The 72,089-nt window shown below is 40.5% G+C and overlaps 1 protein-coding gene across 1 annotated transcript; it reads right to left on the bottom strand.

The window, feature by feature from the left end:
• Positions 1 to 38,682: 38,682 nt before the first annotated feature.
• On the bottom strand, positions 38,683 to 49,276 carry LOC145416049 (uncharacterized). The gene is made up of 5 exons (XM_080285149.1): positions 49,124 to 49,276; positions 43,061 to 43,169; positions 40,167 to 40,278; positions 39,039 to 39,164; positions 38,683 to 38,782 (listed from the first exon to the last, which is right to left on the bottom strand). Exons 1-5 carry the CDS (start codon positions 49,274 to 49,276, stop codon positions 38,683 to 38,685), a joined length of 600 nt encoding a protein of 199 aa, XP_080141275.1.
• Positions 49,277 to 72,089: the final 22,813 nt, after the last annotated feature.

The following is a 72,089-nucleotide window of genomic DNA, read 5'->3' as shown; positions in this document are numbered from 1 at the left end:
GACGGTCTAAGTCAGGCCGAAGCTTTTCACCATTAAAATAACATACAACATACCTGAAGACAGTCCCAGTCAGGCCAAAACTGTTTATCATCCTAGTAAAAAACTTTTCCAAATGCGAGTCCAGTTCTTTCAATACCTTACTGTTTTCCCTATCCGGTGTCTCGGTGGCCTAGTGATAAAACTATCAGCTCAAAAAAGACTGTGCCAGTGCACCATAATTTGAGTGGATTAGGTGGCTGGAAAACTTACTTTCGTGTAAGTGCTGCCAGGGACGTAGGGTGATCTAGTTTTTGGTACCGTCACTTCGGGCTCCTTATACATCAGACCCCTTAGGGTATCAAAGAGGTAATACATATTGACGTTTTTTTTTTTTTTTTTTTTGTGTGTCCGACTCTGGGCAAAGGCTTCAGGGCCTGTATCTCGGGGGCAGTAGCCTATCCAAAGGCCCAGTAGTCCTCCTACACCTCCACATGTCACCACTTCGGCGCTAACACCCACCGTCCATATTGAATACATGCTAGGGCTGTCTCATACAGGACTGGTGTATTGGTATTAGCGGGGGTACTTTTATGACATGTAGGCGGGTCATCTGGTAGATCAGGAAAGTCTGCTGCTATGAAATTCAAATCCTTAAACTGTTCCCTGCCCCAGCCAGGATTCGAACCTGGGTCCATCAGGACTGCAAGCCGCCTCTCTACCGATTCAGCCACCGCCTCCCCCATTTGCCATTACTTTTCTGACAAACGTCCTCCCATCAACCTCAGTTGTGCATATCTTTTTCACCATTCATTCTTGTCTTACCACTTATCATCTAAACACACGTTTTTTGTTCATTCGAATCAAGGAACTTTATTTCGCATCCTTCTATGTTGTGCATAAGGGTTATGCTCAGATTTGGATACTTAAAAATATACGTTGCTCCTAGTTTAAATATGCATTCTGGATTACTCTAAGTGACTTTAAGTGCAGTAACTTGCCTTTAATTTCCCGTGAGGAAGCTGATGGAAAGATTTTTCCTTCTACAACAAACATGAATGTTCTTCCAGCAGCATCACTGGGTGCCTGGAAATCCATGGGAACGCGGGACCCAGTGGGTGTGGTTGGTGATGCTGTGGGTCAGATGTGCCAGCAGGCAGCGTCCCTGCTCCTCCTCCATGACGGCTCCCTCAGCGCCCTGGTCCTCCTCCACTCCCTTCTCACCCACCACGCTGCCTCCAACCCACGGCAGGTGGCTAATATCCTGACCTGGCACCAAGATCCCGGGCACTACTATCGCTACCACCACAACTCTGCGTCTGGACTGACGCTGGTGCTGATCCACAATGCATCCTCGCTTGAAGCCCTCGACACCCTTGAGCCTGGTTGGGTTTATGGCCCAATACTGTTGGTGGCACTTAACCCACACCAGGACTTCAGGTGAGTGAAGTACCATGCAGTTATTTGGTAAAGTACATAACAGCATCACTTAAGTCCTGGATACGCATTAGCTCCGTTGTTTTTGTGGCACACTGTAGCTATTAGCACACAACCCACACCAGAACTCCAGGTGAGACGTATATCATTATGATTACATGAACAACTGTATAAAATACTTTGAGTGCATCCTTGTTTCTCTCGACATCCTTGAGCATAGTTGATATTATGGACAATTATTGTTACTGGCGCTCAACCTACACCACAACTTAAGCTGAATGGTCTGTCATCTTGATTACTATAGCACAATATGTAATACTATTACTTTCACTCCTGGACACCCATCAGCGCAGTCGGGTTTGTTGCTCACAGCTTTAAGCATGTACTATCTCATTATTGCAAAACAGAGTGTCCCATGAGTAAGCAAAACACTGGCAATGCTACGCTATTGCAACCCTCCATCTGACCAAGCACGTATCCTCAACCTCCTTGCACACTTAACCAAGTGCATAACGCCCCCCTACCCCCATATGACACAGAGCTAGCAGGTCGCATTGAAATCTCTGCGAAATTTCTTTTTTCATTATTTTCAAAACAACTGCTCAAGACACAGCATTCTACCAATGAAAAGGCACCAGTTCACTATACGACACACAACCATGTGAAATTTCACGACTCTATAGCGAATACTGGATTAAGATTGCTTGCTCAGGTCGCACTGAAATCTCTGATAATTTCTTAATAATAATAATAATAATAATAATAAAAAAATTGAGACACGGCGTTCTATCAAAGGGTACCAGTTCACTATAAGACACAAAACTATTTGAAATTTCATGACTTTATAGTTAATACTCTCTGAGATTTGCTCAGGAAACGAAAATCTCTATGCCCAACTGCCCAACCTTATGGACGGACACCAGTGATAACAATAGCCTCCTCTGACTTTGTCAGGTGGAGCGTAAAAGGTAATAGATTCTCTAAAATGTCTGCAGTTGCTAGTTGCTTACTGTGTATCTCGTTTCGTCTGGATCTATTTATGAGGGCACCTGCCAGACACACTGGGCACGTTCTGTGAATAAGTTTTTTTTTTTTTTTGTCATTTTTTTACATTATTTCATACGTGATTCCTGACCAATGGGACTTCCTGTATAAGTAATTTTACAATCTGTTTATATTTCTTCATGATCTGGACACCCACAACGCTAATTGGGTTTATTCTTGAATATTGTTATTGGCACTCAACCAACACCACAGCTGCAGGTGAGTGATGCTGTTGTTGTTGCCCCAAGTTCATCTGAACATCAGCTTGTTGGACTCCAAGCTGAACCTGACCTACAGTCCACCATCCTCCTTGGGGACAGCAAGGAAGCTGAAGGACGTTTATATCGATATCACCGCATGAAATAATCTTCTCCAGAACTGAATTTTACTGAAATTACACAGTGTTTCAAGTATTGGTGCTACAGGACTGTGTACTTTATTTTTTTTTTTCTGCAGAAGTACCACAGTTACATTTCAGAAGAAATCCAGTCCCTAATCACTGTTTTATAAATGATTTCGGCATTGTAAGGTATTCTTCATAGTCATGACTAGCTGGGGCTCTAGGTCAGGTGATGCAATTTTCAGAAGGGCACTACTAAAACAAAGAACTTCTGTTTACTAAATTCCAAAATGGGTAACGTACGAGAGGGCCTGTGTAATGTCAACAAGACATGCCTAGTAATCATTTTGTTAACTCACTACAAGCTGAGACGTAAATTGACGATCTTCCAGGTTCACGTTCTGCTATTCAAGATGTAAATATATGGATAAAAATTTTCCTTAGTGTGTAATAATGAAAATAATAATAATAATAATAATAATAATAATAATAATAATAATAATAATAACAATAATAATAATAACAATAATAATAATATACTATACTATATTTAGTCTTTTGTATATTGTATAAAAGAAACTTGGTTTGGATCGGGGTTTTGTCTATTAAAACTATGATAAAATATATTTACATACTTTCACACATGAGACTAATGTAAATACTAGATAATTATGTATAATTGCCAATTGCTAAGTGTATAATTAATCATTTCTGTACTTATAGGTACAAATGATTTCTTATACCTTGAGGTTCGCTGTATAGGTACAATAGTCTTTACATAGTTTTCGTAGAGCGGGTGAGTCTCGTCCATCAAATTTTTCTTGCTTTTTTTATGACATCTAGTTTGTACAACTAATTTCAGTGGTGTCACATCTGCTTTTAGCCTTTTTGCCTGTTTTACTATTTTGTTGAGCCTATTTTTATCTTTACATGTGAGACTACTGAACCATATGGTTACTGAAAAAATTATACTGGATTCAACAGTTGATTTGTAGAGTAATGAGATTAGTGTATTATCTACCTTAATATTGTTTAGGATGCGAAGGTGATGCACCAGCTGGTTACACTTGTTGTAGACTACCTCTGTGTTGCTGCCTCCTGATAGTTTGTTGTCAATCATGATTCCTAGATGTTTATACTCATCCACTCTATCTACAGTTTCAGATTTTATTACAAGTTGTGCTGGGGGGATCTGATTTTCCTAAAGGCAATGAGCATCTCCTGTTTTTGAAACATTAAGATTTAAGAAATTCCTTTCACACCATAAAACAAACTGATTCACCTGGCTGAGATAGTCACTATCATCACTATTTCCTATTTTCCCAACTATAGCAGTGTCGTCTGCATATTTGATAATAGTAACATTTCTGAAGTTACTCTGACAGTCATTAGTGTATATGGTATATAAGACTGGAGAAAGTACACATCCTTGGGGAGCTCCTGTATTTGTGACTAAAACATCAGATTTTATATTCGATATGCTGACAAACTGTGTTCGGTTTAAACGGTAATCAAGATTCCAGGAAATAACGTTACTATTTACATTCATGTGTAAGAGCTTGTTAATTAGCACGTGAGGTTGAATAGTGTAAAAAGCACTACTAAAGTCAACGTATTGTATGCGAGCACTGGAGTCTGGCTTTTCAAGGTGGCTAGTTATTTGGTGGTTCATGGTTAGGACAGCATCTTGTACACTTCTACCAGGTGAATAGGCAAAGTGGTGTAGGTCCTTATACTCACTGATATACATGCACAAAATATTCTTGACAATGCTCTCAAAACGCCAGAGCACGAAGACACGCTTTGCGAACTACTCAGTTAGATACCTAACTAACCTTTCTTCTTTCTCCTTCTTCCTACACTCCCGAACCCTCACTGCTCTACAGCCCCTCGTACCGTTTAGCAACTTCAGTTATTTACACACCACTCTGGGAGATCTTTCACTTCCCAGGGTATTAATATTAAAGTCCTTCCACAAACATAATTATAGCTTTTATATCAAGACCTAAGTGATCATCGTATGGAACACCACTCACCAACAACACAATCTACTCTGACGTTTCTTTCTTTTCCATTCATATCCCCAGACAAGAACACTCTCACTTCTTTCAGACTTTCCCCTGCATGATTCCGCTTTCGCCCAAAGTTCATCTTCACCAGTGCATCAGTTCTTTGATGGGGCATACACACAATCATCTGAGATTTTGAATATGCTTTCATTCTTGCCCATAATTTCCAAGAACCCACAAATCAATACTCCTTTATATTCTCGTTCCATCTCATTTATAAAGCAATGCATGCATCCTCCTTTGTCTCTAATTCTTATTTACTCCAGCACATATCTCCAATCCATATTTCCACTCTTTCACACAATCACCCCCCATCCATCTAGTCTTGATTAACCAGCATATGTGAACATTTGCATCATCAAGCTATATTTAGTGTGCTTTATTTGCAGAATGGGACTCTTGCCCTCCCCAGCATCAATTATTCGAAATGTAGGAACATCTGTGGTTTGGTTATATGGTTACCACCCAAAGTATTAAATGATTTTCCCGTTAACAGAAAATCACTTGGTTTGTAATTCCGTGTAAAGTCACCTACACGTAGCCCTAAATTTAGTTAGGTGGATAATGGAAAACACCAAAAGAACACTGGAGCATTTTCAGTATTTCATGTGTTTTTTCCATTGGCTTCAAGTTTGGGAGAGAGAGAGAGAGAGAGAGAAGGATCGACTGGATCAACATGACGAATGGGGGTGGTCCTCTACATTGTTGAGCCCTTAGCGAAATATCGATCAACCAAGGCCAATCTGTCATGAATTTTTCAGTCTATAGGCCTACTGGGTTTGAAGTTTTGGGTCTAGAACTGATTACGATTAGGCGATCTTCACAGCAAAAAGAGAAGTCCCATAATCTCCCTGTGTTGGTCACAAAGTTCTTAGATTGTTATATTATATTAAATTAACGTAATATTTATATTTTGCCCTATCACGCAGTTTTTGTTTGCGCCATATCAGTCACTGCCAATAGGAGTTGTGCTCAAGAGGTTAAAACCAAAGTGCCGTACAAGTGGAAACTAGCAATATTAACTCCAGAATTATGGTAGGAAATCACAGTTACAAATTCAATCAAGTTGTGTGTGTGTGTGTGTGTGTGTGTGTGTGTGTGTGAATGTTCGTTAACTAGCATAACGTTTCTAGCTTGCAAGATTCTGTAAACTGGAAATCGTTAATGCCTTCGTTATCTCCTAGAATTGTTTTAAATGCCCTCCCCTCTCACACACATACATTTATACACACGGTATACAGTAAACTTTCAATTGTCCATCGTTATTCAGCCAAGCTCTGTGCTGGTTAAAGTAAAATGCCAGATACTGCATATCTGGCGCAATATTTGGCTTTGAACCGGGTACTGTGATTCTGTCTCGACCCTCTATCCTAAAAACTTTACCATGAGTAAAAGATGAAAACTAAGCATACACAAACAACACAGTAATGATACAGTACAGTAATACAGTACTATAAAGACCGTACTATTGTATGTACTCACCAAGTGTTGACATTAATGGGGAGAAACAGCACTGGGGGATTCGCACTCGTAAACAGTACAGCACACAATACAGCACAGGGGTAGTTTAACAATCACAACAGACTGCTAGGACATGAGCATTGACAAGCCATTAGCCTTGGAATACAATACAGTACAGTAGCTTGAACACAGGATGAAACAGAGTTAGTCAAAGCACCAGGATTATGCGACCGCATTATCAGAAGAGCTGGAGCGCACAGTCTCATCTTGACTCTATGACACCCAGGGGAGAGAATGGGAGTGGGAGAGCAGGGGTATTCTTGTTGGGCCAGACAAGCCACGCCCATGACGGACTGTTTGGCTGGTGCATAGTAAGCTTTTACATTGGCTCCTAAGTTTTTTGGGATTTCCCCTGACGCCAGTTGGCATCTGCTTACGAGCCGATTAAGACCCCCAACGCCGGCTACGCATTGGACTGCTAGATACGTCCCATTTCAGCGCCGTATGTTGCATAAAAATCGCCGGATATTGCTTTAATAGAGCCAAGAGTTTTGCCGAATATTGTGTTGGGCTAGATATTGTGACAATGGATAACTGAGAGTTTACTTATGCATATATATATATATATATATATATATATATATATATATATATATATATATATATATATATATAAAATCTGTCTATCTATTTACCTATCTAATCTCTCTCTCTCTCTCTCTCTCTCTCTCTCTAATCCATCTATCTATCTATCTATCTATCTATCTATCTCTCTCTCTCTCTCTATATACACACACACACACACACACACACACACACACACACACACACATACATACATATATATATATATATATATATATATATATATATATATATATATATATATATATATATGTGTGTGTGTGTGTGTGTGTGTGTGTGTGTGTGTGTGTGTGTGTGCTTAAAATAATCAGCAAAATGTTCCAGAAAAGTTTCTCCCAGAAGGCTATAGGGAAACTAAAGTACGTGTAACTGGTTTCACTGACAAGCTTCTCGGTTGACAAACGTAAAGAACACAAAAAGGAAGTAGTAGATGATGAAGAAAAAAAGTCTTATATGTTATGTGTCACCATGTTCATTATTTTTGGTGATTTTTTCCGATTTAGTGGATATAAGCAGAACGATGAGAGCTTTTGTTGCAATGTACAGAATTATGTTGATATTAAAAAAAATGGTAATGGCTCAGATTCATCCCTACAAAAGCAAACTTTAAATTTCTTCTCAGCTTTAGGAAACCCACTATAATACTGGTGTGTTCAAAGTTATTATTATATTCAGTAAAAAACAAATGATAAGGTATACTATGAATACAGTAATATCCATCTTGAGAATGTAATCCAAGAAAGAAGATTTAGAAATTATAATAAAAACTATCTGGACTCGACTCACGACTGGATAAGTGCTATTAAGAGGGACTGTATATAATTTAAATTCATAGGTACTCTTTAACTTGGCGAAAATGAATATAAACCAAGAATGCAATCGTCATGTTGAACAGCTTCTTATTATCACCACACTTAAATGTACTGTATCTGTGCTAGTATTGCCATTAAACTTTGAAGATTAAAGAAATGTCAATCAGAGAGCGCATATCTCTGTCCTAACTTTTGAAAGAACTATATTTGTGCTTGTACTGTTAGTGACTTTCGCAGGAGTATTTTAACCCCTCAGGCAGAGCATATCTCTGCCCTGACATTTGATCATTTTACGCCACATATTTAATCGCTACTTTCTCAGCTGGTCCACTGACCGTGATGACGTTCCATCTAATAGTTTTCCCTAATGTTGACCAGACAGGCAGACATACAAAACTCACCAAAACATAACGTCTAGGGTGAAGGAAACGAGCAGGTGGAAAAGATTCTGAGTTTTGTTTTCCCCTTTCCTTCCTTGAAAAACATATCGTTACGAGAAAACTATTGATTAAAAATATGTATGTGTCAAATTCTTACCCTGCTTTTAATACAGAACCATTGATAACTAATACTTATTTATTATTAGATTTATTTATTTTTACAGTCTTAAGGGACCAGGTAAAACAGAGCTGCTCACCTATATGCTCACGGGCGTGAAAAGCGGCTTGCTAAAATATTAAGACCAAATGCAGAAATGAATCATGTGTACCAAAGCCAACCCTGGATTACTGGGGCATTAATTCTGTATAGTTGTGGAAGGTTTATTGTTTCAGAAGAATCTCAATGGCAAAACGGTCAGGACTACAGTTATGTGTTTAACTCATGTTTTTTTTTCTGTATTATTTTTTCATACTTTTTGTTTCGTTACATCATTATGTCCTTCACACATGTTTCTTTACTGAACTGTACATAACCTTTCTTAACCTGGTGTGTGAGAGGGATGTCCTTACTCGGTAGCACCGAAATAACTGGACTGTTTCACTATCCGGATATTTAATCCCATAAACTCTTCCTATTCCTGAAAAGTAGATGACAGACTGCAGGAGAAAAGACACTTCAGCTTGCACACCTCAGGGTTTACGTCCGGGTGAGCCTAGGGCAACAACAACTACAACTACAACAAAAACAAGATCATCATCATTATTAAGGCAGACGTACAGTTTCTTTCTGTGCGTTCAGTGAAAACATGGAAATTACATGCCCAGTGTTGCTATAATGCATCCAGATTTAAAAGAATTACAAAATAATGTTCATTCATTCATTCATTGCCAGACGCCATGTATCCCAGACGGGGTGGCCAAGGGCTTAGAGTTAATTGTTTTACAGGGAGGGGCACTAATCCTCCACCAACCCCACTTGACACGTAGGGATGCCAACAGCATCTGGTGTTCCCAGGCGGTCACCCATCCAAGTACTAACCAGACCCAACGTTGCTTAATAATGTTACTAAGTACAAAACGAAACTAGTATCACAGTGTGAAGCCGCACGATCGCAATGGTGGCATATGTGAAGAGGTGACATCCCACGATACACTCAGTGAATTGCAGCAGTATTATTATTATTATTACTGATATTATTGTTATTATTATTATTATTATTATTATTATTATTATTAGTAGTAGTAGTAGTAGTAGTAGTAGTAGTAGTAGTAGTAACAGTAGTAGTAGTAGTAGCATTACTAGTAGTAGTAGCAGCAGCAGTAGTAGTAGTAGTAGCATTAGTAGTAGTAGTAGTAGTAGTAGTAGTAGTAGTAGTAGTAGTAGTAGTAACAGTAGTCGAAATAGTAGGAGGAGGAGAGGGAGGAAGAGTAGGAGGAGGAGTTAGCGGATGGAGTCCATTCTACGACATGTACTAAGATATCAATGCGACATCTGCTTCTATCCCCCTTTTTGTATCGTTATAAGTTTTGGAGGGGACTGACTCCTTAGATAATGGGGGAATATATACAGTAGAAGACATTATCAAGGAATCATACGAACTGACCTGAGAAGTGTCGTTGAAACCCATATGCTCACATTCTCCTATTTCTGGTAGTTTTTGGGGAGAGGGTCTGATCACTAAGAGAGTTACGTTTCCCCCAAATCGAATTGTGACTGAGTCCATTGTATAACATGTAAGATATCAAAGCCGTATCTCTCCTCTGTTCACTATTTTTGACAATTATAAATTTAGTGAGGGGGCTGACTCCCTTGAAAATCATAGATGAAAGACTGTAAATAGTGGAAGACTTTTCTAGGAATCAGGCGAATTCACCTGGAAAGTTCATTCAAACCCATCAAATAACCTGGGAGTTAAGGCAACACACACACACACACACACACACACACACACACACACAGGCTGAATCTCGTTCGTCGAGGGAAAAAAAAATTCTGCTTCGTTGGATTTATAACTCGTCTTAACCCTAATTTCCACCGCACAGTTCCGCATTATGGTCGGTCAACTCGGCCAGATACTCAGGCCTGGTGCAGCCGGTGGCATTGCAGGAGGCGGGGCAGTACGGTCTGTCCCTCAACACCCTCTTCCCTTTCAACCCGCCATCACAACAGTTTCATGTGCAGGTGATGTGAAGTTGTGTTTTTAGCTATCTGTACTTAGACCCCTTACTCTAGGAGGGTGTGGCCATTGACAAAACACCACCACTTTGCCACGTTATCCGCAAACAAGCAACCCTCCTTGCTGCTCAGAAAAATCCACTCCGATACCGCTCCACCCCATTCCTCCACCTCAACCTGTCTTTTTCATCCCAACTCTCCATCCTAACCCCAATATACTCTCCTAGCCAGTCTCTCTTTGTCCATACATCACAAATGGTAACCCAAACTCTAGGAAATGTACTCCAACTCATGCTTCTTTATTTTTACTTTCATATTCTATTTTTTTCTGGCTCGCCTCAATGGCAGCTTTTGCCAGTTTGTACTGAATGCTCAATGCAGAAAGTAAATAAAAAATCATATTAAATGAGGAGGTTACTAGAGATTGCTCTGAATCCTTTTGTAGCGAGCGGTTCTTCCTAGACTGAATCAAATGATAAACAGTACTTTGCATAACAGAAAAATTTCCATCGTTAGAAAGGATTAACTACATGAGCTTCTGTTTTACAATACTTTTAACCATATCGTTATGGGGAAGTCTGGAGAGGCTTTTCGAATCGGAGGGGTTAAATATAGTCCTGATTAAACTAGTAAGGGGGTCTTATAAAAAAAAATAACTCATGCTAGAAATTATATACGGTATATATAAAAAGTTTGTCAGAGAACTGAAGGAGTCATTGTGTGGGTTAAATGAATTATTATGCATGAAAATAAGGTGAATTACCATGTGGGCGAAATACTGTGTATTTAATAGTTTTTATTTTTTTTTGTATTCAAGTACTGTACAGGTGATGTGAATTGCGAATACTTGAAGTCTTTGGAGAGTTTTGCCAATACTTCTCACTTCTTTTCAGATCTGAATAAAATCGTATGGAACTGGCAAATAGTAATAAAAATGATTCATCGTAGCGAGGAGATAAAAGTTCTCTGTCACTACAACAACACTTACTGGTACCTGTAATTCTTTCCACTCTCAGCGTCAGCTTAGAGTAACTACTGTACTGACTCACAAGTTCCCTTAAAATATTACTTCTTTCTTCATCCATCTACTCCACTTCTTTCTCCTACTCTCATCTTGGATTTTTTTCTTTAATCCATCTCCAGCCCACATTTCTGTCTCCTATCCTCATTTCCCCCTTTCTCTCCTCTCCTCAAAGCCCTCTCTCTCCAATGCCTTCTTAAATGTAATCCTTGCACTTTAACCCCCTTTCCCTCGCTCCGAAGCACCATTATAGTTCAACTCTGCTGCTTCAACCACCCTTTTTCTCCTCAACCCCTCAGATGCTGCCCACTAACGTCCCTTTGAACCGGAAACAACTACAGACTGACAGGTTTTCCAATTTTGCTGGAGGAACTCTGCATTTGGCCAGCTGGGTAGACGGTTTCCCTGTCCTGTATTGGTCTCCGCTCTCTAGTAAGTTAATTCGTAAATAAACTCATCAGTGAAAACTTCATCTGGATTTTTGTCGTCACCATCATCAGTTTCATCTTTATCTGTGTCTTTATCTTTGCTGTCGCCCTCGTCATCGTCATGTTAATTTTTATAGCTCTTTTGTCTTTACTATCCATTTATATCTCTATTAGTCGAGTCACATTATTAGAGGAACTGTCCACCATGGTCCAACTGGCCTACTTCAGTCATACTCTCCACATATGGTCTATGATTATACACTACTGGCTTCCTCTTGAAAGCAAATTCTTCACCACCACCATCACCACCATATTAGCCTTCATTAGCAACGATTCGTTATTATCATTTTCATCATCCTTATCAGTATTACACCCTCCCTGGCGAAGCAAGAGCACGTAGTATGCTTTACTCAGCATGTGTGTGTGTGTGTGTGTGTGTGTGTGTGTGTGTGTGTGTGTGTTAACAAAATAGCGTAGTTTATATCCGATTTTAACCAAATTTGGTAGAGAGGCCGCAGGTTAGCCAAGGCACTAATAACAGGTCATAAGTGAAGGACACATGGCTATGTCAATGTTTTATGTAACTAGGTAACTTAAACACTTTTTATCCAATTAAGATTAAAGTTTAGGGGAAGATTATAAGTAATGCAAGAACGAAAAACTTCGATCTTGAGAACAATCTGTCAAAAGTCAAGGTTGCAGGGCAAGGTCAAATTCTACCCATGTGTCTGTGTGTGACCAAAACGAAACAGTTATTATATAAACTACGTGTTGGGGGGATTGCGGACCGCTGCAGGAGATGAGCAGTTGTGTTTTTAGCTCAGTAGTCAAAGTTCAAGGTCACATAGCAAGTAAACTAAAACAATTTTTTTTAGCCAATTAAAAGCAAACTTTGTGGAAGATTTCATAGCACGACGGGAATAAAGGATTCGGATTTGAGAACAATCGGTCAACAATCAAAGTATGAGAAATGTCAGGGGTCACTTGGCAAGGTCATTTCAGTTTCAGTCTGCTTTGGACCAAACTAGGCAGCAGGGTTAAGACCAGGCATGGATGAAGTACTTAGATTTTTAGAGCAGCAGATTGAAGGCTATGATCACAGGGCAAAGCAAAATGTTCATCCCATAGACCAGAGGTACAAACTGGTGGCCTGTGGCCACACGTGGCCCTCGAAGAGGAAAAGAGTGACCCGTGATGACTTAAGAAAAAAAAAAAAAATAAGAGAACAAATGGAAAATCCCATAAAACTTGTCATATGATCAGGTGAACAATTTGATAAGAATACCATTTGAATAATTTGTTGGAGAACAAATGTCATAAAACTTTCGTTTTAATATTATAAGTAACCTGAAGCAGAAGCCAATGCCACTGCAACGGTTAGAAGGAGTACCAAACTTCTCCGAACGTTTGAACAGGCTGTGGCTTTGCCGTATTATACCGACATTATTTACATTCAATAAGTTTCCAATTAAATATTTCAGTTTTAAAATTTGCATGCACTTTAAAGTAACAGTGTACAGTACAATGTGCAAATGCGGTTCACTAATCTGTTGGAAATCTGGAAACAGAATTCGGACGAAGTGGAAAACATAAACATGCTGGTCTAAGCTTCCAGGGACACACGTACACAATTTTGGGTGAGTTGATTCCTGCTTTACCGGCATTATCCTATTGTTTATACATTTATTTGAGGTCAATGGTTATTGTAGCAGAATTAAACCTTGAGGTGTAAACCACGTTCGTTTTTTAAACAATAAATACCACACTACACTATCTACTTCTTTTATATACCGACACTGATTTCGGTAAGGTTAGGTAGACGTGGCCCTCAGACAGTCAACAGAACTGAAGTGTGGCCCTTGGGAAGGATTGAATTTGACACCACTGCCATAGACCAATGTGAGCGTGAGTGCTTCACTTCCAGAGTGCTCTTCTTATTGGCCAGCTCCATGCTGCCCTTATTGTTAATTGCATTTTCTTTCTTGTATTCTTGTATTCTTTCTTGTTTGATTGTGGCAGGCACTTCTACCCTTCAGATATAACCGATTCTGACCAATCCTGGACACAATGACCAACCTATGACCTGGTTGTGTCAGCAAGGTTTTGGTTGCGAGGCAACTACTCGTTGCCTAGCAACGGCCAAATACCCACTTTTTTCTTACTTTTCACGTTTTGAGCTGTAGAAGCATTACTAATGGGCATAGAAAGCCCTTACTAATGGGCATAGAAAGCCCTGACTTCTGTAGGCGTAGTCTTCAGGCCATTTCCTATAGGAAGTGTGCCATCCATTTTTCCCCCTCTCTCCTCTAGTTTTCGAGTGGCAACCCTGCCAAGATTGGCCTCAGCGTCCCTAACAACCAGTGCCGGTTTTCAAAAATGCCCTTCTAGTTCCCCAACAGCTCAATGGAATTGAATGAAAGTTTACATGTTCATAGACATTGAATAGTACTACAACTTACTAATATAAACTTGTATGCTATATGGGGCAGGTCAGGGGTCAAAGGTCATCAAATGTGAAAATGGCGAAATTAATTGAAATCACAACTATGCTCGTGCGAAGTGCTATGGCTCCGAAGATTATTAAGCCAGGGTCATGAATCTTGGGTAGAATGTTGCACTGGAGTACCTCTATAGAAAAATAACTTTTAATGTCGAAAATCAATTCCAGTCACTGGCAGCGCCACCTAGAAATTATACTTCTGGTGGGTCATTCTGTGCATTTCAAGTTCCCTAGCTCCACAGTGGGTGGATGGAATCGAATGAAACTGCATGCTTATAGACATTAATGAGTACTACAAGTGTGCTTCATGCATGCATGACCTATATCCTCCAGGCCACGGGTCAAAGGTCATCAAGTGCAGAGAAATATGAAAAACGCTAAAATTACGACCTTGTTCTCGCAAAATGCTTAGGCTCCAAAGATTAATAAGCCATGGCCACGATTCTTGAGTGGAATGTACTGGAGTACCTCCATATGGAAATGACTTTTAGTGTCGAAACTCACTTCCGGTCGCTGACAAAGTTTGTGCCTATTAGAGCTTGCCATCGTCGCCTACCGGCTTGTTTTATTTATCATAATCATAATCACAACAGCCAATATAACCATCATTTATTACTGTCGCTGTAGTCATTATCAGTCTTATCATTAATGTCATCACTGTCATCAGCATTCTCGTCATTGTTGTCATCATCGGCCGTTCCCCAATTCTACCAGACTCCGCTGCAAGTAATTTCATCATCATCATCATCATGATCTTTATAACTTCAGGATGCACACAGATTGGATGCCTTCAATCTGATTATCTACCTAAAAGCAGTGATGCCGGGGATCGCAAGCCATTGTGCACAGCATAAGTCACTACGAGTGGAAGTCACTAACGATATTATAGAGGAGCGCTGTGCAGTTAGTCAAACAGTAAAACAATTAATTTATTAATTAATCAATTATGTATCTGTGGAAAGGGTGTATAGAGAGGGGCACTGCAATCACCCAGTCAAAGAATAAATTAATCCATCCAACCAACCATCAATCAGTCAATCAAGATTAAGCAATTAAACAACTAATCAAATAATTAACCAAGTGATGAAATAATTGATCGATATATTGGTCAGCGGAAGTCAGTCGCTCGATCGATTGGTATGTCGATCAATCGAGCAATTAATGGATCGATGAGTTGTTCAGTAATTCAGCCTATTAATCAATCAATTAATCAATCAATAAATCAATCAATTAATCGGTAAATCGATCAATTATTCTGTTGGTAAAATCGACCAGTTAGGCGATTGGTGAAATAATCAGTTAGTCGATCGGTAAATCAGTTAATTAGTCAATCGATCACTCAGTTACATAGGCTCTCGATAAATCGATCAGTTAGTCAATTGGTAAATCAATCAGTTCAATGACCTATCAACTGATATAATAATTGCTTAGTCAATCGACGTGTCAATCGATCAGTCAAGAGATAGATCAGTCGATCAGTCAGTTGATCAGTCAATCGTAGCTAAATTGGTCAATCAGTTACTCGATTGATTGATTAATCAAATAATCTATTAATCGAAAAACAGAATAATCGATTGATAAGTCTATCAGTCAGGTTGTCAATCGATCAGTTGATTGATCCATCGATCTATCAATCAGTCAACTAATTAATCAATCAACCGATCAAGTAATCAATCATTCAATCAAGCAAGCAGGTTGTAAAAAAAGTTTAAGTGATTTGAAATTCCAGTCATCCAGTTTGTATGGCAAATAGCACTGAAATTATGTGTGTGTGTGTGTGTGTGTGTGTGTGTGTGTGTGTGTGTGTGTGTTACTTTTTTGGCTTTGCAAAAAGCCAGTACAGTGATCTATCTATTTATCTATTGCCAGACGCCTCAATCCCGTTCGGGGTGGCCACAAACAAATCGCCTCCACGTCGCCCTGTTCCCCGCCATTTCCCTGCCCCGCTCCAAACTCACACCCCCCTCTCTCATATACCTCTCCACCCCATCCCTCCATCTCATCCTCGGCCTCCCCCTTCCTCTACCCCCCTCCACCTCACTCACATACACTCTCTTCGTCAGTATTTCACCCTCCATCCTCTCCACATGGCCAGTACAGTGATGAAAAGGTTAAATGGATTTTAATCCCATGAACATCTTTTGTTCTACATATACTTTTAGCCATTATGTGCAAAGGTTTACAGCTCAGAATTTAGTCTACTGAGAAGATATTTATTGGCCATCTCTAGCACGGCGAAGCGATATAGTGTTTGTCGGAGTGTGTGTGTGTGTGTGTGTGTGTGTGTGTGTGTGTGTGTGTGTGTGTGTGTGTGTTCGTATCAGTTCCTATAACACCTTGAAAAGTTGTGGACGAGTTTTCATTAAACCTTCAGGAAATAACAACAATGTGGGTATGTAGAAGCCCATTATTTTTGGTGAGAATTTGATAAAAGACGACCGCCATAAATTTTTTAATATGCATTGGCTTTTTGGTTTGTTTTTTTATGAAACGTGGTGACTGAGTTCCGTAGAGTTTTGCTAATTTCTATCGGTCGCCTGTAGCAAGGCGAGGATATAGTTTTTGTCGGTGTATGTCTGTTGTGTATGTATATCTGTTGCCAAAATATCTTGTCTTCAAATTTAGCTTGTAGATAGCTTGTGTCTTAGCCAACAACATATTTTGGCGGGCGATTATAATTCGGCCCTGAATGCTTTTTTATACATTTTTCTGCTTATTGGAAGCTTATTTAATGCAGTGTAAAATCTAATTTCTACATGAGCCATTCTGGAGAGGTTTTTGAGTTATTTTTCTTTGGGAGGGGGTGGAGGGAGGGCGGATAGGATTGTCAGAAATCAGTATGGTAGCCAAATGATTATATAGATATAAATCCCATGAAAAGTTTTATACACCATATGTGTCTGGATATATATGCAAAATCTCAAAGCTTTGCGTTTGTGGTTATGGAGCAGCTTATTTTTAATTATTTTATGAAATCCCACATGACGGAGAAACGGCAGTACGGATTTTAGTCATATAAAAAAAAAAAAAAGTTAACTATGAGGGTCTAGTTATATGAGTAAAATCTTAATGCACTGTAATCAGTGGTTCTTGAGATTTGTGGGGGGTTGGGGATGATTTTTTGTAATTCAAAAATCCCTATCTTCGGTTTAACATACTTATGGATTTTAATCCAATGGACCTAATATATTTTCACCATATCTTTCCAGTCATCTGTGCAAAACTTCAAAACCCAACATTTAGCGACTTTGGGGAGAATTTTTTATTTATTTATTTTTGAAAATCTATATAATCCAATGTGGTGTTCAAACAGGGATATGGAATTTAATCATATTAACTAATTTAGTTCACTAACATAGCCTGGCCAGGTGTACAGAATCTCAAAGTTCTGCAATCAGTGGTTCCAACATTTTTTTCGTAGTTCTTTTTAATTCAATATGGCGGCTAAATTTTCGAAAGTCCTGATGTCCAAACATGAGAGTCATAGAGTTTAATAAATTGGGTCTGGGTTGAATAAGCGGTTTAAGATACAAAAGTTTTTACTGACAGTGATAAAAAGAAGAAGGACAAGAGGAAATTCGTGATAATTCTTAGCAGAAGCTATAACTGGAAGTAGAGCTTCAACCTTATTGGAGGGACAGAAGTCAAGAGTGAGAGCAGTGGAAATGAGTTATTTGAGAGGGGCATGTGGAGTAACCTGGAGAGACAGACTGACTAATGAAGAAGTGAAGGAGTGTTGTGGTGTGGATGTGGATGTGATAGGAAGCGTTAGAAGAAACACATTAAGGTGGTTTGGCCATGTGGAGATGATGGAGAGTGAGAGACTGACGAGGAGAGCTTATGTGAGTGAGGTGGAGGGGGGGAGAGGGAGGGGGAAGCCAAGAACGAGATGGAAGGATGGAGTGAAGAGGTATATGAGAGAAGGGGGTGTGAGCTGGGAGCAGGGCAGTGAAATGGCGGGGGACAAAGCGACTTGGAGGCGATTTGTTTGTGGTCACCCCTTACGGGATTAAGGCGTCTGGCAATAGATAGATGTAACTGGAATTCAAGTCTTCTGAAGTGCTGTACTATTATGTCGCAACATTTACAAACATTTTAGTTCAATAACATTTCTGTCGCAAAGATTTAATATTCATATCTTCGTGCACTTAACTCCTCTCGGCGCCTCTCACCTCCACCAACTGTCCCTTTAGCGGCCTTGGGCATGTGTGTGTGTGTGTGTGTGTGTGTGTGTGTGTGTGTGTGTGTCTGTGTCTGTGTCTGTGTCTGTGTCTGTGTCTGTGTGTGTGTGTCTGTGTGTGTGTGCGTTTCGTTCGGTTTGAACTCTTGCAAATGACACGTTTTCCCACCACCACCATCGAGGGAGGGGAAATTGTAAGTAGAAAAAGGATAATGTCCGACAAGATGGAATATTAAAATTCAACTAATCACATTTAACAGTCAGTTCCAGTGCTGTAATGGAGTTGTGGCTTCTGCAGGAGGCGGCAGGAGGAGTTAGACTAAGCAGACAACAATTTGAATACTAAATCTTAACTCCTACATTATTCATTTGCGACGGACGTGTTATAAACGTAAGTGTTTGCAATGTTGCAATGTAAGTATACAGCCCTTCAAAATACTTAATTTTTAGTATTTTGGCTTTTGCTAAACATTAACTGAACTTCAGATACAAATGGGGTTACCGCCCAGGAGGGATGAACTCCTCTAGAAAAAAAAAAATGGTCTTCTTTGTGAAAAATTAAAAGTCATGTAATAAGTCAGAAATGTTGAAATTTTGTGTAGGTACCTAATAGCTGTTGAACAAATGCTGTGTCATATTATGGCAGTCACGCTAACCCACGGCGGCCCTTCCTCGCTTACAAAGATCCCACAAAAATTTACTTGAACGAAGTTCTTCAGTCGCGTTTGAAGAAAATTTACATTTCATCATGATTGAGACCTTTAGAAAATACTATATATGCTTAATACTGCCAACTTATGGACACAAGAAGTGTATTGTAAAACAAAGTTCAGGTCGTCTACGTGTTATCTGACGGAAATGTTGGATGGGTTTGATAAGTGTTTGTCCGCATTCCACATAAGTAAACACGAACTATATTTCGTCAGCTACAAACGAGACACTCAAGTGTTGACATAGTTCCAATAAATCAGTCTGTGGCTCCTCATCCGACTCCACTGCAACAGACGTAGAACTGATGATGCTGAACGTAATGGAGGAGCCCCTCAACTTCATTAATGATTTGGTACATCTCCTTGTCTTATTGTAAACTATATGCATGTGTCTCTCAGCCTTCCTCCATCAGTTTTCTGTATATATCAATTAATCTGTCTCCTCGTCAGACACCACTGCCACAGGGGTAGGACTGATTATGCTGAACGAACTAGCAGAGCGCCTTAACTTCACCTATACAGTTCAAGACATAACTCCGGACGGCCAGTGGGCAGAACTAATCAACGGGTCCTGGACGGGTTTGGCAGGACAGTTGGTGAGACGCGAGAAGGACCTGGTTATAAACACCTTTGCCCTGCTGTACGACAGGGTATCAGTAATGGACTTCTCGGTGCCCATAACCTTTGATTCTTACAGCGCCGTACTTAGAGTAAGTACATTCATGATCAGTAATAATCATCCACCTTTCTTTACCCGTCTGCTGCGACCTTTTTGTTGGCACTCACAAAGGGATGAAAAAGATGGATGAAGAAAGCTTAGGCATGATGTCTGTCGGCTGCAGGAGGGTCATTATTGAATATAACTATTTCTAGCACCAATTTTCGTTTACAGGACGATCTTCAGTAGTCGATGTTACAACCAGGTCCCCAACAGTACAGGTAGATGAGCAGGAACTTTGGAGAAAATTAAGGGAGGGATATACAGTACAGTAAGACTGGAAGGTAAAGGGTAAGGGGAGGAGAGATGATTAAGTGTGGTGGGAAGGGAGGGAAAGGGAGGAGTTGAGAGTAACGGCTGCTGGGAGGAATAGGGGAGAGACTGAGAAGAGAAAAAGACTGGAGGGAAGGGTAACGACCAGTGGGCATAGAAAGGACAGTGAGAGGGGTATGGATGGAAGGAAGGGAAATATGTGTTAGGGTAATGATTGAAGGGATAGAGGGGGAGGTTGTGGACAAGGAATGTCGGTGGCACGAGGGGTGGGGGAGTAGAGATGAAAAAGAAATTAGAGTCAGGCAGGATATATGTAATGAAAAGTGGTCGTAATTATCTATTGAGTTTTCCCTTAGTCCCAGAGAGAACATAAGCTTGTAATTTGCTGGTAGTGTTGCTTCATTTTTTGTGTGTGTGTCAGGGCGGCATTTTTTTTTTTTTTTTTTTTTGACAGTCTAAAGAACTGCTTTCCCCCATAAGTCGACTGTCTTTTTAAAATCTGCAATGGTCAACAGGATTAGTAAGAGATATTTAATTAAGGTAAATTTTACGTAGGTATGATAATACGAAGGGTATGGGGTCAATATCTGAAAATGTCCAAAGGTGCCAAGCATCCTGCTGCTTTGCTATCATGAGATTTTTCAACCATCTCTTATCTACTCATAACACGCTTCATTTGTTCTCAGCTGCATTTATCTGTGACATTGGCAAGTGATATGTACCTTCGAAAAGACAACTGCTGTAGTGACTTTAAAGCTGCCATTATCACAGATCCTTTAAGCAGAATATAATAACATTTTTATAAGAACTTCGCAAAATTGTTACACAGACTATTGCTTTATACGGTAGGTTTGTTACATGGGTATTCAGACATTTAAACATCAGTGGGTACATTACTCGTACTTATTATTATTATTATTATTTTTTTTCATGCGAGAGAGAATACGGTTATATAGGCAGTCGCGTACAAAGCCAAAACTGTGTTATTTAGGAACTATTAAAGTAACAGCAGATCTACATACATTGCTAGAAGACTTATGGAAATTTAATATCTGTTGCTTGAGTAATTTTTCTCAAATGTCTCTGCCATAAAGCGGAAAAGAGCCCCGAAGCATCACACTGACCATGAAAACTGTATTATTTCGCTCAATATTATAGCTATAGAGGATATAATTACTGAAAGTTTATGAAAGAATAGTAGGTGTTTCTTACAAAATTTCCTCACAAAATTCGCCACCATATTGCTGAGAGAAAAGGATGTGCCAAAGAAAGCATCAAAGCCTTGGTATCTTGGAGACTATTCAAGCTACAGCAGACCTACGCACATCTTTGGAAAGTGTCACAGGTCTGTTTCAGTGGCTCTTCTAAAAGTTTCCCCAGTACTGCTAAAAAGGCCAAAAAGCGTCAGTTTGAATATTTAAACTTGGTTATATGAGGAACAATTAGAAGCTATAACAGAACTGAACGCCATTGGAATGCTTACATAAAATTATTAGTGGTTACTTAAGTGACATTTGTTAAACCTTGCCCCCATATTACTGCACGTAAAGTGGGCTATATCAAAAACGATTTAAACTACAGCTGGCCTAGACACACACTGGAAACCTTATAGAAAACTAATATGTATTACTCACGTGGGTGTAATGAAAATTCGCTACCATATTGCTGAAATTGGCTATAAAAGTGTCAAACTGAGTATGAAAACTGGGTTACCTAAATATAATAGAAATAATAATAAAATAAAATCATGTTTCAGTGGACCTACACAAATCACTGTAAAGCTAATTTAACATTATTAGCAGGTTTGCTAACTGGATTATATTTCACACTTTCAAGGTCGACGCCTGTAACTTCATTTACTGCAGGTTGTGTCACGAGTATTTACTTTGTGTTCCACCAGGTGCCTCCATCACCACCTCGCTGGCATGCCGTGTTTTACCCCTTCACCACCATCACCTGGAGCGCTCTCGGTGCCACTCTCATTATCATTACCTTTTTCTTCCACCTCTTGATATCCACCGACAGCTCGGTCGTCTACAACCACAGTGAGTAGTGACTGCAACGTACTTCATATGTGGTCAACATATTTATAATAAGAGAATCTGTAAACATCATCGAATATTTTCAAATGCCGGTAAATCATGTGAAACGTGGAAATTTACTAATAGGTGTTACATAATGTTACAGCATACATTCACCCATTACAAAGTATGTTATTATTTAGGTTCATCAGCTATCCTGAATATCACAAAAATACTTACAAAATTACAATCCGGTTCTATATTACTTGTACTTCACTCATTTCTCATGCACATCCTGTGTCATTGACCCCTGATCATTGATAACTCAGTGAGCTGAGTTACTTCTACGAGCATTTGTTGGTAAATGAGAGCACCTGGCAAGGCGTAGGAATAAGGAGGGAGAATGATGCCATAGCATCCACCTAAAGTGGATTGCCTCGGCCAGGAAGGTGGGGCTAAAGAACAGTTGCCACATAGATGGACATGAAATCAGCGAAAGTGTGGTGCTGTTTACCATGGTGATGAGAGTGAATAAGAAATGCAAACCGTATAACTACAGCTACTTTTGATGACATGCATTACCAAAGAGAAGGCAATCTGATGGTGGAGGATAGGAAAACATTTTGCTTGTGGTCACTCCTCCAAAATTGACATCTGTTTGTAGACAGATAGATCGCAAGATAGATAGAATGGGAATCATGGTGTCATCGCTGGTGCACATGACTCATACACTGTTGATGGTGATGCCAGAGAGTGAGGAAGATTGCTACATCAAATACTACCGCTATTAATGACTAACTGTATATTACTGTAGGGGTGGACGTGTTGTCAACACTGGTGTGGATGACTCGTGTGCTACTGGTCCAGGCTGTCCCGCGTATACCGTCATCACCTGGTATCCGGCCGTTCCTAGGGTGCTGGTGGCTGGTGTCGCTAGTGCTGGCTGCCTCCTACGTCACCAGCATCATTGCGTACATCACTGTCCCAGACCCTCCTACTAAAATTAAGACCTTGGACCAGCTCACCAGATCTAAACATCCGTAACTCTTTTCTCAAACGTTTGATAAGCTGATCCCCATTTCCATCGTGTATCAGTGGAAAATACGGTTACAGTTATTTTCGTAATGAAATTATCACTATTTCACTAACAGGAGCATGAATGTTACACTTGCATTATTAAAACTACTGACAATACAACATATTCATTTTCTGCATAACTGTCTTTCTTTTTAGAGTGTACATGGGTGACTATGGATCATTTGTTCCTGGGTACCTCTCTACATCCGATGACACTGTTTATCAGAGGCTCTCGAAGAAGCTCATCCTTATCCAAAACTACGGAGAAATCCGAAACTATGTATGTAAATACTGAATAACTGAAGTTGCTAGCTATTTCCCAAAGCGTTTTAGTATTCACTACAGGAAGTCTTCTTTTAAAGTCAGGGATGTGTTCCAAAATATGACAAGTTTTTCCGCTACAGTATATTAAGTAAGACTGGAGAAACTGGCAAATCAACTTAACATACAGCAATAATGCATTAATAGACAATTTTTCTGTAATTACGGTACACAAATTAGTATTCATTCATAATGAATACTAATTAGTATTCATTCATAATGAATGCTAATTATATACCTGCAGTTCCTGCCTCCTGAATGGACAATATCGATAGCGTTTTAACATACCATCGCCGCAAATGTAGGTCCATTCTTAATTCTACTCCTTTTCAGGTAGTCTTTGTAATAATAAAAGTAATTTTTGTGGCAGGCATTGTGTTTCCTGTCCTTTAACGAATACTTCAGAAATGGTAACAACTAAGGGGCATACTCGTAAATGTTTCCTTATTTAAATCAGATAATAATTAGTATTGTTACCAAGATCTTTTTCCTTCAATATTCACTAATAATACAGTGTAACTTGTTTATATATTATATATGACAGAAGAAAGGAAAAATTTTGAGCCCCACAACAGAGAGTATCTTCATGGGGCTTTAAAGTTGTAGATGACAACTTAAGAAATCTAAAAGTACCTGCAAGAGTACACCTACCATAAACTTATACTCGCTGTAAGGGTGCACTTGTTACCGGGCTAATGTATGGCTCGGCCTTCACTACAGGAGAAGGATATGTTAAAGCGAACGAACGTGCGCTTGATCATGGCCCTGTACACATAGGGAAAGTTCTTAGTTATGCACTTGTCGTCTAGTTCCAACCTCTAATTATGAGACATGCTAATGAAACAATAGTCAGCTACTCGCCTATCTGATAACTATGTGGGAGCGGAGAGGTTATGGCTGGTGCTTATCCTATCCTTGTCACCATCTCACACAAATTTGCTAGACAGCGTATCTGGCTGCGGATTCGCTGGCACTTGTCCTGCATTCAGTGGGTTGAAATGCTGGTCAAACGTTTACTGAAGAACTGTCCTCGACTGAACTGTACATACTACTCGATTAGGTGCCTACGCACCTACTTAAGCATCCACCTTGCACCCGTGACATTCGAGCTGGCAGCACACTTCTGTATCGCGATAAATAAGTACTGGATGATCAGTATATTGCACCCTGTGCCTTGAATATAATGCTTTGCATGGATGGCTCAATCTGCTGTCATGAGGAGCACAAACATGTTATCTACCTTACGACATCATTAATCAACCATGTAATCAAGGGATTTACAAAAAAACAAATACTATAACCACAAAACATGAAAAGAGTTATGGAAAATAAAATATAATACAGGGTAAGCATCGTTAACGCTGACTGAACTGTCCCACAACTTATGAATAGGAGACAAAGTTATTAACCTGTATATACTCCTTATTTACGCAGATATATCTAAGGTCTGTTACAGTTAATTGTACACATTTAATTCAGGTGATAGACAACAGTGGCGCATTCATTGAGGGGACAGGATACATGGAATACGAGATCGCCCAGTGGCCAGTGAAAAACATGTACTACGTGGAGGAGGTTCTCTACCCCTACATTACAGTCTGGGCTTTTCAGAAAGGAACACCATGGGTGGCTGTCTTTAACAGGTGTGAATTGACTAACATACTCGTAGAAGCAAAACACATGATATGGACTTTCAAGCGCAAAAGTGTGCAGACATTACTGTATCTTGGTATCGTTATATGAGGTCGAACTACACCTGACTTTGCCGAGTGAGATGTTATTTTCACTGTCAGTTACAGTTGTATGCGCAGTTTACATTGTATGGTGTAACACAATTCTTTGATTTTCCCATTAAAGTAATTTGACTCAGATTACTAATATCTGGCAGGAATTAAACCGTCAAGATACAACCAAACGCCTTTAATGAAACACTTAACAATTACTTAGATCAGCATCAATTATTGTTTGCTTAAAAAACCTGAAATAGATGTCATCATGCTTTGGTCGCAGGTACCTGAGGCGCATGAAGGAGAGTGGCCTGGTGGGCAGGTGGAGGAAAGAGGAAATAGCTTGGTACCGCAAGTCACAGGGCATCGCGTCTGCCAGGGGGCCCGCCACTGGCAGTAACCTTAGACCACTTAGTCTAGAGGACGTGCAGAGCGCCTTTTACATCCTGGGCCTCGGCATGCTGCTATCCTCTCTGGCAATTGCCTCAGAGCTTACATTCAACAAATGTATCAAGTTCTTCATGTGCCAATGAATTTTATCTTTGTTGTGAACCACTTAACCTTCCTGTTTTGTGTGTAAATTTGGAAAATAAAAGAAATAATAACTATCAGTTTACCTATATTACATTATAATCACACAGTGAGTACCTTTGGGTATGGTTGTAGTCCTATTAACTGGTATTACGTAGGCTTGCTATGGGGTGTTATTTGCTGTGTCAGTTACACATCACTGTGTGAAAAACATCACTGCTTCTTCACCAAACAAATGCTGAGGTCCTAGCACAGGCATAAGGATCAGCAGCCTAATCTCCTACAGCAAAATGTTAGACGACTTGCGCTTATCAAAGTAAATTATGTAGAAAGAGTTTACCACTTCTAGCTCAGCATCTAGGCTGGCAGGAAGCATTGTTACAATGCATTTTTGTAGGATTATAAAAACTGAGTTATTATAGTAATTACCATAAGTTCTTTTGGCATTGGGAGTTACGTGCACAGGAGAGCTTATGTTTTAATGTTCAGAGGGAAGAAGAAGAGGAAGAGGGAGGCTTAGATTATTACCTTTCTATTGCGTGAGGGTCATTAAGGACAATCAATCACTGCCAAGTCTCAGCCTCCCGTAGAAGAGAACCCACAACAGTCATATGTACCGTCCATCCAAGTCTACAAATGTTCTGCTGAGTGAAGAGGGCAAAGAGGAAACAAACTGGAGCCGACAGTAACTGGGCTAAAAATAGAACTGGGATTCTTCCAGTTACGGACAACCGATGTGCCTACTTTAGTGACATTATATATTGGATTATTTAGCTGGAATTGCACATTTTAGTAAGTTGGTTGAGACATCCACATTCTATTCTCTCGACAGAGAGCTTCATATCACTCTACGCTAAGTGACAAGCAAAATGGTTTCATGTAAGAAACGATTCCATGTATTACGTTGACTTGCAACCATATAAGGCTTCGTGTTATAATGGGTTAAGGCAATCCTACTGGAAGGGCCCTGTAACAGTTAACATACTATGACTCAATGTTAAACTCTGCCACTCAGGGAGAAGTGAGGCTGGTCACCCTGCCTTTAAACAATGTGTGTGAGTAGACTAGTTCAGGGTCACTAGGCTCCTGACGGAATAAAGAGATTAGGCCAGCATATTCTCCCAAACACTTTTTTCAAACTATCACATGCACTACTCTACATGTGCTTTGCATACTACGCAGTGTACCTCACCATGTCACAGTGGTTGATGCCAGCAAGGGCATGCGGCTAGAAAACTATGCCCCTGCTACCTACTGGGGGACATGAGGGGAGTCGTGTTGTGGGCTGCGCTAGTAGCCTATAATTATTGGGACTGAGGTGGGATAGGGCTCGGATCTGTGTCAGAGGGTACAGGGCATTGCCGTTCCTAGGCTGTCACTCCCGCCCGATAGAGAGGGACCTGAACCTGGGAGTAGTGTCCCAGGAGGTGGCCCTATCAATGGGTGTATAATGGTGGGGAACTTCGTGCCAAGATGTGCTTGTAGGGCGTCCCTAGACCTCTGCCACAGCCACTGGCCAAGGTTGGTGGGCTATGGATTCCAGGTCCCATGCCTGGACTTAGGACTGTGCAGGTGGGAGGAACCTGTGGTCTGTCTCCTCCTTTATTTTACCCATTTATGACAAAAATGAGGTACAGGAAAAGTAGCAAGCCTGTAGAAATCAAATTACCTAAGGGCTTCAGAGTGGCATCTTGGGGTGTGAGAAGTCTGGAGGGTAGAGCAGGGGAAGTAGTACAGACGGTGAGCAGGAGGCGGGTGGATGTCAGTTGCGTATGAGAAGTCAGGTACAGAGGAGGATCAGCTAGAACGATTGCTGGGAGGGAATGCAGGTATAAATATTTTGGCAGGGAAGTGTAGATGGATATGGTAAGTCAGGTATAGAGAAGGGTCAGCTAGAATGATGGCTGGGAGGGAGTGTAGTTATAGATAACTTGGCAGGGAAGTGTAGATGGATATGGTGATATGGGTCTTCTGGTTGAGGAGAAATGGGAGAAAATGTGTATTATGAATGTTATGAGAGGGAGTGAAAGGATCATACCAGTAGCAGTGAAAATATACTTTGGTAAACTTATGATTTCAGTTATATCGGCGTATACCCGACAGGTTGGCTTGGATGATATAGGAAAAAAAGATAGACTCTGGGATGACTTGATACATGTGGTTGGTGGTATGGGGAATGACGAGATTGTAGTGTTGGGAGGAGAATTAAAAGGTAATGTGGGTGAAGCAGCATAGGATGTGAAGGGGTATATGGGGGATGCACACATGGTACTCCTACGAAGAATGTGGAAGGGGAAAGGATACTCGAATTTGGGGAGGCAATGAACACGCTTATGTGCAATATACATTTCAGGAAAAGGGAGAGTAGGTTCAATACATATAAAAAAACATAATGAAATATGTAACGGGAGTGGGCATAGCAGGGCCCAAAAGCAAAGAAACAAGAGAGGATGACCACTGCTATCAGTGTGCATATGTCATGTGATACAAGAAGCCCAGGGGCCCAGCACTTTCCCACCTTAATTTCGTGTTGTTAGTTAGAATTTTCTCCTAATAGTTTCTTAATATGAGGAATTCAACAATCCAAGTCTCCTCCCAAATGCAGTAACACTAAGATGGCTTTCTTTGCCACTTTTATTTTTGAAGACTATACATACATTAACCCTAATGTCAACAGACTTAAGAATGAGGAATTAAACTAATCTTGCATTGTAAGGATTGTGGGTTGGGAAAATTATTTTTATCAATAGATGTGTAGCAGGATTTCATTTTCCCTTTCCTTTCAAACCTGCCCTTTACCCATGACATTGCCCTATTAGAAAGGGGGAGTAGTGCTGGACCTCAGGGTATGTTGTATCACCTGACATATGCCCAATGGTATCAGTACTCATCCCATCTTGTTTCTTTGCTTTTTGGTCCTGCCATACCCTACTCCCACTGCATTTTTCAGAATGTTTTTTACACTTGCATGTGCTCTTTTTTTCACTCTATCTATCTATCTATCTATAGCCCGACGCCCTAATCCCGCAAAGGGTGGCCGCAGACAAAACTCCTCCAAGTCGCTCTGTCACCCACCATTTGACTACCCTCCCCCCAACTCACCCCCCCCCTCCCTCATATACCTCTCAACTCCATCCCTCCACCTCATCCTTGGTCTACTTCTCCCTCTCCCTCCTCCCACCTCACCCACATACACCCTCTTAGTCAGTCTTTCATTCTCCATTCTCTCCACATGTCCAAACCACCTCAGTGTATTTCTCCTAACCTTCTCAACCACATCCACATCCATCCCACAGCGTTCCTTCACTTCTTCATTCGTCAACCTGTCCCTCCACGTCACTTCACATGCTCCTCTCAAGTAACTCATTTCCACTGCTCTCACTCTTGACTTGTTCCCCTCTTGTAAGGTCCATGCCTCGCTTCCATACGTCAGGGTAGGGATCACAGTACTATCATGCAGTGACTTCTTAACTTCCATACTCACCTCCCTATTTCTCATCACTGCTCTCAGTGTACCAACAACCTTCCTTCCCTGCTGTACCCTTTCACGCACTTCATCCCCCAAAGTTCCATCCTTACTCATCACACTACCCAAGTACTTGAATGCACTCACATTCTCCATATCCTCACCATCCAACCTCACTGCACACTCTGTGACTTCATTCCTCTCAAACACCATAACTTTACTTTTGTTTACATTAACTTTCAGATTCCTCCTCCTACACACTGTCCCAAATTCATTCACCAAACCTTGCAACTCCCATTCATCTTCACTCAACAGCACTGTATCATCAGCAAACAGCAACACCGGAAGCTTCCAAATCTCACCCTCATTCATTAGAGCCACCCCCACATCCACTGCCCTACCCTGCACCTCCTTTACAACCCCATCCATGTATATATTAAACAGCCATGGAGACATCACACAACCCTGTTTCAGTCCCACCTTGAGATCAAAGAACTCACTCAGCTCACCATCCATTCGCACCGTAGCTCCTAGCTCCCTGTACATACTCTTCACAGCACTCAACAATTTCCCCTCCACTCCATATATTCTTAATACCTTCCACATACCTTGCCTATCTATTCTGTCATAAGCTTTCTCCAAGTCCATGAAGGCAGCATACACTTTCCTTCCCTTCTCTAGATACTTCTCCACTAAACATCTTAGAACAAATATCTGATCTACACACCCTTTTCCCTTCCTAAATCCCCCTTGTTCTTCTCTAACTAGCTCCTCTGTCATATGCCTAACCCTATCAATGAGTATTCTACCATATATTTTACCAGTCACACTAAGTAGGCAAATACCCCTATGGTTACCACATACTTCTCTCTCTCTTTTCCTTTGTATAAAGGAACAATTATACCTGATTTCCAGTCCTCTGGAACCCTTCCCTCTTCCCAAGCCAATCTACACAACTTCCATATCCACTCCACAACAATCTCACCCCCATACCTAAGCATTTCACCACACACTCCATCAATTCCTGGGGCCTTTCCCAACTTAATATTCTTCATCGCTTCCACGACCTCCGCCCTACTGATCTCTTCCTCCCTCCTCTCATCTCTTCTTCTCCCAGCCATTCCCCAACCACTTATACTCGCACTGTTCTCACTCTCCACATTCAACAAATCCTCAAAGTGCTCCTTCCATCCCTTCAGTTTCTCTCTCTTCTCCACCAACAATCTATTATTCCTATCTTTCACTCCCCTACTATTTCCCCTTTCACACTGCCTTACTTTCTTTACCTCCTTCCAAAACAATTTCTTACTCTCCCTCCATTTCACACTCAGATTCCTCCCAAATTCATCCACTTTCTTCTTACTCTCCTTCACCAGTCTCTTAACCTCCCTTCTCCTGCTCACATATACCTCTCTCTTCTCTCTCTCATCTTCTCCCCTACCTCTACTCGCTAACCATTCACTATATGCCTTCTTCTTTTGTTCCACAGCTCGTTTCACCTCATCATTCCACCATGCTGTCCCTTGCACACCCTTGCACCTCCTCCTCACTCCGCAAACCGCCTCACACGCTGCGCCTATCTCTTCCGTGAATATCTTACATACGTTTTCCACCCCTTCCATCTGCTCTAGCTCATACCTTTCCAGTCTTTCTTCCACTATGCTCTTATACTCTGTCATTTTCTCACTATCTTGCAATTTCTCCACTCTTCTCACAGGAGTTGCTTCCTCCTGTCTTCCCCTTCGTCTCTTCAGCCACTTTCTTTGCAGATCTACCTTGGCCATCACTAAGTGATGGTCCGAGACTCCATTCCCCCACCCTCTCCACACTCTTGCATCCAACACTTGTCTTCTCATTCGCTCATCCACACACACGTAGTCTATCATTGCCTTTCGTTCAACAAGTTCACCATCCATCCTCCTCATTACTCTCCATGTATACCGGTGGATCATCTTATGCCGAAAGTAGGTGTTGGCTATTGCCAATCCCTTACAGGCACAGATGTCCACCAAAGCACTTCCATTCCCATCTACATCAGCTGGCACACCCCACTGACCAACCACTCCATCCACTCGTACATTCCCAACTTTGCCATTCATGTCTCCAATCAACAGCACTCTCTCGCTCCTCTCAAACTTTTCCATACACGGTTCTACACTCGCCCAAAACTCATCTTTCACTCTTGCCGCTCGATTCTCTGTCAGGGCATACACACATACAATCGCCCACGCTTGTATACCTACTTTCATCCTCACCCATACAATCCTTGCACCCACTGTTCCATACTCTCTTATATTCTCCTTCCACTTCTTGCTTATCATCAGACATACTCCCTCTCTTGCCCTCTCATTCTCACTGACTCCCGCACATATACCTGAACCATATTCCCATTCTCTCACCCTTTCACCTACCCATTTAGTTTCAGTCAATCCACATATATCCACTTTTGCATCCTCAAGCACCTGAACAATCTCTCTCTCTTTCACTTCATCATTCGCTCCTCTCACATTCCACGTTAAGTTACAAACAATTAAGCTGATAATTAGAAGGATATATAAGTTGATAATTATAAGGATGGGGACGCCAATCATTCACCTATTTAGTGCAGTGGTACTCTGTTTTTAGGGTAGCTCTACACTGAGTGGCAATCCAAATGAATTCCTCTAAACAAGGAAAGCATTTACAACGCTGGGTGGTAACCCTATAACCAACCAACACGTGTTCCCTACATGACAAAAAGTGAGTTGGCGGGGCGTTTATGCCCCTGCCCGGAAAACGACTACATAAAAATACGAACAAGAAGCTTCGGACCAGGACTGACCATGAAGTGACGACTAAGGACCAAAGAAAGGACATGATACGGATAGCTATTGTACATGGAACGTAAGGGGTGCAAATGATGAAGTGAAAGAGAGATTGTCCATGTGCTTGAGGGTGTGAAAGTGGATGTATGTGGATTAACTGAAACTAAATGGTGAGGTGAGAGTGTGAGAGAATGGGAGTATGGATGGAGTATATGCGTGAGAGTAGGTGAGAATGAAAGGGCAAAAGAAGGAGTGTGAATTGTTGTGAGTAACAGATGGAAGGAGAATATAAGAGAGTATGGATCAGTTGGCTCAAGGATTGTGTGGGTAAGAGTGAAAGTTGGATTACAAATGTGGGCGACTGTGTGCGTGTATGCACCAACACAAGATCGTGCAAGCAGAGTGAGAGAAGAGTTCTGGGCAAATGTGGAAGTGTGCATGGAAAAGATTGAAAGTTTTGAGAGAGAATTTTTGACTGGAGATATGAAAGGAAAAGTAGGGAATGTGAAGGTGGATGGAGTAGTTGGTGGGTGAGGTGTACCTGCAGGGATGGATAAGAATGGCAGTGCTTTAGCGGAGAATTGTGCTGGGAGGAGGTTGGTGATAGCCAATACCCTCTTCAGGTACAGAATGTTCAATGGGTATATGTGGCGAGTGATGAGAAGGGTGGATAGTGAACTGAACGAACGGAAGGCAATGATTATGTGTGTGTGGATGAAAGGATGAGGTGTGTAATGGATGTTGGCGTATATGGATGTTGGGGGAGTGGACTTTCTGACAACAACTTGGTGGTGATCAAAATCATTGTCCAAATGAAATGGAGAAATACAGTAGAAGAAAGGAAGGACAGGAGCAAGTAGTTCATACACTGAGGGTGGAAAATTTACAAGAGGAGGGAAAAAAGGCACAATATAAGAGGGAAGTGGAGGAGCGAATGGGTAAATATGGATTGGAGCACTTGGGGGACATGGAAAGTATGTGCAAGATATTCACAAGAAATCTGTGCATCATGTGAGGTGGTGTGTGGGGTGAAAGAAAAGACGAAAGGGAGTGCAGGGAACAGCATGGTGGACTGAAAAGGTGAGAGAGGCTGTGGCACAAAAGATGAAAACATATAGTGATTGGATGAGAAACAGGGGCGTGGAAGATGTTGAGAGACGGAAGAGAGAGTTATATGTAGAGAGGAAGAGAGAGATGAAAAGATTAACAAGAGAGAGTACGAAGAGAGTGGATGAGGAATTTGGAAGGAACTTGAGTGTATTGTGGAGGGAATGTAAGATAATGTTCTGGAAAGAAGTAAAGAGAGTTAGACAGGGTGGCGGTGAAGTTAGTAGGGGAGTGAAAGATAAAATGGTAGATTACTAGTGGAGAAGGGAGAATAAGTGAGCAGATGGAGAGAACACTTTAATGAACTGTTGAACATAGAGAATGAAAGTAATGAGAGTATAAGTGGCTGGGGAATGGCTGGGAGAAGGAGGATGTGAGAAGAGAGGAAGAAATCAGTAGGATGGAAGTTGTGTAGGCAATGAAGAAAGTCAAAATGGGGAAAGCCCCAGGAATTGATGGAGTGTGTGGTGAAATGCTGAAGCATGGGAGAGAGATAGTAATAGAATGGATGTGGAAGATGTGCAGATTGGCCTGGGAGGAAGGTAGAGTCCCGGAGGATTGGAAGTCAGGTATAATTATTTCCCTATACAAAGGAAAAGTTCAAAAAGAAGTGTGTGGTAATCATTGGGGCATTTGTCTTTTTAGTGTAATAAGAAAAGTATATGGTAGGATACTAATTGACAGAGTTAGGGAAAGAACAGAGAAAATAGTTGGAGAAGAACAGGAAGGTTTTAGGAGTGTAAGAGGTTTTGTAGATCAGATATTCATTCTTAGATCTTTAGTGGAAAAGTTTCTAGAGAAGGGAAGGAAGTTGTATGCGGCCTTCATGGATTTGGAGAAAGCATATGACAGGGTGGATAGGCAAGGTTTGTGAAAAGTATTAAGAATATATGGAGTAGGTGCGAAGTTGTTAAAGTCCGTGAAGAATATGGATGAGGGTGCTATTGCTGCGGTGCGTGTGGATAGTGAACTGATTGAATTTTTCTATTTGAAGTTTGGATTGAAACAAGGATGTGTCATGTCTCCATGGTTGTTCAGTCTGTATATGGATGGGGTTATAAAAAAGATACAAGGTAGGGCAGTGGATGTTGGACCGGCCCTAGTGAGAGAGGACAGTGTTTTGAAACTCACTATACTCTTGTTTGCAGATGATATTGTGTTGTTAAGTGAAGACGAAGGGGAGCTGCAATGCCTTGTGAATGAGTTTGGGAGAGTGTGTAAGAAACGGAATCAAAAGATGAATGTAGGGAATAGTATAGTAATGGTCTTGGAGAGAAATGAAGCCAGTGAATGTACAGCGAGGTTGGTTGATGAGAAAGTGGAATATATGAGTGCATTTAAGTACTTGGGTAGTGTGATGAGTAAGGATGGAAATTTGAAGGATGACGTGTTTGAAAGTGTGGAACAAGGAAGAAAGGTTGCTGGTTCTTTGAAAGCAGTCATAAGAAATACGTGAGTGAGCTTGGAAGTAAAAAAGCCACTGAATGATAGTATTGTGATACCAAGTCTAATGTTTGGAAGTCAATCTTGGACCTAGTTGGAAGGATACAAGTCAAGAGCGAGAGCAGTGGAAGTGAGTTCTTTGAGAGGAGCATGTGGAATTACATGGGAAGACAGACTGACAAGTGCGGAAGTGAAGGAGCATTGTTGTTTGGACGTGGATGTGATAGAAAACGTTAGGTGAAATGGGTGGTTTGGCCATGTGGAGAGGATGGAGAGCAAGAGACTAACGAGGAGACTGCATGTGAGTGAGGTGGAGGGGGGGAGAGGGAGGGTGAGGTCGAGGATGAGATAGAGGGATGGAGTGGAGAGGTATATGAGAGAGGGGTGTGTGAGCTGGGGAGACGTTAGTGAAGTGGAGGGGGACAGAATGACATAGAGGCGATTTGTTTGTGGCCACCCCTCACGGAATTGAGGCGTCTGACAATAGATAGATTGAGAGATAGCTTATCAATGACATTACATCCTGACGCAATATACAGTATATATATATATATATATATATATATCTATATATATATATATATATATATATATATATATATATATATATATATATATACATACAGAATCATCAGTGGGCAGAAAGAATCTTCCTCGTTCATGCAAAAATCGCTGGCAGATAAATGTGAAAGGTAGACGTGGTGGAACAGTACGCGAACGTCCGCCGAATCACATATGAGCATAGGAATATTATTCATTAAGCGAAAGTTACCACCAAGAAGGTTGACATATGAGGTTAACTTTTATCCCTGATTACACTTGTGTGTGACTGCTAATATTCCATATCTAGATGCAGAAGCAGCAATGATGACCATCCTTATTCAGCTGACCCTAACGATGCAGGTGGGACAGCTGCACGCGCAGTGTCTACTGCCATAGATTCAGCTTATACAGCAACGATGCTTAACATCCACATTGTCATTCCTGCTTGCCATTCTATTTCGTTTCAAGGTATCCACTATTGCTACGCAGATATTTTACCTTCAAACATATCAACAGGCGTCAGAATCAATTTAGTTCATATCCTGCTTAGACGCTAATATAAAGAAAGCAAGAGTTGTTGCTCGTCTCATAATTTTATGAATGAAATCCAAAGAATAATTATTTTTTCTTAATTGTAATTTCATGTAGGATGGTAACACACATTTCACCATACTGCTTTACAGTAGTATGGTTAGAGGTAAGTTTAATCTTACGGTGGGATTAGTGACAAGGATTTATCCTGTTATTTGGTATAGAACCAGATTATATTTATCAGTCATCACTTGATTTGTGTTTACGTCAGGTGTTAAATATATATGTATAGTAATTGGGCACAACTGAAACCGTCTGCATTGCCACTCAGCGGCATTTTAGTTGATTCGGCGCTTTTTCTCTATCTTGGACACCTTATCACAAGAGAATATCGTACTACAGGTAAGTACTGATCAAAAATGTAAAGAATTATACCTTAAAAATACACTCAACGTCACTGGACTAGATGTGGCACTGACAATCGAAATACAGTAACACTTCGTAAATATGAAATTCAGTCTCATACATTTATGGCAGTCGCTTCAACAGTACATACACTATGAGAAATCAGTGTGATAACCTGTGAAAGTATGGAAACGAGTTGACTCACGTTGACAGAAACACATCCACATAAAATTAGAAACTCTGTACTAATCCCTGTAAAATATTAAATCATATTGTTTTAGTTCTTGAGGGCCTGTAAAATGCAGCTTGAATATGCACGGCAGAGCTCGGCGTCCATGTAAGGCATGGACAGCCGTGGTCAAAAATATTGCTCCATCTTTTACTCAAACAATATTGAAACACTTCCACAGCGTTCTGAAAAGTTTGCTGGGATATGAAGATGGCATTGCAAGGATCTGAATGTCACTGGTCACCGTTTCCTTGTTTATCACGATAATGTGTATTGATGTTTATGTCCGAAGTTGTATACAATTTCTAATATAATCCATACATTCATATTCTTGCACCTCAGTGGTGTCTTATGACCAAACTATCCACAATCTCTTTCGAATGTTATAGAACGTATTCTTCAAGTCCAGGGGGCTAAGGAGTTTTCATCCTCCCAGTTTCAGTTATCTGTGAATCCCAGGATGGGAGTAAACTGCATTTGGCTTCGTAGCCTCGCTTGCTAGTGCCTTACAGCTGGCCACACCTAAAATTCACAGCTGTTCTATAAGAAACCGTCAAATACTGGATGCTTGCAGGCACCTTCACACTCCCAGTTCAGTTTTGAAGTCATTGCCACTAATCAAAGTTGGTGTGGATCTGTGTGAGTGTGGGTGAATCCAATTCCCCCTTGTTTGTGGAGGACAAGTGTCTGGGCACATGATCACACACACACACACACACACACACACACACACACACACACACACACACACACACACACACACACACACACACACACACACACACACACACACACACACACACACACACACACACACACACACACACACACACACACACACACACACACACACACACACACACACGAACGGCTGAGCCGTGAGTGTGTATGTGTGACGTCAAGTTTATGTAACACAGACTTGCTATCTGAAAAAGGGTGATGGTTGGATTCAGTTATAGTAGCATAGATCTGCATGAACTTTTGAAGGTGGTCTTCAGGTGGTGTTGCTTGGGGTCGTAACTGCAGTATCAAAGCACACTGTATTCCTCCTCATTGCACAAGCCCAGTTCTGTCTTGTCCATGTTTACGTCCACCTCTGAAGCCGTGACATTATGAACGACGTCATACATTGCTTGCTTGGTGGCATTATAGTGTGACCTGTGGTATCCTCTGTGGCCCTGTCTGTTCCAGACAGGAACAGTGGTATTCGTTTGAAAGCTGGTGAAATTAGTCTAAGTATACAGTCGAAATGTTTTTTTTGACAGCAGTGAAAAATACCTTTATTAATATTGGATTGTTCGAGCAAAAGAAGTGAGCAATAACACTATACTTTTGCAGAAATATAGTGTATAAATTTTTTTCTCATCTACCTTTTAAAAATTTACCTGTTTGAGGAGCACCAAAACTCTGTTTTCTTCTCAGTTGTTGAGACACTGATGGCATGTCGTACTATTCTGGAATTGCCATGGAAATTAACTTCCATTGGTAGCATACTTTTTTCCTAAAAGAGCCAGATATAACCTAAAAACAGTAAAACATTTTCCTAAGACAAGGGCAGAGCTCTACACACACACACACACACACACACACACACACACACACACACACACACACACAATCTCTCTCTCTCTCTCTCTCTCTGAGAGTAGCCATGGCACGTCCTACCTTTTTCAAACTCATGCAAATTGCCTTCAGGTGGTACCAGTCATTTGGCAAAAAAAAAAAAAAAAAAAAAGTCCTCAAATACCCACAAACACAACCTTGTTCTCTGGCACTCCAACCACACCCGTGGTAGGGACGCCTATTTCTTGGTAGCAGGAACACAAAAAGTAAACTCGAAGACACTAATCAAAAGTTGTATTGTTTGGCAACGTCACACTGTAAGTACAACAATAAGGAAAGTATCGGCATGATGCATTAGATTTTATATATTCAGAACATTCCACATAGCCTTCTTCCTGTTTATTTATCAACATTACGCCAATATCTTGAAGAAAGAGGGCGGCAGTCAGAAAAGGGAGGTAAGCCTGTATATTGGTGTCTGGTGTGTGTCTGCCGTAACGAATTTTCATCTTGCCTGGACGGTCCACCTCTTGCGTGACGAGACTGATGTCACATCACCTGAGACGGACGTCGTAATGAGCTAGTTTGAACAGGTCTTTATTCGTTTTTGTGGCAGTGTTGCTTAAGCCCGTATTACTCATGTCTGTCCTTCTGGCTAGGTTACTCATGACTTAATTATAACTATGTTACTCGTGCTTGTGTTACTCATGACTGTGTTACTCATGGCTGTTATTCATGGCTGTGTTAGTCGTCAGCGTTAGTATAGTAGCATAGTGGACTGTATCCCTCCTGGCACTCCAGGTCACTCATGTAGTAGAAGTGTTCCCAGGTGATGGCAGCACACCTGTAATATAAACAAAAACATGTGTACTATACGAGCAGAGATATGTAGTATTAGTGTAAACGGAGTTGCATAAGCGCAAGCAGGTGTACAAACAAATGTAGTATAAGCTGAAACAGGTGTCGTATTAGCGGAAACAAGTGCAGATAATGGGGTTGTGGAAAATCAATAGAGACACTTTGAGGTGTTAAAAAGGCTAATTGATAAAGAGGTTAACTAATTTTTGCGAGAATGACGCAAAAAGAAAGAGATAACCCACCATCCTTGAGCACGGTTGTGAGGTGCCTGCGTGTAGAAATAACATGGTGCACCGGGCAGAGCGTCTGGCGGGCTCAGGAAGGGATCAGACTGGGGGAGCGAACGGGGAACGCACGTCTTGTTGTATCTGTGGGTGGAAGCAGGTGGTGCATAGGTTAGCAGGGCCAGCTGGCATGTGGAAGAACCCGTGTTTAATCCTTGGACCGGTTAGTCTTTTAATTTTCCCTTTGCCCTTGTTCACCTTGCAGTAAATTAGGGAACTCGGCTGTAATGCACACTGTTGCAAGTCGTGTTTAAAAGTAAGAATATAACAGCAGAAAATTATGGTCAGGCTTAATGACCCTCGTGCAGTAGATAGGCAATCATCTAACCGTTCTTTTTATATTTCGGCACAACCGTACAATCGTCACCATCACATCCAGCTCATTATACCTTGAAACAATTCCAGTCGTTTCCAAATCTTCCTCAGATGAGACTAGCTTTCAAAGCTTCCGGTACCTCATTTAAGACTCACTTCTAAGTCTTTCTCATATAAGATTTAATCTCCAGTCTTCCTAATAACAGACTCAGTTTCCAAATTTTGTTCATATAATACTGACATTCAGCTTTTCCTAAGAATAATTCACTTCCACATAAGCTCTATACTTCAAAATATACATTTTATAAGAGATAATTCCAAATTTTCGTAATATAAGACTGTTCCAGTTATTCTTCATGTGAAACTTACCTCCTAAACTTCCTCATATGACACTCAGAAACGTCCCTCATATACCTCACTCCCAGCCTACTTAGTGTAATATTAACTTCCAATTTTACCTCATATAAGACTCTTCAAACTCTACCAAATATCACACTTGCTGCCAACTCTCGGTCATATAAATCTCAAATCTAAGTGTTCATCAAATGCCTCTCACTTTAATATCTTCGGAATATAAGTCTCACTTCCTAAATTACCTCACTTCAGAATACAGGAAATCAGACTGAAGTGTAAGATACAGCCTGATGAAATCTAATAACCATAGAAATTCCAGAAATGCCCGTCAGAATTAGTTGCCTGACTACTGCTTTGATTTAAGTTTTAAGCGTACGGCATAAACATAACGAAAAGTATGTCTGTGAAGCAACTTACGTCTGAGCCCAGAAAGGAGAACCAAGAGTCATGGGTGTGTCGTCCTGCACCCAGATCCAGGCACTCACGTCCATGTCAAATCTTCCACCCAGCCAGTAGTCAGTGGTGAAGCCTGAAGCCAAACAAGGACCTTTATGAGCAAGCGCTGGTATAATCGTGCACACTTGATTTACCAGACCATTTTATTGAACCTGCGTAAGCCCTCACGTACTGAAGTAATTAAAGAGCATGTTTACGTCTTCCAGTTCCCAAGAATAGTAATAACTGAAGAAAATCATCAGGGATAACTGGATTTAGTTTAATCATATGACTTCGTAAGGTGATGAGAGAAATGCCCAAGGGTTTGTATGGATTTAAGAGGTTTTCTAGCAGACTTTTACAATTGCACCTGTGTGCGTGTGTGTGTGTGTGTGTGTGTGTGTGTGTGTGTGTGTGTGTGTGTGTGTGTGTGTGTGTGTGTGTGTGTGTGTGTGTGTGTGTGTGTGTGTGTGTGTGTGTGTGTGTGTGTCCGTAGGAGGGGAGTGAGGGGGAAGGTTGTTGAGTGGCTAGATGGATAGATGGATGAAAATAAGTCCGTTGAGAAAGAGGTCCATGGGTCGACGGGTCGATGTGGGGAAACAGGTTCATGGTGGAGTAAGTCCTTCATGGAACCGGGCCTAAATGGAAACGTAGGTACACTTGTCAAAAATATACCTATGGGGGAGAGAGATACAATGGAGAAAAATGGGTCTATGTTGAGATTTTGTGTTTCCCCATAGAGAGAAAAAAGGACCATGAGGGAAAGTAGGTACAAGGGAAGAATAGGTAGGCTACTTGAGGGTAATGTGTACTTGAAAGGAAAGTAGGCCCAGGGGTAGGGGGTGGATATCGATCCTTAAGGTATAATAGGTCCAAGGGGTACAATTGGTCAGGGATGGAGAACTGGTCAAAATATGAGCAGGTTCTTGAGGGAAAATTGATGGGTGGGGTTTAATCTCGAGGGAGTGTAGCCAGAGACGAGTCTATGTGTTATTTTCCCTTTATCAGTTTCTTTCATGTGGTAGGTTAGCCCGTTCACAGCGAGGACCGCTTTCATATTTCACTTTTTCTATAATTGATACTCGTATGTTTAGTGCAAAGACCTCTTTACGTCCATGCTCACTTCCATAGTCGTTATCACTGTCCCCAGTGTACCTGGAATCTTCCTTTCATACCACACCCTTTCTTGCACTTCATCCTCAAAACTCGTAGTAGTTTTACACTCACCCGTATTTAGCTGAAGACCCAGAATTTCTTGTTATGTGCGAAAGATCAAAATATTAGGATCACCGTTCTTATTTTGTTCTGTCACTGTGAATGGTTATCTAAAACACTACACCTGAACATTTTCCACGTAAAATGGGTTGGGTATGAACATGGAATTATTGACACTATACTCTAGTAGTTTTAAGTTACAGTGAACTTTCAATCTCTGCACCTTCAATGATTTGCCGCTAATAATTGATTATCATTAGAATATTGTCTAGTAAAATAAGCGCTGTAGACAGGATTTCAAGCTTTGATTGTAGTACTTCAAAAAGGCTGCAAACGACGAAAATCTCTGTCAAGTTAAGGTGGAAAGGATATATCTGTTTGGCTGGGGACCAGACTATTATATGCTTGAGACTTTCTTGTGTACTGTAATATCCTGATTCCCTCACCATATCAGTAATACCCTAATAGCATCAGGAGTGAACCAAGTGTCCGTAGTTGTTCAAGCAGCGGTGTTGCAATGCGTAGAATACTTTTTTTTTTTTTACATTACTTCTTGGTTGATATTTAATACAAAATTATAATTTCATTCAATAAGGACTATAGTAGGTTCTATAATAACATCCTGACCAAATTAGATCGCAATAAGTGCCAGGAGTACATAATTTATTTAAGAGTCTGAACTGAAACGTAGCTCTGCACAAAAAAGACAAAATATCCGTAAAAGTAACGCTAGAAATAGTCAAAGAAAGTGGACTGGACTAAATCCACTGTTTAATGATAATTATTGTTTACTCAGTTCCTGTAAAAGAAAATATTTAAAAAATGAAGCACTTACTTAGCACCTACTGTCTGGTACAGTGCTTATATTTTAGTATGTTTATTAACCCTTTTCCCTTCAAGTAATCAGTACATAAATAATACCTATATCAATTTTTATTATCATTTCTTTAAAAATATAAAAACAATCAACCATTAATATATATATATATATATATATATATATATATATATATATATATATATATATATATATATATATATATATATATATATATATATATATATATATATATATATATATATATATATAGACAGACAGTGAATGATTGATACGTTGGTCTTTTCCTTCAATAGGTGTGTAGAATACAATTGCCAGCCTCTATTCTGTAGTACATGGTAGTAGTTGGCATGATACCTACACCGTACCAGCTCTCCACAGACGTTGTACGAGTATCATCGTCTCGTTGAAACAGTTATTCTTCTCTCTATGGAGGTTTCAGTGTTCATGATGATTTGGTCTTCTACCTATAGTTATTTCCAATTCTGTCAGTAATACGTAGGTCTTGTATTTCTGCAGTAATTTCAGGGTCAGTTCACACACACACACACACACACACACACACACACACACACACACACACACACACACACACACACACACACACACACACACACTGAAAACAATATATTATGCAAAACAGATTATTAATATGTACGCTTACCAAGCTCCGTCATGATCTGCAGCACATTGTCGGCATCCTTGAACAGGGCCTTACTATTATATACACCTAACATCCTCTCTCATGTACTGCAGTACACTATAGTACAGTACGCGGCAACATCCTTAAACCGCACTACGCCCTAGTAATGTGTACACTTACCAGCCTCTTTCATGTACTGCAGCACGTTGTAGTACATGGTAACATCCTTAAATTGTATCAGGTCTCCGTGGATGGACTTGCAGAAGTGTCTGGCTTCGGCCCACGGTACCTGTGGCGGAGAGTTGAAGTATGGTCAGCACGTGTCTAATGACAGGGACACTCAGGCTTAACCCTTCCAATACTCTGACATTTTTTGACCTTATTTTGCTATCCAAACTGTTTTATTAATTTTGGTATACCATTTTTAGCGAAGGAGTAAGAAGTCTCCATAAATCTATTAACAGCGTGATTTCCCACCGTAGTGTGAATAAATATCGTCTGAAGGAGACAAAAAAAAAAAAAAGTGATAAATAAATCAATAGACTGAAGGAATTAAGGGAGAGAGATTTTTTGGAGATGTTGATGATCCACAAAATGGGGAGCTCCATCCCTCCTTACTTAATTTCCATCTGAAGGTATTTTATATACGTCCAAATATCAGTGGATTTTATCAAGAGAATGTTTATCTAATATATCATATTACAGTGTGCACATAAAACCGACAATCGTGACTGAAGCAGATGTAGAAGTAGGATGCGAATGAATGTGTATGTATGTAGCTTAGTAAATTGGGAGTGTGTCGTCATGTCTCGGTTACCTCCCTTTCTTCGGGGTAAGCAGCCTAGGTATATAGATAAATAGATAGATAGACAAACGAAGTGGTAATGAAATGAAAGAGTGTAGTACTCAAAGCACTGAGAAATCATAGAAGCAGTCAAAGTAAATAACACTATGAAGAAGGAAAAGGATAAAGATATCTAAAAGTTTATCATATACAGAACCGAAGCCATTTTTATGGAGTGGATGAAACCAGAAAACAAACTGAGTACCGACTATGTAGGTGTTAACTCTGAGATACTTTAACACATGTTACAATAGAAAATGTATAACGAAATAATAATACGCAAACTTTACAGCAGTTACATCATGATCCATGAATCAGATAGCACAGAGAAATTGTGGACAGATCATCACCATTGCAACAAATGACAAAGCGGAAAGTGAATGGAATTACGAGGGGCAAGGCCAGAGATGATGTACGTCTCACCACCAAGTTTAACATGAAGCAGGTGATTTTGCACAAAACAAGCTAACAACATTATAAATAAAATGCTTAGACATCATAGCCGTACCAAAATATGCGAAAATGTGTCGATAGTACTGCTAAAAAAAATGACATTAAATACCTAGAATTTTCCATCTAAGGATTTTGTCTGATAAGTGCAGACATTTTACAAAAATCCAAATAATGTTAGTAAGCCTTACATTAGATCCAGACGAGTCAAAAGAACAAGCAGATTTGTAGTGGTTACTTGACGTTAGAACAATATGCTATTTATTTACAGTGCAAATGAGTATAGCTACTACATTTATGACATCGTACACGGCGATTAGTGATTATCAAAAAGTTTTTGAATCAGCCGAAACAAACGGTGATGACATTTCGGGGACAAGGTGTATGTGAAACTCATGAAAGGTACTTGGAGGCTTTTACAGTAAGGACACTACTATCATCCAGTTCCATAATGGTAGTAAGAAAACACCAATGAAGAGGTGCTAAAGCGAGAACACTTCACACTGCATGCTTGGCGCAAATGAGGAACTAACACATGGTGGTACTGTTTGTCCTGGGTAGAGCAAAGCAGCTGTGGAATCCACTCCAGAACCAAGTCCCATTTTTCCCAACACTCTCCTTGGGGGAAGTACCCTGGTCCGACTCCAGTGAAGCGCAATTTACCACAAGGAGGTGCTAGTTCCTTCACGGTATATGTACTGTTCCCGTACCTGTAGGACAATCCTATAGAGATAATAACCTGCCTGTGGTCGACGGATCTATTTAGCCAGACAGACCGGGGTTAAGCGACACCACTATCATCACCACCGCCACCATCAACAACAACAACAACAACAACAACAACAACGACAACACCAACAACAACGACAACAACAACGACAACAACAACAACAACAACGACTACAACAACAACAACTACAACAATAACAACAACAACTTAGAAACACTCAGAAAGTGCATACCTCCTCAAATGCCGCAAATGCCGTTGCCATTAGAAAGGATCCGGATCCGGATCCGTGGAGAAATTGTGTAGAATACATGGAATCCGGATCCGCCCCAGAATTTAATCACTTGTCCCTTGACCTATGGTCCACTCTTCCACAAAATTTTATTGAAAATCATTGAGAACTTTTGGAGATATTGTGCGCGATACATAGGATCCCGACCCGGATCTGCCCTCAAATTTAACCAATTCCTTCTTGTCCTATGGCCCAACCTTCCACAAAACTTCGTAGAATATCATAGAGAACTTTTGGAGATATCGTGTGGACAAACAGACATACAAAAATAAGTGAATACTTAACCTCCTCAAGTTTCGTTGGCGGAGGTAACTACAACAACATCAACAAATGCTCACCTAGAGGACGTTTTCAAAAATATAGATCAGGGTGAGAAAGGAACTGACATTGACGTTATCGATTAAAAAGTCTTTCATTTAGTGGGTAAGTAGTTATGTTCAATGATTCAAGGGGTGAACCACACTGAATAATAGCTGATCTGAAGAGAGACCGTCAGAAAATATTAAGAATGTAACATGAAGAAAAAGACAGTTATGTTTATCATACCGGCAAGTGTCTGGTGTCTTCGGGGAACAAATAGGAAATGAAGAACAAGATGGTGCACAGTAATATGTTCATACACTTAGGACAGCAAATTCAAAAGAGTATTAGTTCATGAAACGAAATCAAGCAAAGAATAGGAATGGGGTTACGGGACTTTGGGAAACGAAGACGCGCTGTGATTGATAAAAAGTTTCTCTGCGTCAAGACACGAAGGGTATCAGTTTATCATCCCTGATATACCTTGCAGATCCAAACCGTCTCAAAAAAATCTTTGTACGGAAAGCTTGTACTGCTCATAAAGGAATAGGAAGGATCATGCTGCATATCACATGACTACAGAAACCCTTAACTTGACCTGCAGTTTACACAGCACCCTAACCTACATACCTTGGAGGGTTTAACTTATTCGAGATTTTTATTACAACTAATCCTTCTGCTTACTCTGTCAATCTTTTCTCTCTGTTTGGCTTCTCCAATCACATTCGTATCTCAGTATTGCTCCAATATGTTCTGCGGACCCTCCCAAAAAGCAAAATCTATGACATTTTGGTGTGTGCAGATTGGGAGGCCTTCAGGCAGTTCTTTGAATTTCACTTGGGTAATTTACTGCTTCCATGCCTAAGGCCATTTCAGTGTGCTTCCTGAATTACAGATTTTTTTTTTTTTTTAATCGGACATGGAGGCATACATTCCTTTCTATTGCTTTCTGAATAATTAAAAAAAAATAAGCCTTGATTTAAATACCGCTTGAGCAATGAGGTATACATTGCTTTCTCTTATCTACCAACAAATGCAGAAAAAAAATGTCGATTTAATCCTGCTTGTTCTTAAGCTGTCTACAGGAAGGTGGCTTACAAATGGTACTGACTCCAGCTTACCCCAAAATATTTGTTTTTACAACTTTGCCTGGAATCATGCAGTATTTGTTTTTCATCTTGCTAAGAACAGCTTCATTCACTCATACCTCTCTAACTCTTCACTTGAATCTCTTCTAGCTTTTTCTGGCATCACCATAAAATCCTGTCAAATCATTTTTTTTTTTTAAATCTCCTTCCTTCCTTCCTTCCTCTTTACTGTTCTGATGGTTCTGTATCCATATGTTCTACTGACAAGATAGAATTCGTTAACCAGATTTTCTTCTCTATTTTCACATTGGACGATGGCAGTGCAATACCCCCATCTCCTCTCCTTTTTCACTTCCTCAGTACTCACAAGTGTATGGACCTGATGCATTGCCTCTTGGTATTCTTAAAACTGTGCACATGTGCTGACATCCCATAGAGCTAAACTCACCTTTACTTGTCAACTTGTACCTTTCTTTCTTATTGGAAGTTTCCTCTCAAGCAGCCTGCTCTGAAGAACGATGATTGTTCCCAGCCATCTAACTACCGCTCAGTTGCTTAAATCTTGTCTAACTAAAGTTTTTGAATTTATCCTTAACACAGTAATTTAAAACACTTTTCCTCTCATAACCTTCTTTTTTATCATCATCAGTTCTTAATATCCTTGGAATTCATTCTCTCAGGATTTATCAGGGAAAGAACATGTTACCTCTGATGGAATATCTGATTCCACGAGATTAGGGGTGCTAAGCTGACCCGATGGTTTCATGACCACTCGCATGTGCAGGGGTATTCTCCACATACAAGTCTTATAAACAGGGTGGAATCAAAGGCTTTCCGCGTGACCAACTGCCCTCCTCTCACTGACTCCGTCTGACCAACTGCCCTCCCCTCACTGACTTCCTTCAACCGGTCTCCCGTCGTCGCAGTGATGTCATAAAATGACTAAATGTCATAAAGACTTTGTGGTTCCTTTTGGTTGAGTTATATATATATATTAGACTTATGGACGAGCGGTGTTTATATCTTGGAGTAGCTTCCCATTTGTCATGTAGTGACAGGAGAGGTAAAGAATAGTATGGGACTATTTTTATTTGTCTTGGAAATATTAACAAGTCTCTCACACGGAGCGGAGTATAGAGTCCGGTCCCGCTAGCTATCTCTCTGTCTCGCTCTCTCTGTCTCTCTCTCTATCTGCCAAGCCCTTCTCACTGCGACCTGCCTCTTGTATGGCTTGTCTCCTTCTGACCTCTCTTTCCTAAATTCTGGTGTAGCAGGGGTGTGTCACGTGTGTTCCTTGTGAGTGGAAAGTTCTAGCAGCCTGTGTGTGAGTATGTGTGTATGTGTGTGTATGGTCACTAGGTCTTTGTTCACGGTTGGACTGCTGACAACTAACTGCATCATCTCCTTACTGGCTACTTCGTAATGTGTCGTCAGCTTTTCCTCAGTGTAACTTGCAAGCTCATTTCCTTTTCCCAGGCTCGCATAGGGCTGTCTATCTATCTATTTATCTATCTATCTATTATGATTTGTAATTATAATACAGTGATACATCTTTATTTCTTTACTACCGGTATATCACTGCCCATTGCTTTTCTGAGCTATTTGCTTACGTCCCTCCTCCATTATGAGGGGCATGTAGCACCCGTCTGTCAGCACGCTCTTATCTCCTTTCCGACAAACTTTCTATGCAGGAATTAAGCGATACTCTCACTCATTCATGTATGCACGAGCCTGCTCTTAAACTGTCGTCCACGGTCTATATTTCCTACTGCCTATGACGCCCAGTCTTATTAAGGCAATGTGTCAAGACCTCTAGAAATGAATGGATCTTGATAGTAGTTTCCTTTCTGTTTTCGAGGAAAGAACAGCTTTTCGGCCTTTAATCCTTTGATTCCCTCTCCCCTGTATGAAAGGAAGTATGTAATGGTAGGACTATCTGGTGATGTGGCAGGTCACTGATAAAAAAGACACAGCTTAACCTTGGCTGGCGAGGGTCAGAACATCGGCCAGGGAGGAAAGAACAAATTTTAGCCTAAGCCAATAGCAAAAAGACAAAACATACCATTAGGTTATAAAGAGAGAGAGAGAGAGAGAGAGAGAGAGAGAGAGAGAGAGAGAGAGAGAGAGAGAGAGAGAGAGAGAGAGAGAACCAACAGTAAGGAAACTAAGCTTAAAACTATGCAAGAGAATTTGTATAGTGGAAGACGAAAGATAATTTCAGCCAGCGAGCTGTATGAGAAGTGGGTGTTTGAGAAGCTGCTGTTACTGCTGTTTGAATGAGAAATAGACAAAACCTAACACTGGTCACATAATAAAACCAACTTTCACCAGACAAAATGACAGATGATCGTTCGATATATTAGCTACACTGAAAATAATGTGGCGGCGTAACAACAGGCTGCATGGTAACTTTAGCCAGAGAGAGAGAGAGAGAGAGAGAGAGAGAGAGTTCAGTGATAAAAGAAGAAAAAAAAAAAATTATAAACCAGAGAAGACATGACAAAAACTAACTTCATGTAGCCAGGAAATGACAAGCGCTAACCTTGGCGAGTGAGAAGAATGCGATGCAGTGGTCTTGGACGCGGGTGTACAGGAGTGGACATTGTGTGGATCCCCTGGGTGACTGAGGCTGTAGGGAGGCGTTCACTGCGGTGGCCAGGGTCTGTATTATTTCACTGGCTGGGGGTGAGGACATTGTATAGTTGAGGACAGTTGTTCTGTTAATCACTTCAAACCATGAACATCATTATTATTTCATTCTTATTGTTTCTGGACAGCTTTTTTAACTGTAGTGGATACTTTTTTGAATCAGGATAGTTTGGTACAGGTTTCAATAGTACGTTCACCGCGATAGGTCGGCCCTGAGCTGAATATACTCGTCTGTAGGTAGCAATCATAACCCAAAACATACGTTGTCAAAATTATGGGTTTATGTGTAATAAAAATTGGTCAGGTTACAAAGAATGATTAAAAATATAACTTGGATCAGGCGTGTATCTATCTATCTATCTATCTATATATATGTGTGTGTGTGTGTGTGGTCAGTAGTTCCATATTTTAAATATGTTGGATTAGCAAAATCATAATAATTTGGGAGAGGTACAGTCAACACTTTGATCAAACAGGGCAACAGTATATGGGGTTAGCAGGACTGAAATTAATTGTTGGTTACGGGAGGGTGTATGGCAGCAGTCAGTAGTTCAGGAAGGCAATTTAAGGTTGTCCGTTTAAGGAAACTTCCAAATAAATTCATTGGGCAAAGGGAGTGTTTACTCAAAAAACTGTGTGGACTGAAGTAAATCTCAGGGAACAAAAAGGGTCCATAATAAGAAGGAGAGTATAGGATGGCCCGAGAAAATTTTGGATTAAAATATATCTCAGGAAAATATATTGTTCATTAAATAAAATAGGCTAAACAAATATACATAAGTGAGCAAAGAGAGTGAGCAAGAAAGTCTGGTTATTGCATGTATATATATATATATATATATATATATATATATATATATATATATATATATATATATATATATATATGAAAGAGAGAGAGAGAAAGAGAGAGAGAGAGACCAGTGGGGTCAGGGAGGGATTGCACAATGCACATTCAGTGTCGATCAGTAATATCCCCCCAAATCATTAGGGATAGCAAGATTATAAAAAATGGGCGGAGACAAGGAGGAAGAACAGCCTACAAAATAAGGAATTGTAATATAATGAGTGGAGGCAGGAGAGTAACAGTAAGTATTGTCTATAGTAAATGAATGTAGATTGATGGCATACGTAGTCTATAAAACAAGTAAATAGCCTCCTATATTTAAAAAAAAATTATGACTACATAATTTATTTTACCAGAACATAAACACATCTTCAGTTACACATCCTAGGTGTCAACCCCCACCTACCTACTTTCCCCCCAGGGATATTTCCTATCTTGACAAACTTCTGCCATGGACCTTTTCTCATCATTAAACTATGTTCCCCGTGGACGTATTTTTGCTCATGGATATATTCCATACTGATCTATTATATTATTTTCCCTCGGTCTGCTTCTCCCGTGGACTGATTTTCTTCATGGGCCTGTGATCCTGATGAAACTACTTTACCCATAAACTTATTTCCATGCATTAACGAAATCCCTCCATAGACCTGTCTTCCACCATAATCCTGTTTTCTCCAATTACCTATTTTCCCCTCATGGACCTGATTTTCCCCTTGGGCTTATCTTCCCCATGTAACTATTTTCCTCCTTAGACCTATATTCTCTACAGACATTTTCCCTCATCGTTAGTGCCCCTCCACGGAAAACAACTAACTAAAAAAACAAACAAGAAGCCTCGGACAAGGACTGACCAAACGATGACGACCCAGGACCGGACAAAGGACTTGATAATGGGTACATGGAATGTAAGAGGAGCGAATGATGAGGTGAAAGAGAGAGAGATTGTCCAGGTGCTTGAGGGTGCGAAAGTGGATGTATGTGGAATAACTGAAACAAAATGGAGAGGAGAAAGTGTGAGAGAATGGGATTATGGATGGGGTATATGTGCAGGAGTAGGTGAGAATGAGAGGGCAAAGGAAGGAGTATGTATAGTTGTGAGTAAAAGATGGAAGAGGAGCATAAGACAGTATGGATCAGTTGGGTCAAGGATTGTGTGGGTAAAGTTGAAAGTTGGAATACATATGTGGGCGATTGTGTGTGTGTATGCGCCAACGCGAGATCGTGCAAGCAGAGTGAGAGAAGAGTTCTGAGCAAATGTGGAAGCGTGCATTGAAAAGTTTGAAAGGAATGAGAGAGTGTTTTTGATCGGTAATATGAATGGTAAAGTTGGGAATGTGAAGGTGGATGGAATAGTTGGTGAGTGGGGTGTGCCTGCTGAGATAGATGAGAATGGGAGTGCGTTAGTGGACATTTGTGCTGGAAGGGGCTTGGTGATAGCCAATACCCTCTTCAGGCATAAAATGATCCACAGGTATACATGGCGAGTGATGAGAACGGTGGGTGGTGAACTGAATGAAAGGAAGGCAATGATTGATTATGTGTGTGTGGATGAAAGGATGCGAAGATGTGTAATGGATGCAAGAGCTTATAGAGGTTGGGGGAGTGGACTTTCTGACCACTACTTGGTGGTGGCCAGAATTAGGATTCAAGTAAGATGGAGGAATAGAAGAAGGGAAAGACGAGAGGAAGGAGTAGTTGCAAGGAGAGTGGAAAGGTTACAAGAGGATGAGAAAAAGGCATAATATAAGAGAGAAGTGGAGGAACGATTGGGCAAATATGAATTGGAGCAGATGGGAGACGTGGAATATGTGTGTAGGATATTTACAGAAGAAATATGTGCAGCATGTGATGTGGTGTGTGGAAGGAAGAGAAGACGGAGGGGGGTGCAAGGAACAGCGTGGTGGACTGAAGAGGTGAGACAGGGTGTGGCACAAAAGAAGAAAGCATACGATGAATGGATGAGAATAGGGGCGTGGAAGAAGTTGAGAGGCAGAAGAGAGAGTTATATGTAGAAAGAAAGAGAGAGGTGAAAAGATTAGTAAGAGAGAGTAAGAAGAGAGTGGATGAGGAATTTGGAAGGAATTTGAGTGTAAAGTGGAGGGACTGTAAGAAAATGTTCTGGAAAGAGGTGAACAGAGTAAGACAGGGTGGAAGTGAAGTTAGCAGGGGAGTGAAAGATAAATATGGTAGATTACTAGTGGAGAAGGGAGAAAAAGTTAGCAGATGGAGAGAACACTTTAAGGAATTGTTGAACATAGAGAATGGAAGTAATGCGAGTATAAGTGGCTGGGGAATGGCTGGGAGAAGGAGGGAGGTGAGAAGACAGGAAGAAATCAGTAGGATAGAAGTTGTGGAAGCAATGAAGAAAGTTAAATCGGGGAAAGCCCCAGGAATTGATGGAGTGTGTGGTGAAATGCTGAAGCATGGGGGAGAGATAGTAGTAGAATGGATGTGGAAGATGTGCAGATTGGCCTGGGAGGAAGGTAGAGTCCCGGAGGATTGGAAGTCAGGTATAATTATTCCCTTGTACAAAGGAAAAGGGGAAAAAGAAGTGTGTGGTAATCATAGGGGCATTTGTCTTCTTAGTATAATAGGAAAAGTGTATGGTAGGATACTTATTGACAAAGTTAGAGAAAGAACAGAGAAATTAGTTGGAGAAGAACAGGGAGGCTTTAGGAAGGGAAGAGGTTGTGTAGATCAGATATTCATTCTTAGAACTTTAGTGGAAAAGTTTCTAGAGAAGGGAAAGAAGTTGTATGCGGCTTTCATGGATTTGGAGAAAGCATATGACAGGGTGGATAGACAAGGATTGTGGAAAGTATTAAGAATATATGGAGTAGATAGGAAGTTGTTGAATGCTGTGAAGAGTATGTACGATGGTGCGAAGGCTGCAGTGCATGTGGATGGTGAACTAAGTGAATTTTTCTCTTTGAAAGTTGGGTTGAAACGGATGTGTCATGTCGCCATGTTTGTTCAATCTGTACATGGATGGGGTAATAAAAGAGGTACAAGGTAGGGTAGTGGATGTTGGAGTGGCCCTGGTGAGAGAGGATAGTGTTTGGAAACTCCCTGTACTGTTGTTTGTAGATGATGCTGTGTTGTTGAGTGAAGACGAAGGGGAGCTGCAAGGCTTGGTGGATGAGTTTGGGAGAGTGTGTAAGAAACGGAATCTAAAGGTGAATGTAGGGAAGAATAAAGTGATGGTCTTTGAAAGAGGTGAAGTCAGTGAATGTACAGCGAGGTAGGATGGTGAGGAATTAGAAAATGTGAGTACGTTTAAGTACTTGGGTAGTGTGATGAGTAAGGATGGAGGTTTGGAGGGTGAATTGCTTGATAGGGTACAGCAGGGAAGAAAGGTTGCTGGTTCTTTGAAAGCAGTGATAAGAAACAGGGAAGTAAGCATGGAAGTGAAAAAGTTACATGACAGTATTGTGATACCAACTCTAACGTATGGAAGTGAAGCTTGGACGTTGTTGGAAGGACACAAGTCAAGAGTGAGAGCAGTGGAAATGAGTTATTTAAGAGGAGCCTGTGGAGTCACATGGAGAGACAGGCTGACGAATGAGGATATAAATGAGCGTTGTGGTGTGGATGTGGATGTGATAGGAAGCGTTATGAGGAACACACTGAGGTGGTTTGGCCATGTGGAGAGGATGGAGGGTGAAAGACTGACGAAGAGAGTGTATGTGAGTGAGGAGGAGGGGGGAAGAGGGAGGGGGAGTCCGAGGATGAGATGGAGGGATGGGGTGGAGAGGTATATGAGAGAGGGGGGTGTGAGTTGGGAGCAGGGCAGTGAAATGGCGGGGGACAGGGCGACTTGGAGGCGATTTGTTTGTGGCCACCGTTTACCGGATTGAGGCGTCTGGGAATAGATAGATAGATAGATAGACTTTTTTCCTCTTCATGGAAAACACGAAATCCACATATGAACAACCTACTTCCTCTCATTAATCTGTTTATACTCACTGGACCTATAGTGATAACTGGGTCCATTTACCCAGGAACATATTCCCCATAAGCATGTTATACCACATGGACCTATTCCTACCATAAACCTACTGCTTCATGGACATAATTCCATGGATCTAGTTTTCCCAGTACCTATCCCATTGTCCAGCCACCCTGCCCTTCGACCTGCCCACCAAACAACCAACCCAACCATCCCACCGTGTTCACTAACCTTCCTATCTCACTCTCCTATCCGCCAACCCATCCTGTCTGTCCATCCCGCCCATTCACTCTTCCCACCCACTTATGCATCCCCCACCCTGCACACCCCTCTCACCACGTGCACCCGGGGGGGAGGGGCCAAGGGGGTCATGGCCCCCCCTAAATTTCCGTCCTTGTAAGAAACAAAGTAAATAAAAGTGACTTGCATTAGATATTTTTGTCTAGCCACAATTTTAATTTTTATGCCTGCCCCTCCCCGAAAAATATTCCTAGGTGCGCCACTGGTGCACCACAACAACCTCATTCAGCCACCACCACCACCCAACCCACCCACTATGCCCACCCACTCTTGCTCACCCATCGTAGTTAATCCACCCACCTACCCACCCACCCATCCACCAAGCAACCGGCCACACCCGTATGTTCACCTATACACCCATTCAGCAACCAAGCACCACCAGCAGGATAACTTGTAAGTTCAGAGAGAGAGAGAGAGAGAGAGAGAGGGCTGCTTGTACTGTACAGAAAATGGAAAGGAAAGCAGAAAATTCTGTAAAAGACTGCAACTACTACTACTACTACTAATAATAATAATAATAACTGTTGAGGTAAAGAATAATGTCCAGTAAAAATGCCTGAGGATAGCTAGATAAGAAGAATGGATGAAAGCAGGGAGGGTGCACTGCAGTCAGCGGGCCGAGCGTGTTTCCTCTTGTACCAGTGCCACTTATGAGACACTGGATGAAGCTGTACGTAAATGTCTCCTTCTAAAACAATTTGAATATATTTATGTCTATTGACTGCACAAGGATAATTAAGTCAGATAACCATTAGGTGAGGGAAAGTTTCTACAACGTCCATATTCCTATTTCCGGGATGTACTCATGGAAGCCGAATAATTACAAAAGCTGATTTAAAGAACCTGTTCGCAAGTCTGGTGTTGAAGCGCCTGTATGCGCCAGATGGCCACACCAAAATACTGAATTCGCAGGATTGGTCCACGCTCGAGCAGGGATGGTGGGTCATTTTACGAGTTTTCCCTGTCACCAGGTGTCAACACCAAGCTTCGGAACTGATTCTGTCAACTAACCGTACCCAATTTACGTATGTCAGCGTTTTTTCGTGTGTCAGTATCTTTCTATTTCACTGAACCCTTCATTCCAATGACACACTTTTATTATAGCTTCTTCCAGGAGATTTAGTCAGCCTTGGAGAGACTATCTGCAGCGGCAGGGTTAAAACCAGATTCCATCAACACTTACAATTGTTTTCATCATTAATATGAAATGAATCCTATGATTTTAGAAAAAATAAAATAAAACTAACGTAGGCAAGCACAACTGTGCTGACGAATTATTACACTCCCTGTGACCGTGATCTTTGCATAATTATTCTCAAAGTCGCATCCCTTCATTATTTCATTACCCTTAACTCATTGTCCAAGTTTGGTCGAAACTGGAGAAAATTGTTTACACTGACCATGTCAAGTGAACTTGACGTTTTAGTTACTGTTTTCAGAACATGTAAACCCATTGACCTTTTACCTATTGTTCTGACCATTGACCCTATCTTTCAACTGGGCTGATATCAGATCAAAATTGAGAGAACTATTGCACAGCAGCTTGGAAATTTGTTTTCCGACCTATTACATATATATATATATATATTGCTCCTTACGCCGTCACTTCTAGAATGAGATATTGAGATGTTTGGCAGTATCTAAAAATATACCTGCAATTAGTCAGCACTGAAAATCAAGCTTTAACTGAACTGAAAATACTTTATAAAATTTATAAGTTCAAACGTGAGGTGTGTGGTTGAGTGTAGGATTCGAATCCCATCATCCCTCTATTCAAAGATGGCATATTGTTATATATACTTTTTTCTTCTTGAAGCCAATTTCATTCTGCTCGAGGGGAATAGCTTATAGTTACGATGAAAGGGTTAATCAGCGCTTTATCTGATATCTTCTCTTTTAATGTCTCTTCTGAGTTTAGTAAAATCGTCCAGTTATAGCAAGAACGCAGACTAGAAAAGTGACAATTGCGGGGAGATGCATGACATTTTCTAAAGTTTGCTTCTGGAAATGCACTTATTTGCGTGCATTTCTTACTCATAAGAAAAGAATCACAGAACAAAGAGGTTAGAGGACCCGAAAGAATCGAATTCATCCCGTACTATAATCGCATTTCGAGTCGAACAGAACTAGTGTCTCTGCTGCAATGGTATATATGACATCTGCTGGTTCTGCACCCATGTTTTGGAGATTTACGCCTTTCCATTGACTCTTTTTCGGTTACAAAATAATTTAAATTGGATTAATTCGAATAACTGAGAAAAGAATCTAGAGAAACCTAATACCTTTCATGCTAATAGGGACTAATACAGAACAAAGGGAAGAACGTCAAGAAGAGGTAGAAAAATAAATTCCCTCGGTAAACGTAAAAAAATTTCACTTTGCTGTCACTGGAGTACAGGGGTTAAGAGATCTAACTGAAAAAGTGTAGGCTACCTAATCCTGAACGGATTAACAGAGACTAATATTATAGCCCTATATGATCTGAATGCCATTCCTATTGGAATAAAACAGTTTGGTGGCAGCAAGAACAAAATACTGATGAATTCTCTGTCGGTGAGAGTTACGGTAGGGGGCTTTCAGATGCAGAGAAAGGGGAGAGTAGATATAAGGGAAGTGAAAAATGAATGAAGGAAGGGAAATGTAACAGAACTTGGAGGGTATGTAGGTAAATGAAAGGAAAGAGAAGCGGTGTGAAAGGAAGTAAAGAATGAGGAAGGTAATGAATGCAAAAGGAAGAAATGTGAGCTGAATAGATGGGAAGGAGTGGGATCGGAGCATTACGAAGGGAAGGGCAGAAAAATAGAGAAAAGGAAGAAAGTATGGGAAGGGAAGTGAAGGCAAGAAAGGAGAAGTAGCAAAAAGAACAGAAATGGAAAGATATACAAAGGCGAGGAAGGAAAGGGAAAAGAAAAGTAAGTAAAGTGAAATGAGGTAGGAAAAGGACTGGTATAGAAAAAGAAGGGAGCGGAAGGGAAGGGAACAGAAAGATGGGAAGAGTAATGAAAGGAATGGAACAGATCGAAAGGAAGAGAAACAAAGAAAGGGAAACAGAATGGGAGAAGAGGGAAGAGAAAATGGGGGAAGGGAAGGAAACTCAAGGACGAGAAGGGAGGTGAAGAAAGGACGATAATGGGAGTAAAGGAAGAAAGAACAGAGAAGAAAAGGGAAGAGGCAGGAAGGAAGAATATTTGAGAGAAGAGATAGTCGTGAGATGAAGAAAAAAGATAGGGTGTGGTTTGGGGCGAAGGGACGTGAATGAAAGAGATAAAATATTTTCAACTCACTCAGTTTCATGCCTCCCACTGACAGATCCAGTACTCCATCTTCTATCATCTGTGGAAGAGAATGGGGTGTGGTTACTGCCTTATCAATACTGTATATTATTAACAAAAATAAATAAGATTAATACAGAGGTTAGCCACCTCATAAAATGGAACTGTTAACCAGCACTCTTCGATTATGTATTTTTCATTATATTTTTTGCAGTCTACACACAGTGAGTGATTACCCCAAAAATTATAATGTATAGTTGCAAATACAGAGTCTGATTCACTTCAGGACGGTATATAATAAGACTAACAATTGTTGACAAAACCTGGTAATGCTATCCTCGGAGCCCAAAAGTTTCTCAGAATAGTTTATAGATTTTCAAACTAAATATAGATCGACAATAATTTCCGTGATTGAACAGTCGTGAGCCATTAGGCCGTATTTTTAGACAATAAAAAGTAAGGGTGTGGATAAGCCCACATTTTTTGAGGGACAAAATTCTGAAGCAAGGGTTGATGCGTGTTCTGTTTAACATGGGATTCAGTCTCATCACATCTAATAAGTGCTGGTGTTCCATAAATGATCGTCATAATACAAAGGCTTGCTTACAACTTTGTGCTTTCAGTTTCAATGACGCTACTCGCCCCCTCCCCCTGTCTTTAACGACAAGGAATATGTGTTGTTGGTAATCCGAAATTGTTATGAACTGCATGAGTAACGGTGCCATAAAAAAGATAGTTTAGGATTAATACCTATCGACTGCATGAAAGTCATTAAGGGACACAATAATTATATACCAACTCACAGTCTTCTAGAATACAGTAAACATCACCCGAATTTACATCTAGCTTCTTAATTGTCCAGCTGAGCAAACAGGGACAGAAGATAAACAAACTTTGTCCAAGTATCTGACTGGTCCGGGATTCGAACTAAGGTAGTGACCTGTTCCTCGTGCAGACTATCAGAGCTTCAAACGACCACCTTAATGATGTACAATATCTTCGTTCGCCGTGAAATCCTGACACCGATAAAGGATAAAAGACAATAGGTATAAGCTAGGACTGTACAGGAAGCCCTCATTTAATCAGCTTTTCAGCGTCCATTGTTTTGCTTATAGTCTACAGCATATATCAGAAAAGTTGACTATGGATCCTTATTACCAGTTTCTCCCTTTTTTCTCTATACCTGGTGAATGAAGAAAAGAGCAGTACTTTGGAATGCACTGGTTTACACTGAGGACACTGTGCACCTTTGAAACAGTATATCGGGTAATAGTTAGTTGCATGCTTATTGCCAACATTAACGCGTGCTTTTTTTTTTTTTTCCTTTTTTGAAGCGACCGCGTCAGTATAACAGGAATTTCCTCAGTTGAAATTAAAATAAGTTATAAATACCATTCGCATAGGTTTCATACTGTACCTTGCATATTTTCGGGTTGATTTCACTTGGATATGAGCTGCACATCTGGTCGGCGTGGTAGCAATTTCCTCTGTGTATAAACTGGCCATAATACTGCATGCAGTGACTTGATGAATCCGCCCACATCTGAGGGTAGTCAAATCATTAAATGTGTAACCTCACTACTAATCTATTACTTTACGCCATAAAACTGTACTACACACACACACACACACACACACACACACACACACACACACACACACAACTCAACAGCACTCAGAGAGCGCATACCTCCGTCAACGACTATATCAGACAATCCAGATCACCACCAAAATTTAACCAACTCCTCCTCGGCCCATGATCCACATATCTCCAAAATTTTCAAGAAATCCATCAATAACTTTCTGAGCTATCATGGGGATAAACAAACAAAATAAAAGTCCTGAACCGGGACTCGAACTAAGATCACCACCAAAATGTAATCAACTCATCCATAGCCCATGACCAACATATCAACAAAAATTCATTTAAATCCATCATAAACATTTTGAGGTGTCTTGTGGACAAACAAACAGACAAACTTGGTTGACGGAGGTAATAAACATACAGCTATCTTAGCTATTCTTGAACACAGAGATAAACATGAAAATAAGGAACATGGTATGGGATTTCTGGTTAACAAATACTTAAGCGGCAACACTGAAGAAGTCTTCAGTATAAATGAGAAAGTAACATGTCTTGTAATGCAAATTAATGAGAAACACAAAATGAAGTTCATTCAACTCTAAGTGCCAACATCAGCTTAGATGATGAAGTAGGAAAATTTTAAGAAAATACTGAGGATGCAATGGGAGACTTTGCTGCAAAAGTAGGCAAGGAATGGTAACCGTGAGTGCAGTAGGGCATTCGGAATGGATATTCGTATTGCAGAAGGTGAAATGCCAGTTCTTTGGAAAGACTCAGAGCAGAAAATGGTCTCTGAAGGAACCAGATTTCGAAACAGGAATGTGGAAAAGATTTCCTCAGTGACAAATTACATGCCGATACAGTGAGAAACGAAGCTGCACTGAAAGAAAGAAATGTAGGAAGTGACCAGAGCATGGTGAGAAACCAAGCTGTTTTGATCTAAGAAGAGATTCTACGCGAAGGAACGGATAAACCTTGTAGCAGTGAAGGAGAAGGAGCAGAATTTACTTTGTTAGTTTCGACCAAATACTCGTAGTTGATGGATGAAGGAAATACCGACAGGTAGTGTAAGACAAAACTTCACAACAGTAAAATAAGCAGCTACAGAAGTACGAGGTAAACATATAGAAACAACAGCACACTCTCACAGAGCAAAAAATTTAGCCGCCCCCCCAAAAAAAAAACAAAATAATGTAGGGGCAAGAGAACATCCTAGTGCTGCATCCAATTACAAGAAAACTGCCAAGAAAAAAATGATAATACTCAAAAGGCTAACATTAAGAGAAAAAAAAAAAAAAATGGAGGAAGACTGAAGACAGGCAAGCGGAGGCGTGGTATAGGAAGAAATCAAATGTTTGTTCTTAGGGATTCTTTGTATCAAACAACATAAATGAAATGGTCAAAATAGCAGAAGACTTTTATATAAACTTTACGGTAGCTGTGCGGTTGTCGAAAAATTAGCTCAGGATTGAGAAATAGTGGTCAGAGTCATCCCAAGTGTAATATCAGATGGAGTAAAGAACGTTTTGAGTATAATGACGAGGGATGAGGCAGGAAGGGATGATTGTATGACTATTGATCTCATTAGGGAGGCAGGTGGCTTTACACTCAATTAACCTGGCAAAGCAGTTCGCATAATGTTTAGAAATCAAGGCTGTACTCATGTCTTGGGAAAATAGTCTATTATTCTACTTCACACACACAGAAGTAGACTGTATCGCAAATCGAAGAGGGTGGTACTCCCAAGGTGGATGAAAAGCTGATGACAGGGAGAGGTGGAACTACTGTTTTATCAGCCCTCAGGACTAGCTTCTGACGATCCTCAATTGCTGAACTTTTTCAGCGGTTAAATAATACAGGGAGTAGGCCAGCATGCTCTCTCATACAAATTCCTCTTAACTGTCAACAGCAAACTACGAGCACATCCACACGACACCCCACACTTATTATTCAAAATTAAAAGAAATAGCATCTTAAAACCCAAACTCGGAGTCCCCGGAGGGGGGGAGGGGACCATAAAAGCCCTCACCATCTTCCCCTCTCTCGGTGACGGCTAAGAGAGATGCTTGGAGCCACTGGCTAACTCACTTTTTCATTTCTGCAACATTTGTGGCCTTTCCTGTAATTTTCTCTCGGTTGAACACCTCTCCTTCTCTAAACCCCACCTTCCTTTCTTCACTGAGACCTAGTTGTCTCAGTTATAGCTATCCATTCTTTGTATCCTCCTACTTTCTCTATGCTCACTTCAAGGCCAAAGGTGGCAGTTGTGTATATGTACGTAATAACATATCTTGCTCTCGTGTTCGTGAACTTGAAGCTTATGAATTCTCTAGTCTCTGGCTTCGGCTATCGTGTCATTCTCTGACTAAATATATCTGTGCTGTGAACTTATCCCCTAATTCTACTGACTATGAAATATTCTTTGACAATCTTACTTCTAAGATGGAACACATCCTATCATTTTTTCCTTTCTCTGAAATCTCCATTCTCGGTGATTTCAGTGTTCACCACCACCTTTGGCTCTCCTCTTTTTTCCCTGATCCACCTGGTGAACAAGCCTACATCTTTTCCGCCCTTAATGACCTAGACCAGTTTGAACAACACTCTACACATGTCCCTGACCGCCTTGGAGCGAGAACCAACCTGACCTTTCCTTACAACTAATTCTTCTGCTTATGCTATTAAACTTTTCTCTCAGTTGGGTTCCTCCAGTCACAAACTTATCACCTTAACATATCCTGTAGCTCAAGTAAGGACTGTGGACCTCCCCAAGAAGAGGCGACTGTGGCACTTTGGAGCTGCTGACTGGGAGACCCTCAGGTAGCACATCTTTGATTTTCCCTGGAAAGATTATTACGTCCATGGCGGAAAGCCATCTGAGTGTGTTTCATGCATTGCAGAGGTTATTCTCTTGAGCATGGAAGCATAGATTCCTTTGTCTTATCCTGTTACTAATGCAAAAAAAAATTAGTTAAATCACGCTTGTTCGAATGCTGTCCACAAGGAGAGTGAGGGCCTACAAAAGGTACCGCAGCCAGCTCAATCTTTATCTCAGCTCTTATGTTTCTGGCTGGAATCATGCTAGCTCTATTCTTTTCTTTACTAAAATAATTTCATTCGTACTAAATGCTCTGAACTCTGACCCAAATTCATCCTGCTCCTTCAGGCACCTTGCCAAATACTTTTCTTATAACTTTACTTCATCATTATTCTCTCCTGTTTTCCACACTGATGGCACTGTGGTTGTTTCTTCTACGGAGAAAGCAGAACTCATCGCACAGACTTTCTCGTTCTGTTCCACAGTAGATGATTCTGGTGCTATTCTTCCGTCACTTCCCTCCTCTGACTTCCTTATGACTGATATTAAAATTTCTTCAATTGATGTGTTATTTTTCATCACTGGCCTTAATACTAACAAGGCATATGAGCCTGATGGAGTCCCTCCTGTTGTCCTCAAGAAGTGTGCTCCTGTGCTTACACCCTGCTTAGGTAAAGTCTGTCTCCTTTGTGTGTCAACTCGTACCTTTCCTTCTTGCTGGAAGTTTGCTCTCATTCAGCCAGTCCCAAAGAAGGGTGACCATTCCCAGCCTTCTAACTATCGCCCAATTGCTTCAACATCCTGTATTTCAAAAGCTTTTGAATGTGTTCTTAACAACAACAACAAATAAAAAAAAAAAAGCACCTTTCCTGTCACAACCTTCTTTCCGATTATAAGTATAGGTTCCTCCAGAAAAGCTCCACTAGCTATTTTCTCACCTTCTTTCCAGACTCCTGGTCATCCTTCTTTCGGAACTTTGGCGAAAGCTTTGCCATTGCACGTGACATCTCAGAGGTTTTCGTTCTAGTCTGGCATAAATCTTTAAATTCCAAACTACCCTCCTAGGGTTTCTATACTTCTATCTGTGCCTTCATCTTCAGTTTCCTTTCTTGCCATTCTACAGTTGCTATTGTAGATGCTGACCGTTCTTCTCCTAGAGCTAACAATAGTAATGTTCTCTGGATTCTGTCCTATCACCAGTTCTGTCTCTCTTTTATATATCAGTGACCTTCCGTGCAATATATCAAACCCTATTAACTCATATGCTGATGACTCCACCCTACACCTTTCCGTTCTCTTCTCACAGCGTCCATCTCAGCGGCTCTAACATACAAGGCATGAAACTATGGCACACCCAGTGTCTGATTTGGCTCATACCTCTGATTGGAGTAGAAATAATAACCTATTTTTAATACATCAAAAACTCAAGTGGAGGCCATTCACCGCATGGTCTTGAATGACAGACGCATGTCTGTACAACAGATAGCCAACACCATGGGTATCAGTGTTGGCTCAGTGCACACTAATTTCATTGACTTCTTGGTTATGAGCAAGCTGTCTGAAAGGTGAGTGCCAGAATGTTGACACCAGACCAGAAGCTGACCAGACTGGAAATTTCAATGACAATTTTGGCTCATGTCTAGCCCGATCAAGCCAATTTCTTTCAGAGATTTGTTTGCAGGAAGAGTCATGGGTTCTCTACTTTGAACGTGAATCAAAGAATTAAAGCAGGCAACGGAAACACGAGAGTTCTCCACCTTCCAATACGTCAAGCAAGTGACATCTGTCGGCAAGATGGTGCCCTCAGTGTTCTGGGACACTGAGGGAGTTCTCATGATAGACTATTCGTAAAGTGATCAAACCATTAATGGGGCCTAGCATGCATCAGAATTGCGGCAGTTTAAAGACGCAATCAAAGAGAAAAGGAGAGGAAGCTGGGAACGGGCGTGCTCCTTACTCATCCGACCTTGCTCCACCTTACTTCTACCTATTTCTCAGTCTGAAAACCCACCTGCGCGGTCACCGTTTTCGGAGAAATGATGAAGTCATCCATGCTGTTGAGGCGTATTTGAAGGCTCAAGTTACGACATTCTTGTGCAGTGGGATAGCAATGCTTGAACGTCGGTGGGACCAAGTGCGCTGATCTTAGGGGGAGACTATGCTGAGAAATAATACAAGAACAAACTTTCTCCTGTGAAGAGTTTTGGGTGCCTGTGAAGAGTTTTGGGTGACACCAAGAACTTTTTGAAGGACCCACGTAGGTTGGCCTAAAATCAACCCCACTTTGGTGCCCTGCTGAGTGAGGAACTCAGATGTGTGCGAGGCCAACTGGGAAGTATTTAAAGCCTCTTTCGTGTGGTCTTTTCATGATGATCATTGATTGAATGCAGTCATAAATTTGGAGCATAACCATACCATTGCCCCCTTTTTTATGGAAAGATAACGATATTTATGAGGATGTAGAGGTGGACGAAATTGTGAGGAACATTGTCTCTGTGACTGAGACGGTCGAACAATCGTGTCATTCCACTGAGGCAATTACCTTTCTCGAACAAAGGATTCCGCCCAAGGGTACCTCAGTTAGCTTTGGACCTATGAATTGGTTAGCCAGGCAGTCAATAAGAAACATTAAGATGATCTGCATGGAGAGATTTCATCCATTTTAATGCTCAATCCTTCTACGCCAGTTGCAACATTGAAGCAATTCACTGCAATCGCAGAGGAAGTAAAAACGACTTATTTAAGTATTACGAAGAGCACAAGAGAGATTTCTTTTTTGATATACGAGGACTACGAGGACCAATGGATAGGTTGCAGCGAATATCTAAGTATCGGGGGGGGGAGGGGGGAGAGATTACTTTGTTTCTGACGTTTCAGAAATGGAGTCATGAGGGTCAAAGAAGATTCCTTTTTCTTTCTTTCTTTCTTTTTTCTTTTTACCCAGGGTGAAAGATATAATGACCTTCGACAGACCCACGCTCATAAAAATTTAACTTGAATTTATAGGACTTATTGATACTTGTAATTTTTCCCAATGTCATATGGAGGCGATACGTAATCCTCAAGCTGTTTTTAAATCCAGAGGGCATGATAGGCCCCTTTATTTCTATGGCTAACAAAATTTAGTATATTAAACATACGGTACAGTATGTTTAGTCAGTTATTAAAAAGTTCAGCAAATCATAAGCAAGGGTGGGTCATGGGTCTTCAATGACTAAAGTAGCAGAGAAAGAAAAAACTTCAAAGTCCCTTGAATATTTAAAAGAAGAGATGGACTGGATATCAAAAAAAATATAAGAACATAAGAACATAAGTAGAGAGGACAACTGCAGTAGGCCGGTTGGCCCATGCTATGCAGCTCCTAGAAGATTAACTGACCTACTAGAATGAGATAAAGATAGCAAAGAAGAAAGCTCTCCCCCGCACTCCAAACCCTCAAGTCGAAGCCGCCAGGAAAAAGACAAAAACAGCACTCAGTATAGAAAAACTGGCATGGACATTTTATAGGAAAGTGTGAAGGGAGAAAAAGAGACTATCGTAGTGTAACCTAAAAAGAAAAAAGAATGAATTGGTATCTGTTATTAGGTTTTATTTTTCTATACCCACCCCTTATTTGTCATATGCTTATCTAGCCTATGCTTGAAACCCTCAATGGAAGAGGCAGCAGCTACATTACTATACTCGGTTCCACGGAGTCTGACGCACTGATTTTGCCAGCCGAGGACAGGTGGATCTGGTAACACTGCGCGTTGCACTCGGGCGGTGATTGGTGGATTTTCGTTGTGTTTGAACGTGCGTCCTGTTGACTTCGTATTCCTGCCACCCCCCACATTTATTTGTAAGATACAGGATTATAAAGATATAAATTAATGCAATGATATCTTTAATGATAAATATGTCCCTTTTAATTTATTAGAGATAAACCTGAACGACACTGATAACAAAACTAAGTAAAGTCGCAACTGGACGTATACGGACAAGTGTTGGCGATTGTCGCGGGAATTCAGACGTTCGGAGCAAGGTGATTTCGTAGGTCCTTTGAAGGCTCGAATGTTTTTCCCACCACTACTACACTGTCACAGTCTACACCATGCCCTTCATTACCTCATCTACTGTAAGAATTTTTGGTATCTTTAGTCCTAACTTTAGTCCTAACTTAGTCGTAGTGTGTGATGATGCTATGTACAGTTCATAATTCAAAAATTGTTCTCAAGCAAATACTTTCTGTACTCTTCCGTCGTGTTAATATTCATCGTGGGTTGTAGTTCCATTACTTGTTGGTAATAAATAGTACTAAGGAAGAGCGATTATACGAATTAGTACAATCAGTTATAGCAGTGCTGGTGTAGAGGTAACAGCGAGCGAGACAGTAGGCCATGTTTGCGAACGTGATAGCGCCCGAATATGGCCTGTAGGCTAGCTGCAAAACGCCCGCACAACTTACGTAGCCCTGGCTGGTAGGATAACAGAAAGGAGCAAAAAATATCTGTAGATTTTCTTAGTTGTGTTATATAGACATTACGTAAGCATCCTTTAAAATTTATGAAGCTGTTGTAATAACCATGTCAAAAGACTTGACTGCCCAAAATCCTTTTAAATAGTGCCATAAACACCGCATAATTGATGACCTATATTATAACAGAAAGCAGCTCAAGAATCAAATATTGCATAGGTTTCCCATACTTGTTAGAAGTATGAAATTATTTATATATAGTATAATCTTTACGATTGACGGGTTCATCTGTAGGTTTTTCGTTTATTTTTAATATATTCCTGCTTAGGATGTGTTGCCTGAAATAAAGATTTGTCGGCAGGTATGTATTGGACAACATGCATGGACCCAGCATGACATTACCACCACCACCACAACAACACTAACAACAACTACAGCAACAACAAGTAGTAATACCACTACTACCACCACTGTTACTACTGCTACCACTACCACTAATACTACCGCCACCTGCACTGCAAGTACAGAGCAACACACAGGCCTTAACAAAAAGTTCCAACGGTCCCCTCACAAATATGGAAGTCAGGGACGAAATATTATAATGAACGTTCACCGATTTTTTACAAGGGAGGGTCAGTGTGAAACACAACTACAGGTGACACTGAAAACAGCAAAAGCAACTGGAGTCAGCTACAGAACTATCCAGAGGATAATAGCAGAGGCTTCTGTCACCGAATGGTATAATGTGTTCACCACCTAAACGTGTACGACCATCACCCATCGTAGGAAATCTGGACAGTTTTGACCAAGGATGCATCAGACGAGAGCTGCTGGCATTTTATGAACGAGGTGAACTGCCAACGATTTCGGCTTTATTAAAGAAAGTCCAGGAGCCTCCTATCAGTTTCAAGGGGTGTCGAACTTCATTATTTAGAATAATAAGACAACTGGGATTTCGGTATAAGAAGGTGCAAAGTGGAAGGAAAATTTTGATGGAAAGGAAGGACATTGTGGCAGCCAGAAAAGAATACCTTCGAGAAATGAACAACAACAGAGCAAGTTCCCATCCCCGTCCGGTGGTCTTTTTGGATGAAACATGGATCAACCAAAACATCTGTGTTGAGCGTTGTTGTACTGATCCAGACGGAACAGCTGGCCCTAAACTTAAGACGGGGAGAGGTGCCAGATTCATCATAGTTCATGCTGGTGGTCACCAAGGCTTCATACCTGGAGCTCTTTTGATGTTCCGGTCCAAGAATGGATCAAAGGGGGACTACCATGATGCTATGGACCATGAACGGTTCAAGATCTGGTTCCAAGAACAATTACTTCCCAGCATCAGTGAAGGATCGCTAATAGTTTTAGATAATGCACCATACCACTCAAAATTCACCTGTAAAGTGCCAACAACCAGCAGCAGAAAAGATGAACTACTACAGTGGTTAGCTTCAGACAACATCTCCCATGATCCCTCTGCTACTAAAGTACAGTTACTTCAGATCTGTAAAAAACACAAGTCAAAGCAAGAATACGAAATTGATCAGATAGCAGTTAGTCACGGACATAGAGTACTCAGGCTACCCCCCTACCACTGCATGCTGAACCCCATTGAACTAATTTGGGCACAGGTGAAAACTGAAGTGAAGCAGAAAAACTCTAATGGTAACCAGTGCCTGAAGAGAATTGAGCAAATAGCCTACGAGGCAATCAACAACATAACATCTGAACATTTGCGGAAATGCATCGACCACACACTAAAAATTGAGGCTGAATTCAGGGCCAAGGACATTGCACAAGATCATTATGTTGAAAATTTTGTAATTAATGTGGCATCTGACGAAAGTAGTGTGGACGATCCAAGTGAAGAGGAAAGTGATATGGAGACCTAAATATACAACCTTACCTTAGATATGCTTAGCTTTTCTTGATTATGATTTGTGTGAGCACACACACACACACACACACACACATACACACACACACACACACACACACACACACACACACACACACAATCTCACTGGGGTCAATACATGCTGTTCTTAATAAACACACATTTTCAATACCTTCATAGGTAACAGTAGCTTTACAGAGCTACATTATTTTGTTTGTATTCATAGTCAGATTCAGTAAAAAATTTTTCTTACAGTAATACGTTTGGTGTTTATTTTCCTGAGCCATTTCATAAGAGAGAGAGAGAGAGAGAGAGAGAGAGAGAGAGAGAGAGAGAGAGAGAGAGAGAGAGAGAGAGAGAGAGAGATTCGGAAAGTAATGGATTACATTATTGCAGAATGAACCGAGTATTTGTTAACGACGGAATAAAGGAAAGATAAAAGGAAACCCCATGAGAAAATAATAACTTGTACCATGCCGCTACAATTAAACCGCGTGAAGTGTGAACGAAATTAATCATAGTGAAATGACAATATAAATAAATAAAACATAATTATCATTAGGCCTGCTTCTGTCCTTAACTGTTGTCCGTATGTGTCCAGTAGCGCCTTAGTTTTGTTATCAGTGTCGTTCAGGTTTATCTCTAATAAATTAAAAAGGACATTTATCACTAAAGATATCATTGCATTAATCTGCAGCCGTATAATTCTGTATCTTACAAATAGATGAGGAGGTTGGTAGGAATACAAATTCAATTTGGCGCACGTTCAAATACGATGGAGATTGACCAATCACCGCCCGAGGACACGGCGCAGTGTTACCAATTCCGCCTGTCATCAGCTGGCAAAATCTGTGCGTCAGACTCCGTGGAACCGAGTATAGGTAGCTTATTCCATTCGTCTACTACTCTATTACCAAACCAATTTCTACCTATTTCCTTTCCGAAACGGAATTGTTCCAGTTTGAAACCATTACTTCTTGTTCTATCCTGTATGCTCACTTTAAGTACCTTGCTAATATCTCCCTTATTTATTCATCCACTTAAACACCTGAATTAAGTCTCCCCATACTCTACGCCTCTCTAGCGAGTGCAGACTTAGTCTTTTCAGAGTGTCTTCATACGACAGGTTCCGACCATCATGTATCAGTTTTGTCATTCTTCTCTGTACATTTTCTAACGAGTTGATATCCATTCTATAGTGAGGACACCAAAACTGTACTGCGTAGTCTAAATGTGGCCTTACTAATGCTAGGTAAAGTTGGAGTATTACTTTTGATGACCTGTTGCTCACGCTTCTCGAAATAAATCCTAGGACCCTATTTGCTTTATTTCTCGCATTAATACACTATTGCCTTGGTTTGAGGTCGTTACTAACCGTAATTCCTAGATCTCTCTCGCATTCCGATTTACTCATTTCTTCGTTATCTAAGCTGTATTTACTATCGCCAATGGTCTTCCCTACGTTAAGTACTTTGCATTTTTCAACGTTAAATTCCATTTGCCAATTTTTAGACCATTTGTTCAGTATATCGAGGTCCTTTTGTAAGTTGTGGCAATCGTCAGTCGAGTTAATGATACGCCCTATTTTTGTATCGTCGGTAAATCTGCTGATACTGCTAGTTATTCCTAAGTCTAGATCATTTATATATACACTAAATAATAAGGGACCGAGTACTGAACCCTGTGGTACACCACTAGTTACTAATCCCCAATCCGACTTAGTTCCATTTATTAATACGCTCTGCTTTCGTCCTTTCATCCAGGATTCTATCCAATTCAAGATATCGCCGTCTATATCGTGTGCTCGAACCTTTCTAACTAACCTTTCCTGTGGAACCCTATCAGAAGCTTTACTAAAGTCCAGATAAGTAATATCGTAAGCTTTATCGCTATCTACTGCCTCATAGACCTACGAGAAGAATGACAACAAGTTTGTGAGGCAGGATCGTCCTTGCCTGAATCCGTGCTGACTTTCGTTTATAAGATTAAATCTTTCTAAGCGTTCTCTAATCTTATTTGCCAAAATTGACTCTAGCATTTTTCCTGCTATTGACGTTAGACTTATCGGACGATAATTTGACGCAGCTGCTTTATCACCTTTTTTAAAGATGGGCACTACGTTTGCGGTCTTCCACGCCTCTGGAACTTCTCCCGAAGTTTATGAGTCATTAAATAACGTTAAAAGTGGCTGACATCATTCTTCCTTGGTTTCTTTTATAATTTTTGCATATATATATATATATATATATATATATATATATATATATATATATATACATACATATATATATATATATATATATACACGTTAAGATGGACGCAATAATTTTTAAAAATGATTACAAAGAGAGGTATTAAATAGAACATTCTATAAGAAGGTTTGAGAAAGTTAAATTGTAAAAGAAATAAATGTATGAGTATCAGAGAGCTACATTAAATAAAAAATCATTTAATGTATGCTCTAAAAACCACACTACCAAAGAAATCATTTAAAGAATTTAATGGTGAACACAACCGGACAACATTCTGGAATATATTTAAAAATCTAGTCCATAATAGAGCAATGCTTCTCGAATTTCAGTAAATTCTCCTATCTGTTAGGATAAGGGCACAGACCCGCCTTATTAAATGATAGGTGAACTACCTGTTGATAATATGAGGTGGCTCTGACTATTATTTGAGTTAAAAGTTAGGATAAGAAGCAAGCCATTGCTGAAATAATTTCATGTGTGAGTTACTCACTCTCAAACATGATATTTGCTAAACTTTCAGGCTGCAGGAAGCCTGTAACTTTGGATGCCTTAGGTACTTGCTAGGATGTTAATGCATCAGAGTGGTTGCTGTCTAGGATCGTATCTCTATAGCTATCAACTAAAAACAGATGAATAATATAACAGACACCAACAATTTCATTACTCTTGTAAGAAGACTGAGGATAGCCTAATGCAGCATTTACAAGACACAGCTAAGGTTGTTCAGAGTAAACCGAAAGTTGAAGTGAAGAGAAAAATCGACTCACCAACTAGGAGTGAAATCAAAATCAGTATCTGATAGGACCGCAAAGGAAGAAATTGGTACTTTCATTAGTTCAGTAAAAACAGACGAGAATTTTAACACTTAACTATTTACAATTAACTATTTACTAGATTGATAATAGTAATATAGTGAAGCAGCAAAAAATGTAAATCTTCAGGTGGTTAGGTGGGTAAGGTGAGGCAAAATCAAGAGAGGTCGGCGGTTGGGTGAAAGGTGAGGTGAGGTGAACAGGGGTACAGAAGGTTTAAGTTTAAGGTGTGGTTTTTCCATCATTCCGTGAATAAATGATATATATATTTGTAATATCTTAGGTTTTTAAAATTGTTATACATGTAGGTCAATTACTTATTTTATATATTTTGCATCAGTTTAGGTATATAATTTATACATGCTGTTTAAAAGGAAAGAAAAAAGAAGAAGGGACAGGGAATGATGTGTACAGTATCTGGCACCTCACAAGGTTTCACAGTCGGGTTTGTAACTCCCAATTTTACAAAATCTCTGTGTATACCCTGTGGATGTTTTGACATAAAGACTAAAGCCCAGTATTCCAGCTTTTCATCTCCTCGTGCTAGTGTTATATGACAAACTATATATATAGATAGATAGATAGATAGATATAGATAGATAGATAGATATATATGTAGATAGATAGATAGATAGATAGATAGATAGGTATATATATATATATATATATATATA

Source organism: Coenobita brevimanus, chromosome 104 (assembly GCF_032717465.1).
Source record: "Coenobita brevimanus isolate Jiangsu-jjx chromosome 104, ASM3271746v2, whole genome shotgun sequence".
Classification (NCBI taxonomy): domain Eukaryota; kingdom Metazoa; phylum Arthropoda; class Malacostraca; order Decapoda; family Coenobitidae; genus Coenobita; species Coenobita brevimanus.
Note: the sequence above shows the minus strand (reverse complement) of the source record. Positions and strands in the feature narration are given on the sequence as shown.

What these genes read in the sequence shown, in the direction of transcription:
- LOC145416049 (XM_080285149.1), bottom strand. Translation starts at nt 49,276, where the DNA reads ATGTCCTCACCCCCAGCCAGTGAAATAATACAGACCCTGGCCACCGCA. An exon ending in CATTCTTCTCACTCGCCAAG is followed by an intron (nt 43,170 to 49,123) that starts GTTAGCGCTTGT and finishes TCTCCGCCACAG; the next exon opens with GTACCGTGGGCCGAAGCCAG. An exon ending in TCTCCTTTCTGGGCTCAGAC is followed by an intron (nt 39,165 to 40,166) that starts GTAAGTTGCTTC and finishes TTCCACCCACAG; the next exon opens with ATACAACAAGACGTGCGTTC.